Raw genomic sequence first — 71,925 nt, 5'->3', positions numbered from 1 at the left:
AAATTCACAAAAAGAATATACCATTACGACCGATACTAAGCATGTCCGGTTCTCCGCAATTTAAGATATCCAAGTGGTTGTGCGCAATGCTGCAGACTGTGCTCGCCCTTTACAATAACCATTGCGTCAAGGACACATTCGAGTTCGTAGATAACATCAGGAAATCGAAGTTTGAGTCGTGTGGTTACATGTGCTCGTACGATGTCGTCAGTTTGTTCACCAATGTTCCATTGCGTGAAACCATTGATATTTGTGCAGCAGCGTTGTACCATAACAAGTCCGTGACTCCACCAGATTTGAATGAGAGCGAATTTGTCAAAATGATGTTAATGGTCACTTCTGGTGTTGAGTTTTCCTTTGACAATGTCATGTATAAACAGTTGGATGGAGTTGCGATGGGATCTCTACTTGGTCCGGTATTAGCAAACATATTCTTTGGATTTTGCGAGTCATCCATTCCCCCATCGCTATGGCCCTCGGTATACTACCGTTTTGTAGATGATGTTTTTTGTCACGACGAGGACCAAGAAACCTGCGAGAACTTTTTAACAACCCTAAACGGACTACATCCTGCATTAAAATTCACTGCAGAAGGTGAACGGGACGGTGTGATATCCTTCTTAGATGTCAATATTACCCGCAACAACGACACCAAGAGTTTAGACATGACGGTTTACAGAAAACCCACCTTTACTGGCTTGTATATTCCATGGGGAAGCTACACACCAACTAAATCCAAAGTTCACCTTGTCAAAGCACTAGTCTATCGTGCCCATCGAATCTGCTCTCCTCACCTTCTTCAAGAAGAACTGAGGCGGCTCACATCAATTTTGACAAACAATGGATACCCCTCGTCACTACTAACAAAACTTATTGATAACAAACCAATCACGCAGGATCCGAAACCATTTGGACTGGACAGGTGCCCCGTGGTACTACGCTTACCCTGGGTGGGTGCTGGTTCTGCGCGCGTCGAGAAGGAGGTGCGCAGCATTGTCTGTTCGTCTTACCCGTGCGTGAAATTGTATTTAGTATTTGGAACGACGCGTGCGTTCAGTGTGAAGAAGGACGTTCTACCTACCCTTAGTAGAAGCAACCTTATCTATTTTTTTCAGTGCCGAGAATGTGAAGATCGGTACGTAGGTAGAACCCTTCAACACCTGGGCGCACGCATCCGTCAACATGTGCCGTTAGGTCTTGTCCCTGTTGACGCTCGTGGTACTCGTCCTCGTCGTGGCCGTCCTCCAAAATGTGCTGTGCAGTCCGATACTGGAACGCCTTTGTCTGCGTCCAGTGTAGATGTACGCATGCTCGCCTCCGCCTCGACGGGCGGGGAGCTTGGCCCATCTCAGACAAGCGTGAGGAAGCGAGGGAGACCGTCTCGAAAACCACCCAATGTGACACTGGAGCTCATAGACACCGGAAGAGTTACCAGAAGCAAGGTTAAGAGACGGAGTACTGGGGATCTGAATACGTCGATAATGGAAGTGACAACAACGATCAACAAGAGGAAACGAGGAAGACCAAGAAGTGACACGAAAACGGCCATGAAATCAACAAAAACGGACATGAAATCAACGGACGTTGGAGGTGTGGACCGGAACAACCAACCAAACAAGCCTAACTGAAGAGAACAACGGCAGGCGTCGAAGGTGACAGAGCTAAGTGATCGGACATCGTCCATCAAGCGTCATTTGTCGGGCAGTGCTAGTTGTCGTAAGTTGTATAGTGATGATATCTTTTCGATTTTGACTCGTGGAAGGTCTAAGTTACATCTTGCTGTGTTAGAAGCTCTGTATATTCGTAAACTAGATCCAGAACTATGTGTACAGAAGGAGAATGTGTTATCGTTGCAGTTGTTTAGTGTCACACCTCGTGAAAGTGTGACAAGTATTCCCTGATGTGTTCAACGTGTTTGTCTACAACTTGCAGCTGTTTGTTTTTGAGTTTTTAACACTTTAATCATTTTTAACACCTATGTTGAAGTGTTGACTTTTTCTTTCTTTAACTCTCTATATAGTTATGTGTTTTTCTAATTTCCAACATTCCCTGTACTATCCTGAAGAGAAGGGAAAGAAAACGTTTGATAGAAAAAGTGTCTACTGAATTGTGTGGATTTGCGTCGTTGCATGCGAATACGTATTACGAAATTATTATTATTATTAAAATGGCAATAAATAAGATAAATTGTGCACTCATAACAACAGCAAAAATGAAGAAAGTCAAGTTCCATAACGTTTTCTTGTGACTGTCATCAGTGGAACGCCGTCACATAAAAATGTAATAACTAAAACACACACTTATAGCAATTGCAGGTGTTGGAAGCTGTGTATATTCGTACTCGTGACCCTGTGCTATGTAAACAGAAAGAAAACGTTGTATCACTCACACTCTTCAAGTAATACACACGCACCATTACATTCATTCACACAGTATCACATTCATCTGCCACTACCTTTCTCACATACACTATATTCACACATTGCAAAGGTGCAAACTTCGCTTTTTGTACTTGTTAGCTGCTGTATTTCTACCTGAAACCATATTAGCTACATGTATATAAGTGTGTGTTTTAGTTATTACATTTTTATGTGACGGCGTTCCACTGATGACAGTCACAAGAAAACGTTATGGAACTTGACTTTCTTCATTTTTGCTGTTGTTATGAGTGCACAATTTATCTTATTTATTGCCATTTTACGACTATTGTCTCCTCGTCGACTGTTTAAATTATTATTATTATTATTATTATTATTATTAATCAGTAACACAAGCTGGATCGACTTTTGTGTACACTTTATTCATGTAATGTAAAACTGTGGAGACAATGTGCAATAAAACGATGAAAATGTGAAGAAATGGTGTAGAGAAAAATTAATGAGGATTCAAACAAGTTTTCGTACAACACTCATCAGGAATCTTCGTTGTACTAAAGGACAATGAAAACAAAATTGAACTATTATAGAAAATCTAAGAAAAGAATTCGGGTGGACACACCCATTCCCATAGCGCTGCACATCACATCCGAACCAGTTCCGTTATTTTTACGTTACGGCACTTGACCATCGTCAGGTAATAACAATGAATACCGTGGAAGCCACACAAGAGCAGTATATACATGTACGCAGAGTGTAGCGCCAAAAAAGATGCGAATTATGTCACCTAGTATGCAGAAGGGGGGGGGGGACAGAGAGAGAGAGAGAGAAAAGGCGCAACTAGCACATCACGGAGGAGAAGCATGAAGACGATGGCCAAGTGCCGAAACGTTGTAAAAATAACGGAACTGGTTCGGATGTGATGTGCAGCGCTATGGGAATGGGTGTGTCCACCCGAATTCTTTTCACAGATGAAGCTACAGGAAGCCTCAGCCCTTCTTCAAACATAGAAAATCTAAGTTAGAGAAATAACACTAAGAATAACAGCAGTGAAATTTACAAGTGTGAATTTTATCAATGAAGGCGAGAGCAATAACGAATGCGTGTACTAACACTAAACTTGCAACTGAAAAATGAGCAAAGAAGAGAAGGGTACAAAGTGATAACAAATAACAGCACCTTGCGCACAACAACAAAGACCCAAGCGAGGGCGACCCAGAAAACAACCGTTACCTACACAACTTGTGGATCCTGGTTCACAGACTGTGCTTGCTCCGCCGTCGCTGGTGGCGGTGGTGGAGGAGGGTGGGCGTGGTGGCTTATCGGGCCGGCTTGTGTCGCCGCCTTTGCTCCTGCCGTCGGCGGTTCCTTCGTCAGTGCCCCCGGTGGCTTTGGCTGGGGTGGTGCCGCTTGCGGTCCCACTGCCTCCTCCTGATCCTCCGCCGTCGGCTCTTGCGGCGGTGGAGCTTGCCAGTGACAGACCGCGAGCAACATCGACAATGGCAATAACACTACAATTGCCAACTCAAAAAGACCCACCCTGCGTATCAGCAGCTCCCACACCATCACCAACAATGCAATATACAGCAACCACAACTAATCCACCATCCAAGCCCACTATTGAAAGACCAAGACGATCAACAGCCAACTACAACAGAAGCTACGCACTCAACGGACAAGGGCACAAGGAGGGACGTGACAGCAGGGTGACGGTCGAGTCCCGTTCAATGGACCAAGTCAGGCGGGATAACAGAGAGAGCGGAGATGAAGCGGATGATGGGACGGACGGCGAAGGGAGCAATGAGTCGGAGAGCGACGATTGTAGTGATCGTGAGAGTGCCGGTGAGAATGTTAGTGTTGTGCGTAGGTTTCGTGGTAGCAAGTCTTCAGTGTACAATCATCTGTTAGCTAGTCCTGATTGTTGCAATTCGTATTCCGACTCTTCTTTCACTGCATTGTGCCGTGGTCGTCATGGTTATGGACTACAGTTAAAAGTTTTGGAAGCTATCTATCAGCGTCTGTACAAGCCTAATTTGTGTGTACAGAAAGATAGTATAATTGGGTTGAAATTGTTCAAGTAAAGTGTCATGTTTTGTGCGGCCAAGCTTGGCCGTTAATTTTCTAGGATTAATGTACTGCTGTTATTAGAGAGGTTTTGCAGAGCGAACGTTCGCGCGAATTTTCGTTTGACGTCACGAAAAGCGAAACTTCGTGCGAACGTTCGCAGTTTTGAACGCGAAAGTTGCAGGAAACGCGAAACAAACTTTCGCAGTAATTTTCGCTCTTTGTGGACCGCTGGTCAGCCTGGCCTGGTGCACGGTGATCTTCATGTAAGTATTAGTTGTGCTTTATCTCTACTCTTCAAAGTCTCTTGGCTTGGTCCGCGAGTGCTAGCTTTCATACTTGTGGCAGCCCGTGTTGCTTCATCTCCAGAACCATCTCCGATCTCCTGCTTGCTCGTCTTCTCACTGCTCAGAGTCGGTTACATCAATGATGCCTTTTGAATCTCACGTGTTGATGCACAAGATTACGGCACAAGCCAACCCGACCCGTTTGTCTGTGGGTCTCCGGCCATGGACAACGTAGTCAAAGAGCTCTCGTCTCAGGCCGTGACTCAGGCCTCAGGGTACCTGGTGCGCGTGCCGCCACTCGCAACAAATAAATAATCGGATGGAGACGACTTCTCAAAAACAAGCGAGTGCACACGAACATTTCTTGGAGCGAGATACATGCAAACTTTCGCAGTAATTTTCGCTCTTTGTGGACTGTTCTCGCACGGTGAGCCACCCTCAGTCCTCATGTTTGTGCTTGATCTCTACTCTTGGCTTGGTACGCGGGTGCTAGCTAGGCTATACTTGTGGCGGCCCGTGTTGCTTCTTCTCCGGGACCATCTCCTGCCTGCTCGTCTTCTCACTGCTCAGAGTCGGTTACATCAACGATGCATCGATGCCTCTTTGAATTTCAGGTGTTGATGCGCCAGATTACGGCACAAGCCAACCCGTTTGTGACTGTGGGTCTCCGGCCATAGACAAGGTAGTCAAGGAGCTCTCGTCTCAGGCCGTAACTCTAGGTGCCACCACTCGCAACAACAAAAATAATCGGATGAAGACCACTCACTGTACTTCTCAAACAAGCGAGTGCACGCGAAAATGTCTTGGAGCGAAAAACATGCAAAACACAAATTTCGCGCGAACGTTCGCAATAGTTTTCGCAACCCGGAACGCGAAAATCATTGCGAACGTTCGCTCTGCAAAACCTCTCTAAGAATCTTGTTATCACTTTGTACCTTTCTCTTCTTTGTTCATTTTTCAGTTGCAAGTTTAGTGTTAGTACACGCATTCGTTATTGCGCGCAGCTCGCCTTCATTGATAAAATTCACACTTGTAAATTTCACTGCTGTTATTCTTAAAATTATTTCTCTAACTTAGATTTTCTATAATAGTTCAATTTTGTTTTCATTGTCCTTTAGTACAACGAAGATTCCTGATGAGTGTTGTACGAAAACTTGTTTGAATCCTCATTAATTTTTCTCTACACCATTTCTTCACATTTTCATCGTTTTATTGCACATTGTCGCCACAGTTTTACATTACATGAATAAAGTGTACACAAATGTCGATCCAGCTTGTATTACTGATTGCGGTTATCAAATTGTTGTCTCCTCGCCGTTTGTTCAAAAGAAGAATTGATTGTGTTGAATCGTGTAGCATCTGCAATTTGATAACACCCGATGGCACTCAACTTCGAAGTGATGCACTGGCTTTCAATAATAATGTTATTCAGCATTGCTATGCTGGTCGTCGAGGTCGAGACGGCATGAATCAGTGAAGGGGACCATGGTGACGCAATGTGTGAACTCTACACTAGTACTAGAGTTGTTTTGGTCTTTTCGGGTCGGCCCCGGGTCCATTGCAAACAGGCAGCGCTAGCGCTAGCGGTGCGGAACAGGAGCGGCAGCCTCCGTGTACTTTTGTTGTGCTGGGCATCCGATAGTCAAATGAAGATCGGACGGCATGAGAAAGCAACATTCCAATCTGCTGCATATCTTGAGGATGGGACCAAGTGTAGTATGTCATGTACTGATGTAGGTCTACACTGACACTTTGAGACCGGCAATCCGATATCATACATCGCACTGTGCGGCAAATCGTATCCTCAGATGCGTGGCAGAATATCGGACATTCGGCATGCTCGCCTAGTACTTGCACTGGCAGAACCCAGCGGAAGATGCGGCGGACCCAGCTGTGAGCATTTTTGGCAGGGTGGGTACCACACTATCAGTATCAAGATGCAGGTTTGCGTACGGACCTGCTGGTGTGCTTCATGGGTTGGGCCTTCACTGCAGTTGCTTCAGCCCTTTGCACAGTCATAATAATTGTTAGACTGACAGTGACTGTTCAACATGATCCGTATTGGATCATGAACAGGGTATTTACAGCCCACCAGCGTCTAAACATACACCTGATCTACAATGTCATGCAAGTGTTCACCACAACTCCATGTATGTACTAGTCCTGCTCAATGAAATCCGATCCAGGGAGTCCACACAGGGCCAGGGAGTCCACACAGGGCCAGGGCGCCACACAGCCCCAGACCCGTGAACACTGGGCTGTGCATGCACTGGAGTAGAGCGCAAAACTTACAATGCACTTGACCTGCCAGATCGGATTTTATTTTAGCAGCACTGTGCTCTACGTGCGGCCGCGGGCAAGTAAGTAATAGTTAGTTCTATGAGTGGAGTCCACGTCTTGTAGATCTACGGCCTGTCCGCAATTCTGCACTAGCGAGGCACGTGTATCGCCCTTGATGGCGAAGTGGTTCTGCAAGTACCACTTTTGTTGTTTTGAGCACAGTGCTCGGCTGTTGCAAAAACGAAACGTGCATCCTACTTCGTCGTCAATTTGTCGTTCGCACCCAGCTGAGACAGCTCTGCTCAAGTAGTAGGCGAGTTTTTGCACCGCGTAGACTGCACGGTCTGGTTATGCGTGTTGATAACATCACCGAACTCCTGGCGAAACAGTCGACACCTGATGCTCGCGGCACGGATGAAAACGGTCTGCTCCAGCCACAGCGGACTGTGGAAAATCCTTTCCAATGGAGCTAATCGTAGCCGCAAAGCCAGTCACTAGCTAGGTTAGAGTCTGAAAGATACAGCGAGCACTTCACACTGGTATTCTCTGCTTTGCAGAAGAAACAACGACGAACCGTCGAGGATAGGAGGAGATCGATCTAGTAATTTGTCCTCCAGATAGGCTTGGAGAATGTGTTCTTTGAGAGAAGTACTAGGTCAAAACGTATTGCCGTGCTGTGTTCAGGTTGTGGAGAAGCCCCCGGCTTGCCTGCAGAATGGATTCTGTCCGAAAACAAGCGCTGAGGCCTCCTCCATTGGTTCGCCAAGCCCAGAGGGACAAGACAAAGAAGCGTCGCCTTCGAGCGAGAAGCAGCTGACGTTGCGGCTTCTGTCGGGGCAACGAGCGGAATCGCTTCTCATGGAACGAGAAGAAACGGGTATGCTTTACCGGCATTCGATAGCTGAGGCAAACCCGTCGGCTCCGCTGGGGGCCCAAATCGCCATTGACGCCAAGATGATCTTGCCGGGAGATTTGTGTAATGTTCAAGTGAGCGTCGATGACTTGATCTTCCGTGTCCGAGAGTTCGAGCGTGAGTCTCTGCCATACTGTCAGGGTGATATTGACAAGCTGCGCATCAGAGTAGAGCGGGCGGCGCAGGGGTTTTCCCAGGGAAGGGTCTTGACAGTGGGCGACTTGAACACGGAACATCCATCGTTTCACACAACTGGTATAGACGGCTCTGAGCAGAGCATAGAGATCAGTGGCAGCCTTTGGGACCAAGTACCTGTCTGTGTGATGGAGGTGGTGGTGGATGTGCAGTGGCTTGCAAGCTATCTGAGAGAAAGCACAAAGAGTACGAGCACAGGGAATGGAAGCAATGGCGGCGAAGCTCACCACAGCCACGATGAGGTCAATGCAGAGTTTGATATTCCATGTCGTTTGTGGCAAGACGGCGGGACGGACCAGGACAAGCAGCCGGTGAATATGGTCATCATCCAGTATACACGGGACACTGAGGTTCTCGGCACGGATGGCGCACAGCTCTACACTTTGCCTGTGAGCCAGTTTCATGCATGGTTGCGGGTGCTGGAGTCGGATGACATCATGGATGATGTAACCATGGATGAGCAGCTGCAGGATATGCACGAGAAGGGAATGGTGATCCTAGGGCGTGGGAACATATTTCCGCTGCTGAGCATTTTCACGGAGGTGAAGTTCGCGGCGCCAGCAGCAACGGCAGCAGCAGCACCTATGCCTCGTGCCACGCACCTGGTCCGCAGTGTGGACGATAGTGTGATAAACGGGACAGCAAACTCCAATGCTGCACACTCCATACAAAGCGGTCCCACAAGCCTGCCACCCAACATGCTCAATGGCATGGGATTGAAGCGCCAACACGTAGCAGGAGGCGTAGCCAGCGCGTCCCACCCAGAAAATCCACGGTGGATGTCTGTGGATGGTGCTAGTGATCCAGCCGTCGGATTCGACCCTGCCGCAAAGATCCCCGTTCAATCGCGGAAATCTGCGCCGCAACTACCCACCATCCAAGTACCAGACTGGAATGCCCGCGTGAGCTCGCCGCGGCAAATGCGACCACAGAGACCGCACTCGGAGTATCATTCAACGGACGCAACGTCACCACATCTTGACGAGCATGCTACTCTACGGCCACTGCCTGAGCCCCCCAAGCGCTCCACGCACAATCGAACAACGCGTCGTTTCAAGGCCGCTAATGCCAGGGACTCGCATCCAAAGCGGCAGGTCTTAACCCGCTCGTCGGCTTCCACGCCAAATCTACTTCCGCCTCAGTTGGATCAGGAATCTTCATCAACCTCATCAGCTCGATCACCACCGAGAATCTCTGTGGGCCCGATACCCTCATTGCATCAGTCCAAGCGCTTCGAAGTCCGCTTTGAATCTCCCAGCCCAGGTGACTACTTGGAATCTCCGCAGGCTGCCGCCGCAACTACACAAGGCAAGCAGTCACCCTCATCGCCACCAGCAGCACGGCCTCGCAACATGCATTCTCCTTTACGGCGTACCAACGCACAACCCAGTACATCTCCCACCCAGGAAGAAGAGGATACTCTATCTGACTCCAATGGCGATTGCTCTCAACGGCGCCGAGTCAAAAGCGAGGGAACCATCAACAACATCCATAAGCCCACCATAGCTGTCAACAAGCGGTCTGAGAGTGCCTCTGCTAGACATGAATTGCAAGTGGTATCGCCCCCAGGCCTTGCAGCAGAGCCCAAGGCGCACGGCGGAGTGCGTGGCTGTCGTGATAATCTTCCGTCGCCTCGCTCACCTCTACGCCGTGCAGCGGGCAATGCGAAGACTGCGTTCCTGGCTCTGTCGCGCACAATCTCGCAGCCTGTCCCCGCCGTCATACACCAGTGTCCCGACACGCAGGAGCAGCGGCAATCACATCCTCAACTGCGCCACGTCGGCAAGCCATGGGAACAGACAGTGGAGGACATCGGCGAACCCGATGACGGTGACGTTGTTCAGTACCTCACCGAGTTTGACGATGGTGAGGGCTCTGCTCCCGAAGATCTGCTTCATCCACTGCTTGCCGTGCATGATGACCGAGGGGTCATGTTCTGGAAGGAGCGATGCAACTCGCTGCAAGACGAGCTGAGAATCTGCCAGGAAATTCTGCGGGAGAAGACCCAAGCGTGCACCCAGCTACAAGCCCAGCTCGGCCTGCTCAAGAAAAACATGAACCGGCTCTCGGCGTCGTACAGTGCCCCGAACGAGATCGACGGCAGCAAATTCGGAGTGGACGTGTGCGATCTGAGCGTGCAACAGGTCTGCAAGCTGCTACAGGCGTACAACCTTGGCCAATACGAGTTCATCTTCAAGACGCACAAGATTGACGGCTCGTCATTCGCCAGCCTCAATCACATCACGCTGGAGAAGCAGCTGGGTGTCAAGGAGCGGGCTCATCGTGACATCATCCTCAAACTGGCCGGATCTGGTTTGGTGGAGCAAGTGTAGATAATTCTGTCACTGACATACCTAAGACTACAGGCTCACCATTGCATCCACGGTGGATGACGAGCTATTGCACGAGCCCTTGAAAGCTATGCAGAATATTAAAAAAAATATTTCAAACACAAGTTTATCAACACTTTGCTAGGAGCACACACTTCACTTTTTACAATTAATTTTATTGAAGATGACATATTTTACTGTACACATGGGGCATATTCTGTCGTCACAATCACGGTTTCAAAGTGACTTACTGTTTGCGTTGTGTGGCCGAATATTAGACCGTCGAGTCTGCTCGGTTCACCTTGATATTGTATTCTGTGATGTTGAAAACCAACAGGAGCATTTCTTAACAATTCTTTGCATTTTCACTCACGCTTGAAAGTATAATATTGAATAATTCACAGCGAAACGCACTATTTCCTCTTCCATTGTTTTCAGCATAGAACGTTTGCTTTCATCCGATTATAGATATTTTTTATTTGCCATGCAATCTCCATGGAGACTCCACTGCAGCCAATTGTAACCTTTCACAGAGTAATCACTTATTTACACTGCCGTCCGGCACCAGCGCGATCTCGAATGCTGCACCTGCCGAGACCAAATTCTAAGACATTCTATCAATGTCTGTACCATGCACACTGGGCACTACCCTGGCCTAATTATTACTATTTCAGATGCCGATGACTATTCCAGGCCATTATAACCAGTACTGTAATCTCCTCTTGCTTCTCAGTCTTGTCCTTTATTTTGCCTGTACATATTTTGTACGAAGTAGTGGTTGCGACTTCGGCGATGATTTGTAAGAAAGGGTTTGCTCCCCACACCGGAGCTCGCGCTATTCCGCCGACTTTACTTGACACAGTCAATTTTGTGTGTGTTTAAAAAGAGCCGTCACCCTGATTGTCCAACAACAGCTATAATTATTATAATTATTGTTGTTACTATGAAGCACGCTTTTCTTTTGTTTCCTTTTTCATACTATTATTGTCGAGGTTACTTTGAAGTTTGATTATAACACTTGGCCTGTGTTGATGGAATGTTTTGTTTGGGAAACCAACACTGTTCTGTAATAGTGCATGCACACAGAGCCTAGTCAAGAACATCACATGATTCTGATCCGTGCGCCGTAGTACCCTCCGAGAACTGTGTTTGCACCTTTTTAATTAGCTGCCACAAGCTGACACCCAGTGTACCTGTACAATTTTAGTTCACGCCATCCGTCCGCACTAGTAGGCGTCACCTGGATATAGATAGCGGTTCACATTATTGAATATAGCGACATGGGCCGGTCTTCGCCACAACTTACTTCAAGCGTAGCCTGTAGCCTTGTAGGTGGACATGTTTGTGTGGTATCATGGTATTAGGGAAACATGCGTGGTATCATGGTATTAGGGAAACATGCGTGGTATCGTTGTAGCTACCGATCGACTACAGTACAATGCCGGCAACTGAAATCCGACCCCTTAGCGGTGCGTCCACATTCTAGCGGTCTCTATTTTCGTAGTTTTACCATCCCGCGTGTTGGGTCTTTGCGATGTGAGCGCACAGCTCAGGGGTCGGATTTCAGTTGCCAGCACTGTACATTGCACATGTACATGTATGTCGATGATGTAGTGACATATCGATGTCTGACTGGTGGAAGGTGGCGATGTTATCCTGACAATACACTTACATGTACTTACACCGCATACCGGTAACTACTTTGCCACCTAAGTCCTTTAAGCCTAAGTAAGGCCATCTTGTGACTGTTGTCAGTACTGCAGTGTAGTAACTCAGTTCCTGGCTTCGCAAGTTCGCACCTGAAAACCCGTTGGCTCGTCATGCCTGTTTGAGCCACGTCCACAGCACACAAAAAATCTATTTTTCTGCAGGAAACACAACCCTATGCTATAGGCCTACCTATGAGTTCTGATGTAAAAGGGTAAAAGAAACAGGAAGTCGTAGCTGTGCTAGTTGGGCAGACCAAGCTCAGGCGACAGACCGTCGGTGGTGGGTGGTGGGTAGGGGGGGGGGGGGGGGGGGGGGGCATTGTGATCCTCTCCTGACTCCAGATATTCTACATGTAGTACGTACACGTACTTGGACATGCGAAGTGGTCGGTACTACCAGGCTGGCTGGTCGCTATTCACTGTGGTCGCTAATTACAGGTTTTACTGAATATTTAACTATTACAATGTCAGGCAGGCATAGTGGGTTGGTCAAAGACTATGATTGAGATACGAGAGGTACCTGGTTCAAGTCCTGCCTGGGAGCGGTTTTTCCAGCCGTGCTGCTACCCACAGTCAACTGGGAACTTGTGGCCAGGCACAAGGGGTACATGGATGCAGCTAATGGGGTCGCTTTCGGCACTTGTGCCAGTGGTTGTGAGACTTACCCACTCACCCCCACCGTTAGGCGCTGCATCTGCCGCTAGGGTTTATCGGGTGTTAGCGGCCGTCGTGAGTTCCCTTCGGGAACGGATACGATAATTTACTTTTTTTAATGTACAATCATGTACATGTACTTGAAGTACGTAGGCAACAGAAGAAGTAAAGTACAGTAAGTTAGTTACATACATTTGTACATGTATATGTAGCCCGTGTTACAAGTAGTTATACATGTACATGTAAGTATTGTACTCTTGCTAGTAGTTGCTACCCCAAGCCACTGTAGGGTCCAGCGGATTCTGCCGGCAGAAAAATTGGCAGAATTCGGTACTTTTTCTGGTAAGTTTCATGCATGTTTGGTATGTGGATAAAGAAATGGAGCAGAATTCGAGGAATTGCCCGCCATAAGGTTTGTATGGTTCTGCCAATTTCACTGCTTTTCGAGCAGAATCTGCCACCTTTTCGAGCAGAATCTGCCGGTCTCTACAAGCCAGTCGGCAGGAAGCGCGAGCTCCGACGTTCGGAGCAGACACTTTCTTCTTGCTACCTCGCATACTTTTGCATACCGGTACTTCCATTATTGGCCTTTTTACTTCGAATGGTTCTTCACATCCTGATCACAACTTGTGACGTGTGTTTCAAAAATAACAGTTTAGAAACAAACCGTACATGCCAGCAGCAGCAGACACGCACATATCTAAACCGGAAGCAGGGCATGTACGTGTATGGTCCCTAACAAAGGACAGATGGCTACTGCCTAACAGATGGCAGTATATCGAAGCACATGTCCATCATGCACTGTATAGATGATGATTTTGGTGGCAAGTCCGTCAGCTCGAATGCCTTTCTTCTACATGTACATGTATGTACTATAGTACATTGTAGATCTGGTGGTGGTATGACGAGACAGTACATTGTACTTGCACCACATTATAACATACATGTACATGTACCTGTACCTGTACGTGGTGCAAGTACATGTATGGCCATGAATGTGGTCTCAGAGGGATCCATTATGATTGTGTTACCCCCGCCAACAAAAAATTTAATAATGATTGTGTTGAACTCTTTCGTGAAGCACTTTTCAGTCTTACTCTCTGCAACAGGCCACGAGTGTAAGGGCAAATGTGGTCCATAACCATCATGCCCCGCTGAACGCTGAAGTCAGTGGTTTCTTTATTGCTATCAGGCACCTGTACAATTCATGTACATGTACATGTATGTTTGACTGATATAGACACACACTTAGCCGGTACATGATTGGACTACTTACTGGGTTGGCTGTTGCTATACACTGGAGTGCACATCTAAACCATTGTTGGTTAAACAGTCATGTACATGTACATGTACCTACTTTAATTAATTTAAACACCTGCACCGATACAGTGTCAAACCCTGCACTACCCTGCACTACCCTGCACTACCCTGCACTACCCCGCACTACCCTGCACTACCCTGCACTACCCTGCACTACCCTGCACTACCCTGCACTACCCTGCACTACCCTGCACTACCCTGCAGGTCATCCTGCCCAGCCAGATCAAAGTGCCCTAGGCCTAGCGTGAGCAAACATCCGACCCATCGTATGTCTGATGCGTGTCCATGCCCGAAACTGGGAGTGAACAGAAGAGAACGTCTGGACAGCGCTGTTTTGTCTGCGTGCTACACTCTGCCCTAGAAATGTGTGAGCAGTTGTTTCCAGCTACATACACAGTGTTGGCAACTGAAATCCGACCCCTGAGCAGTGCGCTCACATCGCAAAGAGCCACCACGTAGGATAGTAAAACTACGAAACAGAGCGCGCTAGAATGTGAACGCATCGCTCAGGGGTCGGATTTCAGTTGCCAGCACTGTACATGTAGAGAAACACACTCGGTCTGTCCTACATTGTATCCTATAATCACCTGCTGAACCTTCTACTGAGTATTGTGCTGGGGTGAAGCTCAGCGTTAAAATATATGACGTGACCCGCTTGGCCTTCTCCTTTCGGCATAGTGTGTAAATTCTATCTATAGATCCTCAAAAAGGAAAAAAACACACATGTAATGTCATGTACACGTTGATCAGTTTCAACTGTAGCTCCCCCCCCCCCCCCCCCCCACCCCCGAAGACGCTGTGTAACCAATATTGCACATTCAATTAGACGCCCTGGCTTGGGTAGTTGCAGTTACCCACCTCACATGTCCTGTACATAATTCACGCACAACAAAATTTAATGATAAGGTTTAATAATCGTGTCACACTGTTCGCAGTAATTTACATGTAGGTAGCAACGCCGTTGTTTTGCTACGAACATGTCCATTTAAATTTTAGAACTAAGAAAAGTGCCTTACACTTACAGTAGGCATACATGTATGCGGATAATGCCGGCAGAAAGATTGGTAGAATTCGGTACTTTTTCTGGTAAGTTTCATGCATGTTTGGTATGTGGATAAAGAAATGAAGCAGAATTCGAGGAATTGCCCGCCATAAGGTTTGTATAGTTCTGGCAATTTCACTGCTTTTCGAGCAGAATCTGCCACCTTTTCGAGCATTATCCGCCAATGCCTAACTTACAGGCTATCCACTGTCATTTGGATGTGTTCAGTGAGCATGGAACTCGGTGTAGTCAGCCCCAGGACTACCACTGCCACTGGCACTGGTGAAGTGGTGGCTATCATTACGGCATTAGCACTACCACCAGCTCTGCCACAACGGCACGTGACTAGAGCTAGAACAAGACTAGTGATGCGCAGAAGAGAGCACGCCGACTTCCAGTAGCGCCGGTTGGCGACCGCCACGGTCTACGGTCTACGGGTGCAGCCGGGTAGATTAGGAGATAGCTGGGATGTGAGAGTACAGTGTGTATGTGCACGCCGTACATGATACTTGATAGTGTAGACGTATAGTGTAGTATTGCTGTACAGACACACTTGGCAGAAGGGAAGACGAGCAGCTGGAATAGGGATCTACTGCCATGACGTAGCATGCACAAACAGAGCCATCATTAGGCATCAATACTGATGATGCACTCATGGTTAGCCGCTACAGGAAATCAGTCACTACCTGCAGGTCCCCACCGAAGACCATACCAGGTCTCTACAGGAGGAGAAGGAAAACACTGTAGTATTTGTAGTGTAGGTCGCAGACCATGTGTAAAGTAAGCATGATGTGAACAATAATGGGACGATGAAGACCATGTGTCGTCCTACAAAACACACCAACATGTACATGTACATATACTTCAACACCTTGTGTCGTCCTACAAAACACACCTACCTGTACATGTACATATACTTCAACACCTTGTGTCGTCCTACACCGCACACCTACGTGAATACTTTGTGTCGCCCAGCATGACACACCACAGAGAGGCGTTCGCCATGAAAGAGAGGTGGGGCATCTAGGGCATCCGTCTCGCGCATTAGATGCGAATGAGCTAACTGATGGGTGATGATTCTGTCGGCATGGCTCTGCGACTTGGTTTGCATCTGGACGCCACCATATTCTTCCCCACTGCACATAGCATAATGAAAAAAGGCAGTTGTATTCCAACAAGTATTAACGCTAGTACAGTCATGTACATGAGTCATGACCATGATGACTGTACATGTACATGTACGTGTACGTGCATTGGCACAACCTACTAGACAGTACCAGTACATACAATGACGTACAGGTACAGGTAAAGTGTATGCTCCATATGACTCGTAGATCCAAATCATGATGAAATATTGATAACGAAGCACGAATGTAACAGCCGCCCTTGCATTCTGTATCACTGAAAAGAACAAAATATGTTTAAAAATCTCCACGCACGCAACATGAAGCTGCTGCTGCCGCTACAGGTGCTGTTGCTGCAATCTTACTTCAATTAAAAATCAGTTATGGGTATTATGGGGTTTATGACTTCACCGTACCATCGATGCAATGGTGTTCGTGACGGTTGGCTGGAATAGTACAGCTTATTGTGTAACCTGCCCCCAACCGATCGGCATATCGACGTGCCCTGGCTTCCAGCAATGCCAATGGTGTCCTGTGCTGGCTCATTGTATGGCGACCGTTAGGAATCTTTAGCAGCATCGGCAGTACACGATGTAGTGGTTCTCCTTGCTACACCTCTGTGCGTGTTCTACTCGTTACGACCCAGCAGGCCGGGCAAGGCTACAAGTTACGTTCCGCACTGGCTTACTAGTGCAGTTGTGCATGTACATGTGTGGGTGTTCCATCACCTCTATTCCGTCCATGCCAGAAGGTATCCCTCACCAAATATTGTGCATGGCTAGGGTCCATCACGGTACATACTGGCAAAGCGAGTATACATCTACACACGCCGTGCGTTCACTCAGCGAGGTGCTCTAACGTAGTCGCTATCTCTGTGCCGCATAAGGTGACTAGAAACAGCTCACTCTAACTTCTAAGTCTAAGACCAGGGATTGCATAGTGCTGCTGCAGGTAAAATTATTAGGTCGGGACTGTGATACTCGTACCAGCCTAGTGACACAACAGCTTATCTCATCTCCGCTTCCAATCGCCCTCAGCGATGCGTTCGCTCTTTTGGGATCGCTCTTCCGTACTGGTTTAGATAGCAAACGCGCCCTCTCTCAGCGTATCGTTGTGACCAGGCTGTCATCCAGCGAGCAGTGCGTTTGGACGCTGACAGGAGAGAGCCTAGCTTGCAGCAAAGAGCGATCATTGCGTTCCCTAGACGGTTTCACTACTGACAGAAGTGGACAATCGCTTTCTGTTGGCGTTGTGAGAAGGAGAATGAAAGCACCTTTGTGGCGAACTGCAGGAAGCTTCCGTTAGGTAGTGGTGTCGTCTTCGTCCCTCGTCCTGGTCACATGTGAGGTGTTAGCAGCTTTTTCATGTTTGCCTGGACTTAGGATGTGTGGTTAGGGCTGAATCATAGATAGAGCACATCGTCGTCGCCGAGTGTCGCCGCACAGCTGTGCTTCAACTGCACTCAAGCCGTCTTCCACGGAGCTGTCCAGAGGTGCATCACCCGCTGAAGGCAGTGTTTGGTCGTGATGGCTGCTGCCCATGCTCTGTCGTCCCCAACAGCTGTCCATGTGAGGGGTGGTATTCAGGAAAGCCACCTATTCTCACCCGTTCTTAGAGCTAGCCTAAACTGCCCGGGCCCCAACTATCGGGAACACCAGGAGGTCTTCGACGAAATTCACAACACACTGGAACGCATCCAGAACAGGCGCAGAACGAACGGACCTCGCGTGGCAGCCGTTCTGCAGAAAACAAGCAGGCATTACGACTCTCTATCGCCCGAAATGCAGCTAGACGCATGCGATGAGGTGGGGCCAGAGTTCGAGTTGCCACTCGACGATGATGAAGCTGATGACCAAGAGGAGGAGAACTCGGCGGAGGACCGCTGGTCGCACGTTCGCAAGAAGGTGAAGAAGAAGAGCATCAAGTTCGTTAGCGTTGTCAATCAAGGACAGCTACGATTACAAAGCAAGATCAATGCGGGTTTGGCCTCCCAGGAGCATCGTCGCGCCTCCATAAGTGGCGCATTGGCTACGGTTAAGGAAAGCATTAAACACACTGCGGCTACGCGTGGAAAGAGCGAGCCCAGCTGGAAAGCCAAATCCGCCCGCGTACGACCAGGGAAGGCGAGCACGAGGCAGAAATTCCAGAAATCTGCTGGGGCGCTTATAGCGGGAGTTCGTTCGCGACGTGGATCCCAGGACTCCGGCGAGGGCAAGGAGCCGCTGGCATCCACCCTTAGCAGTCCTGCATCTGTAGCAGCATCCGAGCAACAAGCAATGCCACTCAAAAGCCTGGTGGAGGCGCGCCCGTTGGACAAAGTTCCACTGCGCGTAAGGCTGCTTGATGATATCATGTTCGGACCCACAAGTCCCCGGGTTCTAAGTGCTGGAGATAAGCTCACGGTTCTAAAGCTGGAGCAGGATCATTTGGTTCGTTTCAAGGATCCAGATACTCCGGAAGCTTCTGTGATCACCCGACCATCCAAAGCCGCAACGTCCACAGTGTTCGAGGAAAGTGCGGCTCATTTAGGCGAGTTGTGTCACTTTGAGCTGCTCGCAACTCAACCAGAACACGATGGTCAACGCTTTGACACGGTTGCGGATGTCATGCGTTCCACACCTAGCCCACCGGACCGAGTTCGCGCCCTGGGCGGCTACAGCGCGGATGCCTTGGGCGCTGAGGACGGTGTGGAGGCGGGCGATCATCTAATCGTCGGTACTGCCACGTGTATGAAGAATGACGTGGAGTATGCCGTGTGGTTCAAGCCTGTACGTGATACTGACGGGCACGCGTCACAGGATAGTGGAGGTGACGTCATCGTGGCTCGCCGTGAGCCCATCCTGCTGCCGGTGACTGCTGATTGTGGCTTCAGCGCAGACTTTCCCGACAGTTCTTACTCACTGGCTCGCTTGGCGGACGAGATGCAGGCCGGACTGCTGAGCACTCCGTGTCGTGTGGCTGTCCTGAAGAAGCCATCGCGTGCCTGCAAGGTCACCAACGGCAGTGCGTCATCCGGACAGCGTAGGCAGCTACAGGTGTTGAAGGTTACGCCCACGCACAATCTGCTGATGACGAATGACGTGGAGTTGCTGCGGATGCCGAGAGGTCTGAGCGCCAAGGTGCACTGCGTCCAGATAGGCCTGGACACTAAGACAATGCTCAAAGCACTGCAAGTGATGGTGGAAGGGTCGGACTATGCTAGGATACGCACACTGCGTCCTGCTCAGCCGCACTCGCTCAGCGCACAACTGCAACCACCCGTCGAGAAACCATCCACACGGTCCGTGAAACGCGCTGTCGCCGACGATGGAGCCCCCAGTCCGCCGAAGACACCGCGAGGTGTTCGCCTAGTTGGTGGCGTGGCAGCGGACAAGCTTGCCGCCAGTCTTCGTCACGTGATGTCGCAGTCGGATGGTACACATAGTGAGAGTGGTCTGGGTAGTGATGGTTCTGCAGGCTGTCCACAACGCAAAGTCACACCAACCACACCTGTAGGGTATGCGTCCATTGATGACATGCAAACACACGTCCAGCCCAGAGCTCGTAACCCATCGGCTGGCATTTCGTCGGATTCCGCCACCAGCACCAAGTTCACCCGCAACCTCGGCAGACAAGATGCAACATGCAACGGTCATGACATCCTCTGCCAGCAGCTCTCGCACAGTCCGCAGCATCCCAATCACCGCTCGGGGGATTCCCCCTTGGCCAGCAGCTCACCGTCCTCCATTACGTCATTCTGTTCGCCACAAGGCAGTCCGCGACGTCATCGTTCTAAGCATCAAAGCCATAGGTCAACGCAGAACCGGGACGGTGACCTTACTGCAATGAGTGCAAGTTTGGGAATGTTGATGATTGGGTCACAGCGATCACAATATTCGCGCACTAGCTCTCCGGGCAGCCCAGAGAAAGTCATCAAGACGGCTGTAACCTACGACACCCCAAGGTCAATTGCCAAACAGAAGGGTAACATGATGACAGCTGGTCAAGGAGGTGGGAGACGGAAATCAGATCCGGCCGTTCGTGTTCTGGCTACACCACCCTCGATGCGACCGGCACGACCTCCCTTCCCGCCTTCATTCGCATTGGGTGGTCCTCCGCGTGATGCAAACCACAAAGTATCCACACTTGCCAGCTCCCGAGATGGCAGTGCCTCTAAACAGCCAGCCTCCTCCATTGGTACCAACAGCCTCGGCCGGCCAAAGCGCAAGATGAGCCGCCTGCATTCTGCAAACACGAACCGTTTCAGCACCCTCAGCCGCTCTCGTTCTCACTCGCCGTCGCCGCCTGTTCCCACGAGTATGAGCGTGGGCATAACGCCGGAGATGGCAGCACACTGGAAGCATCGCTGCGAAATTCTGCGTCTCGAGCTGCAGGACACTAAACGCGAACTGAGCGCGGCGCACGAGGAGATCGACAGCCTAAAGGACCAGCTGCAATGGGCAGAGGCTGCAGCTCAGGCTACAATGTCACAGCACGGCGTCCCACCGAGCCGAGTGCAGTCCTATTTTGAGGCGGAGCTCTCCGAGAAGCTTGCCAAGCATCGCAGCACCATGCAGAGTACGGATGACTGTCAGGAAACACCGAACGTCAAAGTAAGACCTCCACGTCTACCTGCTAGTATCGCTGACAAACCCAGCCCATCGGATAGTCCCTCGGACAAAACCAGTCCCCCGGCTAGTCACGTGAACAAAATCAGTCCATCGGCTAGTCACGTGAACAAAACCAGTTTATCGTCTAGTCCCGTGGACAAACTCAGTCCCCCGGCTGGTCATGTGGCCAGAATCAGTCCTTCAGCTAGTCACGTAGACAAAACCAGTGTATCGGCTTCCCAAGCGGAAAACCCCGCCCGCCCTGATATGGCTAAGCTCCTGGGAAATGCTATCCTCGGCCCCGGCTCGTCTGACGATAATTCACAAACAAGGCCAATATTGCGTAATGTGGAAAGAAGGAGCAAAAACACGTACATATAGCCTGAGGTTTGATGGACGAGTCTCGTATTGAACCCGGTGATACCTTCATCAACGTGTGAGTATAAAATAGTACCAATTGTCATACCCTTAGACGAGTACACTATTCCATGACAGTCAGTTAGCTTTGTCAGTCCAGCATCCTATCTAAAGCAGCAGACTATCCGTGGCATAAATTGTGGAGGGTGAGGCGTATTGTGAGTATTCCAAAACACCGTTCGAAGATTTTGTATTTGCCATAACAACTTGAGAATTACGCCTCCTGTGGTGTTTATGTTGCACTGGAGAAGTACACCTGATACAACTCGTTCATTTACCTGTAGCTATCTAGCACGAATTTGCACGATACAAGTCCTTTCTAAAGTGTGTTGCTATTTCGTCAACGTTATCCGAATACTTTCTGTCACTATTCAGCGCCGCCGTATACAATACAATTACATGCTTGTATCCATATTTCTGCCATGTGCTACATTTTCCAAAGAAATTCTTATAAACACCTTTCTAAAGTTGCGCTGAATGGAATAAGAGGCAGGCAACCAGCTAAGATGATATTCAGATTGAAAATTATTATGACTTATCGCTAGTGCTACCTCACATCTAAATAATTAATTCTTTTTAATGATACATGTACTAGTAACTTTCACTTACTAGTACCTACTGCATTACCCTGAATCCACTGGGGGTCATCGGATGAAGCACTTTTGGAAGTGACTTTCACAGTTGACTATGTGATGCGACTTGCAACTGTGTTGTTCTCTGCGTATGTGTGTAGGCGTGTGTGTGTGTGTGTGTGTGTGTGTGTGTGTGTGTGTGTGTGTGTGTGTGTGTGTGTGTGTTTGTACGTACATGTACAATCATCATCATCAGGTACATGTACATGTGCGCAAGCGTGTGGACTAAGAACAACTCTATACGAATCCCTGTAGGTGGATTATTGTATTCCCTTTTGTGTCTACCAAGAAACTAAACTGTCCAAAACGATGCCTTTTCGCACCCTCATCTTCGATACCACGTAGTATATTACATACCCTAGAGTTGCGCTTGAGAGGCCACGGTGATGTGTCACGAAAATACTGTGTAGTCTTAGTATAGGCAACGGAGCTACCAGTGTTTCCGCTCAAAACATGTACTTTAGCCGATGGTGCTCATTGCCCAAAACGGTTCGACTATAGATTTGGCCACTGTGGGTAGAATGCAACGAGTTGAAACTCTTGTACTAAAGTCACTTTGAAATCCGTGGCACCGTTATACATCTTTGACTGTATCTAGCTCCTTGCTTTAATATCGAATTTTCTCCCTGAAGCAATGAGTTCATGTAAAGCAGCAGTTTTTGTCTTCGAAGTGTGCTTTGTGTCTTGGAAAATAAGTTAATAAGGGAGATGTTTCCTGACTTTGGTCCTGCACGGTCAACTAGGCATATGCGGATAATGCCGGCAGAAAAATTGGCAGAATTCAGGCAGTATAATTTCTGGTAAGTTTCATGGATGTTTGGTATGTGGATAAAGAAATGGAGCAGAATTCGAGGAATTGCCCGCCATAAGGTTTGTATGGTTCTGCCAATTTTACTGCTTTTCGAGCAGAATCTGCCACCTTTTCGAGCAGAATCCGCCGGTCCCTAGGAGGACTCCTGCACGGTCAACAGCATTCATGCTAATCTGCTCTGAATGACAGCACACTACACTGGTTTTGGTGGTGTGACCACCAGGCCCACTTGCCATCTCATAAAAAACTGTGGGAATCCCAAGGGAGTCAATGGCATGCATAGGAACTTTGGCCGCTAATCGACTGTTGGATGATAACCACAGAATAGAGTGAGCCAATACAGTTCAAATTTAAAACGAAAGGACCAAAACTATGAACTTAGAAGTTGCGACTTCGGCGGTAATAGTCATGAAGTTGGTTGCTCCAACGAGGAGCACGCGGACGTGCGACTAGTTGTTGGAGGTGACAGCGTTGTGAATAGCTATACTGGCTCTCAACGTCTGTTTAGCACAACTCCATGAGCGACTCTGACTCACGCTGCTACCTGGGGCTTCACGAGGTGTTTGTCGCGCTGGAAACAAAGCGTCTCTGTAAGTTTGTATCCCTGGTGATGGTTTGGCCTGGAGAGCAGTATATAAGTGGTGCTTTTCAGGCACAATCTTCCTCAGCCTACTCAAGCTCAACTGATGAGGGGTGAATTCCCCGAAACACTGTGTATTGAGCAGGGAGTGGTGCTTTCTTACAGGTTTGCCGAGCGGAAGGTGCGACGTGCTCCTCGTGTGCTCCGGATGGCAGTCGTGAGTCAGTCAAGTGTCAAGTTCGTCAAGAAGCGTGTGCTCCTCGTTGGAGCAACCAACTTCAGGACCAAAAATATGTTACAAAAATACAATGTAATTTCGTCGTTTTCATCTAACACGTTTTCGCCCGAAATGAAATACAGGACTAAAAGTGGAATTGTTTCACCTTTCAGTACATTGCAGCATCCGTGGACGATAATTTCAACCAGAAAAACTGCCTTCTTTGGGGCTGGCCAAAATAATTCGCCGACTACAATTACGGTTTTTATCGAAGATGCTGATGCATGGAATAGTAGCATGGTGCCTTGGTAAGCACCTGTTGCCTGTGTAGTCTGCTTGACAACAGATCGAAAAATTAGGCATTCCCATTTAACTGCAGTGTCATGTTTACGCTTGCAAAATGTATTCGTGTAGATCGGGAAGGATGGATCCCCAGCCCGTCGAAATACTGTCTGACGGTAGTAGTCATGCCCTCCGAATAGCAGAACAACTGTACATGTACTGGGTATGCACATACGTTGTAGCGTCCCTAGGGACATTTACTCAAAGCGCAATGATTCAGCCAGTGTAGCTTTGAAGGACGGTCCTAGCCCAGCTGCAATGTGTGTGTTCGGTTTGCTTTGACTTTTGCTGGTACATTATGTACATGTAGGTGGCTGGAAAAGGCAAACAGACATTTTGCCCTTTTCACGAATTGCTACGCGATCATCATAACCATGTACATGATTGTGTACATTTAACACTGGCCCTTGGCGACTAATTCAGGCTGAAAAACTGGCCGAATTTAGTTCCTTCCGGTATGTTTCAAACAAAGGTAATGAATGACAAAGGAGAAGGGAAAAATTCAATATTGGCCTGCCACAAGCCTTTTGTTGTTCAGCCAATTATAATTTTACCGCTGTTCGAGCAGAATCTGCCCTTTTTCCAGCATCTTCCCCACCGACCCCAGTGATTGGGTGTGCATGATGTATGAAGTGGATGGGCGTGTTTACCCTAAAGAATATACTTTACATGTATAATATGTACATGTACATGTACACTGTACATTGCGTGGCCGTGAAGTCTGTTCATAATACAATGTCATATACAATGTACTATGTATATTTAGCAACGTTCGAGAGGATGTGATGACCCCTTCCTTTATCGTGTGTATGTATTCATTGACTCAGTGTTTCATTAGCCATGCGACTGCGACAGCGTGCTGTCATATCATTCAGATGTGCGAGTTCAAGGATTGTGACCATGAATAAGACGATGGACAGACGGACCAATTCTCAACAGCACGGCGGGTCATTGACATTGTGTCTACACACACACACACACACACACACACACACACACACACACACACACACACACACACACACACACACACACACACACACACACACACACACACACACACACACACACACACACACACACACACACACACACACACACACACACACACACACACACACACACATAACACTCGAAAGGTTTTCCAAAACAAGGGACGACGAAAATATTAATTTTAATTGCTACTTTTTTGCATCTAAAAACGTCGGGCAAGGCCCTCAACCCTCAGCCTCTCACTCCGGCTCGAATCCAATTCAATGTACATGTACATGTACTTCGGATTTCAAAGGCAAGACGCCAACTCAGTTGGCACCGCCTGGGCAGGGAGGGACGGAAAGTGGGAAATATAGACGAAACAGAAACTAAATGCCATCAGTATCACACTAGAGTCATGTACTGAAATGACACGAGATCTCGGCCATATTGGCATAATGACACGAGATCTTGGCCATATTGCCGGCATACAATGGTTTAGCTGGTACTTTTAATTAAAACTAAAACTTTACATGTACATTTACATCATCCGTAGGCACCGGCGGATTCTGCTCGAAAAGGTGGCGGATTCTGCTCGAAAAGGTGGCGGATTCTGCTCGAAAAGGTGGCAGATTCTGCTCGAAAAGGTGGCAGATTCTGCTCGAAAAGCAGTGAAATTGGCAGAATCATACAAACCTTATGGCGGGCAATTTCTCGAATTCTGCTCCATTTCTTTATCAACATAGTACCAAACATGCATGAAACTTACCAGAAAAAGTACGGAATCCTGCCTATTTTTCTGCCGGCAGAATCCGCCAGTGCCTACATGACTGGTGATTGTATTTACATGTACATGTACATGTACATGTAGATGTGCACATTGTAAGGAGCGGAAATCGTACATGTATACAAAGCCATGTACATGTACGAACTCGAAATGCAATACTAGTGTACAAACAAACACATTCTCGTGACGCTACTGGCCGTGGTTCAACGCTGGTTTTCGTTGAACCGTCTTGGGAATTCCTCGGTCATTTCGACCTCGCACTCAGGATGAGCCCTGACGGAATTCCTGCCACGCTGTGAACGGTAGAGGTCATAAAATAGCTGTGCACGCGTCCGGTGTTCGTCCTTATACTGCATCTTGTACTCCTACTCCTCCTCATTGTTCCAGCCGGCCAGCACGAAACAATCAAGTGCAATGTGCCAAGTCCAACTAGAAGTGTCACGGACCTCTCTCACTGCCCACGTGCGCTCGTGCTCATCTTGACTTGAGCTAGTCAATCAGCACGATCATGCGTTTGTCTGTACATAGTTTTACCTGTCAAGACACAGCACACGACCAAAGAGTCTGCACACGAGACACCAGATCGACCTAGACTAGGCATAGGCTAGGGGCTAGACCACCGACTCAGCCTGGAGCAAGGGTTCACGCCTGTCAAAACTGGTGACATGTTCAGTCACTTGCCAAATCCTGCAGGGCTCGCAGTGGCTCCTTGGACCTGCCTGCCCAGTGCTGCCTGAGCGAATTTTCTTATCGGCGCTTGGACGCCCACACGTATTTGCTGGGACAATGCCGTTGTCGAAATTCAGTTCAGGAAGGACTGCTATTGAACCGGCAGGGATTATCCAGGGAATGCGTAGGCACAAACTTGCTGACTCTCCTCTTTTTCAGTCTTACACTCGTATGATACTAGAACTCAGTAGGACTAGGAGCGGTGTCTCGGCTCCGCACTGTAGATTGTAGGTGAACACTGGGCGCTGCCTTGGCAGTGACATTGGTCATCCTAGATACGAGAATGCTGAGTCGCTGTGGTTGACAGGCGCAATCTGTGTGATGCACGTCCACATGGTCAAGCTTGACTGACTTTTATCGTGCATTGCAAGGATGACTAGGAATACATGCAATTATGTGCGGTGTTCAACGCGGCCAGATCAAACAGCCAGCACTGCACTGGTCATAGCCCGATAGCCGGGTAGTGGTAGCGCTTCTATTGAATGGGCCGGACCTCTCACGGCGGGACGTCGAAGACGCGAAGAACAAGTCGCATTCCGTACAGTTACTCCGGATTGAAAGCTGCGGGGTGTTTGACCGTGCACTCACTACTACCAAAGTCGTTGCGGAGATATCATAATCATTCTTTCCATTGCACATTGGTTCATTGAATCTGCAAGCTCCATCCGAGTTACTCCTCTCCTGACTGAGCACGGGACATTTCTTCTGATATCCACGGAATCGAGGCTACAAACATAATCGCCGGACCTAGGAAGGGAGCAGGGATTTCTCTGTCTCCACATTCATTCAGGATGCGAGTGCTTAGCGTAGCGGCTGCATTGCTGGTGTGTGCCGTGCTGACCAATGCCCACTTTCGCCTCACTCACCCGGCAGCGCGTTATCCAGACCTGGACTTCCTGGACAATGTCAGAACCGCCACGCCATGTGGAGTTCCATTCGATGGTAAGAAAGACAAATTATTGCCTTTAGCGTTAGTTGGGGTATATCCCTCAAACCAATGAAGATATACATGTAAGAATTATTATGAAAATAGCGGTCTGACTTCAAAATACATCCCTTGCCAAGAGAGGAAAACGTTAACCATCAACAGGATGAGAATTGAGTAATATGATGGCATGGGGAAATATAGTTCTTCGAGCGTGTGAGCTATAATACATGTGGACTTGCCTGGGTGCAATTTTAACCTGATCAACGAAATCTATCATTGCCACTGCCTGGTGCGGGGACCTGTGTGACCACAACAGAAGCTTCTGCTTTTCTCACTCGCACGTCATCTTGCATTCTGTAATCACCTGATTTCCTCAGCTTGAAGCCAGAAGTCTGAGAAGAAGTTATACAGTGGACGACGTAGCACTAAATTTCATCGGGTTGCTAGTAATTTTGCACATCAAAGTGTGTGGGCTGTAATTGAACGTACGTGTACATGTACATTTACATGTATGATTGTATGTCAAATCTCGTTCCTAGCGAGTATTGTGAGAAAATCAGTAAAGCGTACCTGTGTAACGTGCGTCGGCGAGGCTAGGAGGCTACTACCCACAGTCAGTCAACTACAGTAACGTATCAGAACTTACTCCGGCACGGCCTGGAGGTTATCTTATATCAAAGTGAAAGTGAACTTGCTCTCTCTCTGATCTCTATCGGATCTCTCCGATCTCAGCTCTCAGCTCCCAGCTCTAATGTAATCTGAGGTAATCTGATGGTGGCAGAAAAGACAGCAGCTTTTATAGGCAAGCAAAGTATGTATAGCAAAGCAGGCGGCGGTAGGAAAGTAAGGTTAGTAAGCCATTGCAGTGATTACGAAATCATCCTTCTAGTACAAGTTCTAGAATAGTGGAGAAGTAAACCTAGATCATCATTGCTATACACGTAGACGAAGTGAGCATTGCGTAACATTAACATAATGACTAAGCGAGGTATTCTAGAAGATGAGATATCTATAATTATGCAATTTAGTCAGCAACATTACTCATCGGGCATATGACGTGGAAAGGTCTGGAATAGTCCGGAACAACATGACATACATGTACATGTACATGAGTCATGACTGTACCAACTAGTAACTAAAAGGAAGTGATACTAGAAGTGATGACAGCAGCATGCATGGAAGATCTATGATCTTCTAGAAGTGCGGTACTCCTGATGTAATCAAGTTATGTGTGAGCTATGAGGTACATGATGTAGGACTTGTCCGAAAGTAGTAACAAGAGTAATTATAAGAGTCCTGCAAAATACAATGTCATGTACTAGTCATGTGTAAACTGTAAAGCAGGGATACTACACCTGCACTGTACTTCTGTACGTGCGACACGCCTCGCCAGGTACATGTATCTAGTCTTGTGAGTCGAAATTTTATCTATCAGCGTGATTTGCTTCGAACATTATAAAAATATGTATCTTGTACTTGCATCTATATGACTGTTCACTCGTTCGATTCGGGCCTGGTTTAAATCTGGCTTTGGAAGATTTATTTTCATTGCTATCAGGTTCGGCCTCATTTTCTCTGTGCTGCGCCGATGAGTCCACAAAGCTAAAGGACGAAACACTCCTCAGAATCAGCAGATACACTGTACAATGTACACTGTATTTTGTTTAGCTCATGTGTATCACTGAACCTGTCTTTTGGCCGTACAAATCGAGTAAACTGACCTGTCCAGGTTAGAGTTCGGAGCATTTCCAGTGAGCAAGTGCACATAATTTCATTAGCTTGGTAGTACATGTAGCAAGGTTGAAATGGCGAATGAATGACCATTCAAATCATAATAAAGTGAACATATGGATTCATATGACAGGATGAACGAACGTGAAGTCGCTTGTGTGTCAGTGTTATCACCTTGCTTTCCAGTCATTGCATTGATTACCATACGCCCAATCATAGCAATCACAGGTTTGATTATTGTCATATTGATGCTCCAGCGTTTGGATCGCGATTGAATGTTACTTTTTAAAAGTCTTTCGTGCGACAATCATGAAATCATGAAATCATTGGTCTTTGCCACCGCCGTGCATATCGTATCCGGTTGTCATGATATGGAAGGAAAAGAAGATGTGTGACCTGTGAGCTGCTGCTGACCAGGCATGCATGCACGCACAACTACTTGAATGGATGACACATGTACATGATGTAGTGTGATCATTTTTGTCATGCGCAGCACAATACCATGTCTGCACCGGCTCTTTTCCATCACTCAGGTCAAATGATTGAATCATTTGAGACACTATTCTATACAGTTCAACGCAGACGCCAGTATTTAGAAAACCAATGCAGTTAGCAATGTGGATCCAGTGCAGTGACAGGATGCATGAAGCAGTTTTCTAACGAAGCCGGAGCCCAAAATTCACGCTGCATCAACTCAAGTAGATGCTCGTTCTTTGGAGTGGTAAAGCAAACTGTTCATTGACAATGTCCAGCACGCACTCAATCCAATAGCAGTCAATCTCAGCAAGGTAGATCACTAGATGACTGAAAGTAAAGTTGTGGCTTGCGGTGCGGACTTTCAATGGACGGGGATGTCCTTCGCTGATTTGTTTTCATGCATCATAATGGACTCAGCACACAGACCGTCCTACAAAACTGTACAAAGTGAAGTGAGTGCCCAGCTGCCAGAAATATCCCACGCGTTCACGCTGGCCCTAGTAGTGTATAATCATTATGCTACAGTATACTACTGTATTGTAGTATTGACATACATTGTATCCTAGAGCCCCGTCGACGTTGGCACGTGAATCACTATGAAGTACCCTAGGTATGCCGTCCATGTACTCTGTGCTAACGTCGTTATGAAGACTGGTACATGGTCATGTAACGTTAGTTTGAACTTTTTATAATAAGCCCCTTTATCGTACCAGTTATTTACCTCGGATACAAAGTTCCTCCGCTAAAATGTACTGGTTTATATACGGTCATAAATTTTACTTCAAAGTAAGTACATTGTACATGTGAAAGACATAATTCTCTTTTATTCTTCCGTGGTTGGTCTCACCCTGTCCTCAATTCAATTGGCTGTCTTGACATGCCACGAGGTGCAGAAATAAATAAATAAATAAATAAATAACAAAAGTCGCATTTTGATGCGATACAACACGAGTCACTTTATCAATAATTTTGCATTGTGAAAGTGTGAAAGAGACGAACTACGAGTACGAAGGAGCACGCAGCGAGTGCAGTTGATGTCATTTTTGTAACCCTCCTCCGGAGTCCTCGTCTTGTCACGTTGACTCCTTATGTGTTACATTTAAACACATAAGACAACGGGTTTGTCACGCACGTTTATTGTTCTCCTTACTACCTTAGCATTCCCTTTATCAATACAGTCATCATTCCCTTGTTGCTTGGCGGAAAGGACTCTAGAAACTAGGCTACGGTTCAAGATAAATATTTTGCTTGGCTTGAGAGTTGACGAGTGGTTAGTCTTCGTGAATCGTGGTGATAATAATAGTATGCAATGTTTGAAGCTGTTTGCGCGGTGAAATGTTGGCGCCTGAAGTCCTTTGGTAGCAGCCGCGGCATTGGACCGCACAACACTATCCTGATTTCACATGAAGACGCCCGAGGCGCTGACCATTTTGTCTAAAGACGAGGAGGGGAAGCTTGTTGCCATGGTTTTCAGCCCCGCGCTTGACGCGGCGGATGAACTTTGTACTCTGATCAAAGTACAGTAAAGTAAGTTAGATCCTGTGTTTTCTTCGACTCTTTTTATTTTTTAGTCTGAGGATACCGGTATGACTATGACTATGAGATCGATAGAACTGGAACTGTAGAAGCCTGCTTCAACGAAAGCTGGTTTCCTTTCTCTTTCCCTTCTTTCTTTGCAAAACTCAAAAGTCACGAAGTACCCAGGTGTTAGATTCGCGAGGCCAGTACGCACATCATGTCCATGACGAATAGATGCTGGGACAGTGACTTTTCGTTATTGCATGGCTGCTGTGCGGTATAATCAGTCATGGAGACGTGCAGCACTTGTAAATTTTGTTTATTTTGTTTGGAAATGTGGACATTTCTAGTTCTCGTAGAAAAGGATGTCGAAGACGTGCTGACGTACTCATAAAAGCAAACAGACAAGAGTAAAACAAGCTGTAGGCTCCACAAATTTGATGTTTTTCGGTATGAGTGCGCTTTGTGCATGTGGCGAGTCCAATGCCGGAGCGACCGCTTTACGTACTAATCGGCGATCGCAGCGAGCTTGTAATCTACCGGTTAGTTATTATTCTGTTCAAGGTTGCATTGGTGATATTCTGCAATTTGCTTGCTGCCTCATATTCCACATGCTCTGGACACCATAATAAGGCATTTGTTTTTGTTTATTCAATTTTCTCCTTTTCTTTTGGATGCAGACCGCGCCGGTAATGTTACAACGCGGAGGATCACCACCCTGGCAGCCGGTAGCACTATCGACGTCCAATGGCACCTGGGATACGGCCATACTGTGAGTAAAATGCAGTGTTTTTTTATCTATGCTGGCGTGCTGCTGCTGTTAACAAAGGCATAGTAACATGTAGCCAGATTCGCGGGCTCATCACTGGATATGTTGAGGAACATATCCAGCAAAGACGTTCGCGTCCGCAGCCCACCAGCTTGCCAATAACCTAGTGTCGGCCTCACAAATGCTGCTGTTCTGCATGGACATAACCAATGGGCCGCTGTGCTTGCTGTGACGTAACGCCACGGCTGCTGTATTGAGCAACAATTCTCCTCCTCCCCAGGCGCGTGCACCGTATGAGTTTTTTGGTGTCTGGAAACCACCTTTTTTCGGGCAATCTTGCCAAAGGAAAAGTGTGCCCACTGGATTGGTTATCGTGCATACGTAGCTCTACGCGTCGATCGACGGGCCGGCGCAGTTTACAGGACAGTGACTATGTCCTTTTTTCGAAGTGTGAGAGAGAGAGAGTTGCTTTGCATGCAGTTCAAAATACATTATTCTCTCTTTCTTCAGTGGAGAGTAGCGGCAGAGAGATCAATCTCTAGCTCTGGTCCGCTCCTTGATTGGCGACGACGTTCAAGAAATCCGTTTTGTCTCGAAATTTGAGTCAAGCACGCGTGATGCAAGTCTGTTCAAGGATATGATTGACGATATCTCCTTCCAAACTGTTGACTCAAATCAAGATCTCCACAGCCTTTCGTTCTCGCTCATGTGCGCAGCAGAGATGTTCGTCAAAACTGTTGTTGACTGGAAGACGTAAAAATGTGCGTCCATGATCCACTTGCGCTGCTTCAGAACAAAGCGCTGCTCCGGCCGCAATTCAAGGACGCGGGGCTTCGCTTTTCTTCCGCAAGTTTCCATCGAAGCAAGGTCCATAACTCTTGATTGAATCATGTGGAACATTGCCAATACATCTTGAAAACTTCGTCATAAGAACAGAAAGAAAGATACCGTCGAATGAAAGCAGTGTTTAGATGAAAATGAACATGCCTGGAGTGGACTAGTGAAGTACTTGTTATAGACTGTAGACTGTAGTGTAGCCTGGGCGGCTAGGCCTATCAAACTTTTCGTGTTCAATATTAATACAAGTCATTGACTTTTGCACCCTCTTTACAAATAAGCTGTCCCCTGGGAAAATTGCGGAAAAAATCGCAAAAAACGCGGGGAAAAACGCGGCATAATATGGCATAATTTGCGGTGAATTTGCGGTAAATATGCGGTGAATAATATTGATGAATAATATTGATGTGCGGCAATTTTCAGTGAGTATGTAGTGAAATCAATCAGTTACAAGTCTAGTCTCTGGTGTAAGCACTCGTCCTATTTGAGTAAAAAGCCGCCACGATGAGACGTTGCCATGGTTGCTGACCGAACAGTGCACTGCACTGTGTGTACGTGTAGTGCAACAAAAAAGTTCAAAAAAACGCGGGGAAAATCGCGGAAAACGCGGTCTTTTAAAAAATCGCAAAAAACGCGGAAAAAAACGCGGCCGCGGAATTGCAATTTTCCCCGGGGACAGAATAAGCTGGTATGTAAAAGGTAACCCGTTTTATCCTGCTACTGGTTATGCCAACATTTCCATGTAACATCGTACCCTCCTCATTACTCTTATTTCTGTCCTTTCTACCCCTGGACCTGGTTCCCTTTCAGAAGCGTTTGTGCCGGCATGATAGCGGTCGGAGGAGCCCCACATCTCATCAGCACCAGAGTCCATTGGTGCCCTGCACCACTGATCTTGAGCCCCCCCCCCCCCCCCTCTCCTCCCTAGCCCTCACCGTTATCTCGGACGGGATTTTCGGGGGATGCGCATGTGCACAAATCATGATTATACAGTAGGTCTCCAGATAAAAATTTACCAACTCTGGAAACCCCCCTTTCAAGACTCGGTGCACGCCACTGCTCCCCATCCATCTCGTGTACGGAATGTGACGTTTTTTGGTGATATTTTAAATATACATGTATGCAAGGCCATGCAGTGATAGTTAAGATGTCCTGTCACTACTAAAAATACAGGTTTTACTTCCATATAAGCGATTCACACGACCTGCAAACTCACGTGTATCGTGCTGTATCCATAGAGATATACTCGTGTGGCCACAACGGTGGGAGGAAACGGTTGGAGAAAACCAGCGAAAATTCTTGAGTATGGTACATACATGTACTTGATTTATGCTCAATGGAGGCTTTGAGTACAAAGACGCATGCGAGATTTGCACGGTGTACGTGTGAATCCGCTGGATCCCTTGTCTATTTATACACAAACATGTTATCGTGAAAATAACACTTTGTGTGAATGGCCCGTTTTTTAAATGGCATGGTGTGGTAACTGAATTATTGAATTGTGTGTGTGTGTGTGTGTGTGTGTGTGTGTGTGTGTGTGTGTGTGTGTGTGTGTGTGTGTGTGTGTGTGTATGTGTGTGTGCGCGCGCGCGTGTGTTTGCGTGCACGTATGTGTTTATGCGTATGTTGCTTTGATCAGGGAGGTGTTCAGTTCAACCTGCTGACTAATACACACACGTACAAGCTACATGAGCCTACCTGGGTGGCCACTAGGGAACCAACGTAAGTCCTCTACTGTACACATGAATACTTCAAGCATTCACTTGTCTGAGGGAAAGACACAAACGGGAAAAGCATTAGACTCGTTTTACTCTCTGCTAGACACGACAAACCCTGCTGACTTACATTTAGTTACTGGTATGCATAAATAAACTTCATACCATACTACAGGGCTGCTCAATGACATCTGGTCGCGAGAGTCAAGTGGGCGCCGTGCACCTTTTTGTAGCCCAGTGCGCGCAGGTCTAGGGCTGCGCAACGCTCGGCGTGTACTTTAGAAACTCGACTGGGTTTCATTTTCCAGCACTGTTGTAGGTAAAATTTTCTGTGAGGAACAAATAACTGAGTTTATGGCTTTATGCTGACACTTGGCAAGTTGGCAGAGAACTATACAAAACAGCTTTAAAAAAAGCGATGATGTAATTTCATTACGTCAAGTGCGAAATTTACAATAAGCCCACCGGGAATATAAGTTTTCTCTCTGAAGCTGGAGTCTTTGCATACAGGGTGGCTCAGCGGATTCTCTTGTCAGCGCTAAGTATGCAGCGGAATTGTTTATGGGTGCTATGTCGCTAGTACAAGGACATCGCTGTCCTCCGACTTCGCCGAAGCATCTGAGCTGATGGTCTAATTGCATGACCTCTATACACTGTACCCTGGTGATGTTTGTTGTGCCCACCACTGCAGGACACAGCACTATTCCGTGCAGTTGCCGGAAGGTGTGAGCTGTGGTAATAGCTTGCATGATGTGTGCACACTGCAAGTACGACGACAGGCACTCGAGTGGGGACGCAACTACATCTTCCACTCATGCTCTGACCTGAAACTCGTCAACTGTAAGTTTTGACGGCGGGACAAATTTCAAACCATATCGAAAAGTATCAATTGTTTTTGCAGTTGCTTAGCAATCATGTGATGCTTTCTTCTCACTTCAGGAGCTAACATAACATTATTTTTTTATGGATAAGAGGAAGGGCAAGCTGTTACCAGTTGTCACTAGCGGTCCGCATAAAGACTTTAAGTAGCCAGATCACAGTATGCAGTCGGGTAATGAGACAACTGGACACATAAAAGACGGAAACAGTATCAAAATGTTGTACAGCACTCATTATCGATCAATGGCAATGTTGCGGTTGAAAGCATTTCAACTCTAACTGATGAGAGAAAAAAACTCTTCTCCCATCGACCATTCCTGAACACTCCCTTATCAGTTTCTGTTCACTGTTGGTGAATCCGTAAAATGAGATATGAATGAAAAACTTAGTGGAAGACTTGATATTGGGATCCGGATTCCTTATCGATATGTGTTGCTATGTGTGCTGGTTTTGGTGCATTTCAGCTGAGAGTTTGGACTGTGCAGAGCTGAATGGTGTGACGTGCTCGGGACGTGGCTCGTGTATGTCCGGCCGCTGCATGTGTCAACAGCCGTACACTGGGAAGTGGTGCGAAGTCGATCGTAAGTTAAGTGTGGTGTCGTGCAGTGGTTCGGCTCTCTGTGGTGCGGAAACCAGAAACTGCAAGTGCACGCCACACCTAGTGCGACAAGGATATTCAACATATGGTGCAGGGCAATACCAGTAGTAACATTTAGCCTCGACTGGTGCTACAAATCTAGCTTAGTTTGAGACCCTAGTTTTATTGTCTTCAGACACTCAGAATGGTGGTCGGCATATGACAGTGAATAGTGCCTTTGCGTTTGTATATGCCCATTCCATCTTGAGAAATAATGTGTGTCTGCTAACGTGACTGTATTTGTGTGTGCATGCATGTGTGTGTGCGGTGTGTGTGTGTGTGTGTGTGTGTGTGTGTGTGTGTGTGTGTGTGTGTGTGTGTGTGTGTGTGTGTGCGTGTGTGTGTGCGTGCGTGTTCATGCTTGTTTTGTGGCATTTTAGTTTTCTGTCAAAACGGTGGTGACTGCAATGGTAATGGCAACTGTGTGCAGGTTGGAAATCGGACACGCGAATGCTTCTGCAACGCAGGCTGGTTTGGCGAGAGATGCGAGAAACGTAAGTGTTCCTGACTATTGTGCAGTCGAGGTCATTCATAGTGGAGTCTGTTATCACACGCGCAGCTGCAGATGATCTTGTTGCTTGTTGCCTCCAAGTTCACTAAATGCATGATATCTATGCATCAGAGTATATAAGCCATGATGGCTGTACAGGTATTTTGTGTCAGTCCCTGCAGCAATGGGTCACATGACGTCAGCCATGGTGATTCTAATCCCTCCCAGTCCCTGCACGAATACGTCACATGACGTCAGACATGATGGTTGTTGAGCCAGTCCCCACACCAGTAGGTCACATGATGTCAGCCATGTTGGGTCCATTACGCACATAACAAGTAGAGACTCCTAAATTTCCAAAATTCCAACTTAGAAGCAGAGGCTTTGACGGAAATGACTGACGAAGTTGGTTGCTCTTCATTATCCCTTCCTATTCCTCTCTGATGAAGTCATGAAGTCCAATGTCAGTCAATTTGGCGGGGATGTGTGATATCCACGGACGAGCAACCAACGTTCCCCATACTGCCGTGTGGACGAATTGACTGGATTTGTAGTCGCCTATGTCTTCCTTTCTTCTTCAATAAATTCTTCGCAATTGCTCTTGTGTACTTCAGTAACCTCACTCAGCCTTCTGTTTTATTTATTTTTCCAGGATCAATGATTACCGATCCGGTCGTGAACCCGGATGACTACAGCAACAGCCATGACTTCAGCGAGACCTACAAGATGCACTGGAAGATCATTGATGGTGTAAGTTCTGTGACATCCTCGAGCTTGGTCCATGCTAACAACACAGGCATACATGTACCACAAAATGTGATAGGCACACACATTCAAACCATGCTGAGGAGTGATGCAAATTAGCTCATGTGACGAAAGAGTACTTAGCACCTTACGAACAATCTCTGAACACCTTCCTGCTATGATCTAATTTGGTCTCGTCAGCGGAGCTTATAGTGACTGGCCGCAACGATGCCAATGAGTTGTACCCATTACAGCAGTAGTATTACTGGAAGCTTATCACCAAAAACAATATTCATGCTTGCTGACAGTACGCTATCTGTACGTTTTACATGCTTTTTGAGTCTGCCAGTAACTGTCACCCATGCACACGTGTGTGCGTGCACACATTAAATGTTGTGTGTATATGTGCGTGTGTGTGTGTTTGTGTGCGTGTGTGTATGTGTGTGTGTGTGTCTATGTGTGTGTGTGTGTGTGTGTGTGTGTGTGTGTGTGTGTGTGTCTGCGTGTGTTTTTGCGTGTGTGCGTGTGTGTTTTCATGCTTGCTGTGTAGGCTGCACCAGAAATTGAAATCGCTCTTCAAGTCCAAACAGCTAGCTGGGTAGGCCTGGGTTGGAGGCCAGCAGGTGAGTACTGACTCAAAACACCTCTTCTGTGTCCTCTATTCTAATACCACGTTGTGTCATCGTCTGTTGATGGTATTCTCCATTTGATCAATACCATTGGTTAGTGCCGTGATCCGGAGGACAGAGAATGGATGGGCAAGACAATTGGAGACGCTGATCTACAAGTGTTTGCAAGCAAATCTTTTCATTGACATGCATAGAACTCTGTGTGTGTATGTGTGTGCTTGTGTGTGTATGTGTAGGTCTGTGTAGGTCATAGGGTAGCCTATCATGCTAGGTGCGTTGTTGGTAGTATTGACCATAGGAAATGCAGTTTTAAAGTAAGAGGAGTTTTCTTGTGTGACTGTGATTACATTCTAGGTATCACAAGCTCATGCCAGGCAACACCAAGAGTTCTGCCACCAGGTACAGTGTATGTGTCAATCATCCCGAGCAGCATGCCGAGCAGCATCCCGAGCAGCATGTGCTACCAGTCATTGCTCATGCTCAGCGCACTTCACTAGCGTGCCTTGCCTTTATAAACCCAACCAATCCACCCCTCTCCACCCCCCCCCCCCCTCTCCACCCCCCCCCCCTCTCCACCCCCCACCCCCTCTCCACCCCCCCCCCCCCCCTCTCCACCCCACCCCCCCCACCCCCACACACACACACCACCCGCCATGTGGTGCTGGTGTAAGTGCTGCCGCATCAGATACTCCACCGTCTTGCCCCTCAGATCGACTTGCCCCTCGGATCGACTTGCACCAAAGCACGCAACCTCTGGTATGTACGGTAAAACCTGCCCTAACCGGGCGCCCGCGGTGCAGCGGAAACTATGAGGATAAGCCAAGATTCCGTTTGATCCATGGACGCACATTCGATCCACAGCATGTTGGTGCGTGGAAATCTGTCTGGTCAATACAGGATTCCGCTCGGTACAGGGTCCAGCAAATACAGGTTTTATTCCCGTAGCTATGCAGAAGACGTTACTTCAGTAACTTCTGGCGCTAGCCAGGGTCCACACAGCTCTAATTTGGTGTTTGTTTGTTTGTTTGTGTCACGCCTGGCGCTATCCCGTATCTGTCCCGTACCGTACCATCAAACATAGCTGGTCAAAAACAGTTGGCCACAATATTTGCTGGCGCTATCCCGTTTCTGTCCCGTACCGTACCGTACGTATATAATACAACCCAACAGTACGCTTGTACGTGAAATATAAACCGACATACAAGCCGAGGCGAAGCCGAGGTTTGTATGATGGTTTATATTTCACGTACAAGCGTACTAGTGGGATGTATTATACTTATGCTGACCTTCATACAAACTGACAGTCAACTTCTTCCTGTTTCTATGGTGGCGGTCTATATGGGGTTTGTATGAGGTTTATATGCCCAGTATAAGCCGCCAGCATGATGGGCAAGTTGACTGGAAGTTTGTATGAAAGGTCAGCATAACATCAAACACAGCTGGCTACAAACAGCTTGCCACAATATTCGTCGTATTATGTATACGACTCCCTGATGTATAGGGAGGTTTTCTGGAAAGAAATAGGGAGACGAGGAGGAAATGCAATTAGAATGGACGTTAGTTGCCAAATAGGTGATAGGATGCGTCAGCAAAAACATACTTTGGAAGAGAGATCCCGTCGTCTCCAAAATAAGCGTGAACGGGCGAGTCAGCGCCGGTCACAGGAAACGTCGGAAGAGAGATCCCGTCGACTCCAGATCGCCCGTGATCGGCAGAGTCAGCGCCGGTCCCAAGAAACGTCAGGGCAGACATCCCGTCGACTACAGAACGCCCGTGATCGGCAGAGTCAGCGCCGGTCCCAGGAAACGTCAGGACAGACATCCCGTCGACTCCAGAACGCCCGTGATCGGCAGAGTCAGCGCCGGTCCCATAGCTATGCAGAAGACGTTACTTCAGTAACTCATTGAAACGTTTTTGCAATACCATGATGTAGCTAATCAAAGGAAAAACAATTTCCATCAGTTCTAACAACATGCACGATGAGCTAGGCAACAAAGCATAGTGTAGGGCCATGAGCTTCCAAGCTCTCTCGTTTTACATTATTGTTTAATTCTACTATAGTCAAATAAAAGATTTTGTGTTATTTTCTGATTGTCAAAACCACACAAAGACTCTACCTGATGTTTCTGTACTTGCTTCTATGTACTGTTCTTTTATGATTAGGAAATGCGAGAAGAAGGTGCAGACCTCGTCCACCTGGCTATCGACCTCCGCCACCAGCACGTCCCGAGGGCACAGCAGAGCCGGAAAGCCACCCTGAGGGCACCGCCGAGCCGGAAGCACATCCTGAAGGTCATCACACGCACCCAGAGGGAGAGCCCGAGGGAACGGCACAGCCCGAGGGAACGGCAGAGCCCGAGGGAACGGCAGAGCCCGAAGCTCATCCAGAGGGACACGGAGAATCAGAAACAACAGCAGAACCTGAAGGTCACGGAGAGCCAGAAACAACCGCAGAACCCGAAGGTCATGGAGAACCAGAAACAACCGCAGAACCTGAAGGTCACGGAGAACCGGAAACAACCGCAGAACCTGAAGGTCACGGAGAGCCAGAAACAACCGCAGAACCCGAAGGTCATGGAGAACCAGAAACAACCGCAGAACCTGAAGGTCACGGAGAGCCGGAAACTCATGCGGAAGGCACACCCGAATCGCAGCCCGAAGGTCACAGCCATCCCGAGGGACATCCAGAGGGTACAGCCGAGCCTGAAGGCCATGCGGAAGGCACCGCTGAGCCAGAAGGTCACTCCCATCCGGAAGGAGAACCAGAAGGTCATTCGCATCCGGAAGGAGAACCCGAAAGCACTGCTGAACCAGAAGGCCATGCGGAGGGCACTGCCGAGCCTGAGAGCAATCCAGAAGGACATCCAGAGGAACTGCCATTCTGTGAGCCAGGTATGTAGTAATTGTGCTGCTCGTGGAGTCTTGCATTGGTGCTATCTGATCTGCATTATACAGTAGAAGTAATAAAGACAATCGCGTGTCAAAATACTGGGCTGGCGTCCAGTGTGGGTGACTGGCATATTGTGGGTCTTACTGCATATCTTCTAAAGCATTTCCAAAGTTGCTAAATCAGACACGATTCCCTCATTGTCTTCTAGTTTACTACTATCTACATTGTATGTCGTAAGATCGTGTGGTGTCTTTCTGTCTCCATTGTGTGTGTTTGTCCAGGTGCCAAACCAATGGATAGAGTACCACATGGTGAGCTGGTTTTTAAATAGACAAAGAAACAACTATGATGTAGCTATGATGTAACTATGATGTAACTATGATGGAACTATGATGTAACTATGATGTAACTATGATGTAACTATGATGTAACTATGATGTAACTATGATGGAAGTGTAATGTGAAGAACAATAATAGGAAACGATGAAAATATAAAAAATACATCGAACTAACTTTCGCACAATGCTCGTCGAATGAGCGTTGTGCGAAAGCTAGTTCGATGCATTTTTGGTTCTGTTTATTGCAATCCGTCAACTTTTGTCTCGTCGCCGCATTTTCAGCAATAATAGTAGTAGAAGTTATTACTAATACTTTGATAAGTAAGGCCCTACTGGCGAATGCTATGTACTAAAAATCTGCGCAGGGCCGAATGCTGCTGTTTGCCACATTATCTGTTTGCAATGTTGTGTGTGTGTGTGTATCTCTGACAGTGATGGAGGATGGGTGTGATTCTAACGGCGAGTGTCGCCGTATCTACACGTGGATTGCGGACTACGACCTAAAGGTGGTCAACTTCACAATGAGCATGCTGACGGATGAGCTCGATATCTGGATCGCCATTGGCATCTCCAAGAATAAGCGAATGGTCAGTGCAATAGCAGGGCACACACTGTAAAAGAAAAGAAAGTAAATTATCGTGTCCGTTCCCGAAGGGCTCTCACGATGGCCGCTAACACCCGGTAAACCCTAGGCGCAGATGCAGTGCCTAACGGCAGGGGTGAAGGGATAAGTCTCACAACCACGGGCACAAGTGCCGGGAAAACCCAATAGCTGCATCCATGTACCCTTTGTGCCTGGCCACAAGTTCCCAGTTGACTGCGGGTAGTAACACGGCTGGAACAACCGCATACACTGTACATGCACAGTAAGACTGCCCTGATATGAACTCCTCTAACCCGGGCACGTCCGACCACCGGCCACCTTTCTGACTCCTCTAATCCGGGCACGTCCGACCACCGGCCACCTTTCTCACTCCTCTAATCCGGGCACGTCCGACCACCGGCCACCTTTCTCACTCCTCTAATCCGGGAACGTCCGACCACCGGCCACCTTTCTCACTCCTCTAATCCGGGCACGTCCGACCACCGGCCACCTTTCTCACTCCTCTAATCTGGGCACGTCCGACCACCGGCCACCTTTCTCACTCCTGTAAAGTCTCAATAATCCAAGCTTTTCAACCAAAACGGCCCAAAACACCTTTGATTGGCAAAACATGTTTACTTGCGTTCATAAACTAACTATGTACGTTCTGAATTATGTACAGCTCCTAGTTAGGGGCAGTGCTCGTTCACAACCTGCCCGAACTAGGGGAGGGTTACTGTATATCCGTGCCTATACGCCATCACCGGCTCTCCAGTACAGTAGCATAGTCAAGCACTAGTCTTACAGTGCTCAGTGTGTGGGCATACTTAGAGCGGAGGCACGCACACAGATTACACACACGCACACAGATTACACACACGCACACAGATTACACACACGCACACAGCATAGCCACACACAGTGTAAACTCCACAGTCGCTCTCCATCGTATGTTGTACCCCGTTATCAGATATTTGCTTTACTGCAAGACCAGTAATGTTAACGAACGTTTAATTCTAACGAGTTAACGGATTTGAAAGAATCTTTAACATTTGAAGTCGTTATGACTTATGTGCAAAACGATATGTACATGCACAGGCATTTGCCGGTTTTGGGACAGAATCCGTTAGGATTTCACTTTACAGTCTTACAGTACTATTTATTCCCTTGAGTTGAAATGATTATAATTATATTCATTGGAGCGCTAGCTAGTGATGCTAGATTGCAAACCTGTCTGCCTGTCTGCGCATATTTTCTGTAGTTCTTTCTGTCTGTATGACTGTCTGTCTGACTTTCTATCTTTCTGTCTGTCTATCTGTCTGTCTTTCTGTGTGTCGGTGTGTCTGTGTGTCTGTCTGTCTGTCCGTGCGTATTTCTCATCTTCAGCCTATGACTGATATCTCAATTGCCTGGATCAACAGTAGTTCCAGTGAAGCTGTCATCCAGGACAGGTATAGCCTAGTTGAATTGCAGCCATTTACCTTTTGCCGACAGTATAATAGTTACAACTCAAGTTGTACTATCAGTTTCATGCCCGAGATGGAGATCTTCAGGCAGCTGATGATCATGTGATGTAGCCCTGCTCCTGTTAGCATTCAGCACTCTATTGACTAGGGTTTAAGGACTCCATTCTCTGTATACGGTATGATCAAAGGCTGGTAGTGTGTGCAAACCCTCCTACCATCGTTAACTACTGTTGTGGACTTGGACATCCACTCGGGGGTCAAGCGGCCCCATGGCGCTGGCAATGCAGCCGTGAGTACGCCAACGATCAACATGTGCACTGTGCATGCAACGTTCTGTACGCACTGAGGGCATCGGACCCGGCCATTCGACTGGATTTCCATGTCCACGACAGTAGCTTTGCTTCTGTGTATGTTTACTCATTGCATCTTCTTTGTTCCTATGATCGGTTGCCATCATTTCTTTGTTCCGATGATCGGTTTCCATCATTTCTTTGTTCCTATGATCGTTTGCCATCATTTCTTTCTACTGCAGGTGGGCTCGAACACATAGCACTCCGGAGTTGGACGGAGACGGAGACTTCTCTCAGATTAGCCATGCGTCGGGAATGCGTGTGGGCCGCCTCTCCTCGTTTGCATTCTCTCGGGCATGCAGTGCCAGCAACGACTACGACTATTCTCTGTCGGACGGTGACAACTACTTCTTCTTCGGCAGCGGTCTGGTGTACCAGGGTCGCTGGGTTGGCATGCATCTTGCCGAGACTCCCACCATATCATCAGAGTTTGTCCACATTGACTGCTGTGAGTGTCTAGATGAGCATTGCAACTACATGTAACTGACCGTGCAATGCATGATCAAGGGCATGCACATAGTGCACAGTACATGACACAGCATTGTACCTAACTCACCGTGCAATGCATATGCGAGCACATGCCCATAGCCTACAGAAGATAACACAGCATTGTATCTAACTCACCGTGCAATGTATATGCAAGGACATGCCCATAGCCTTCAGTACATAACACAGCATTGCACCTAACTCGACATGCAATGGACCTACCCAGTCTACCAGCTACCCTTGAGGGTGGTGGCGTTCCTACGGATGCGGAAACTCAGTCCGAGTATAATGCGAACTGTGAATTTTTACGCCAGCTATCACATTGATAAATATGGTGGTAAAGACACACCTGGCAATATGGCGGTAAACACACGCCTGCCCACACACGCTCTCTAAGCTGCAAAGTTCTAGCACAGAGCTCTCCTTCTCTCCACCACCACCATCAGTTCGCGCCTGGCGCCTATCACATTGTAACACGATAATAGATATTTGAACTCGGATGGTGAGCCAATAGTTATGATAAAGAAAAGAAAAGGACAAAATGTTACGAGTTATGGCAAACTGTCCACCAACGTAACCAGATCTTATACAGTCAGAGAGTGCGACAAAATGGCACAAAACTGACAAGGAGTACTGAGACATTCGGCGACCTGACACCTAGCTCCAACACTTCTTCTCCAAGGCGCAAACCAACAACCTTCCAACTTGGAAGGCTCAGGTTCGGAAAGGTCCAAGAGGGGAAGGAAAGCGCAACGAAGAAGAGCACGAGCTGACTGAATAAGATCTGGTTACGTTGGTGGACAGTTTGCCATAACTCGTCACATTTTTGTCCTTTTCCTTTCTTCATGATAATAGTAGATATCTTGATTGGATGTCATGGCCTCTCTTTTGCTCTGATTTTGTTCTTGTCCTCAGCTCGCCCTAAGCCCACATGTAGGCCAAGACCAGAGAGTGAGCCGGAGACCCACCCAGAAACTCACCCAGAAACTCACCCAGAAACCCACCCAGAAACCCACCCAGAAACCCACCCAGAAACCCACCCAGAAACCCACCCAGAAACTCACCCAGAAACCCACCCAGAAACTCACCCAGAAACTCACCCAGAAACCAACCCTGAAAGCCACCCTGAATCGCATCCAGAATCCAGCCCCGAGACGACACCTGAATCCCGGCCTGAAGGACATCCAGAATCACACCCAGAGACAAGTCCTGAAGGCCATGCCGAGCCTGATCAGCTGCCCTGGTGCGATGAAATCGATTATGGTACGAGTATTTGTGTGGTCTATTCTTGAGTGCCCTTTTCTTGCTGGCATGGCAAGTAATGTGAATAAGTGATCAATGTATAAATCAGCATCTGATATTACAACCAAGACTTGTCCTTTCTCCTTTGTGGACAGCCGAGCATGATCGCCTAGGCTGCTTATGCCAGCATTCAGTGGTTGTTGATCCTGTGTATGCATGCCAATCATCTTGCCAATGTGCTGACAGAACCATTCCGTGGAAACAACTTTTCTCATCTTGATGGCTTTTTCTACTTTCGACGGTCAATCACTATTGCTGGTAGCTTGAAGGGGGTGGGGATGGGGCCAGGGTAGAATGGCCAGAAAGTCAACATAGATCATAGCATGTCAATCACAATCTGTTTTCATTTGTATTTTGCCTTGCAGATGTGCCTGCCGGTACAGCTGAGCCTGAGGGACATGGAGAACCAGAGACAACCCCAGAATCCCACGGAGAACCCGAATCCACGCCAGAATCCCACGGAGAACCCGAATCCACGCCAGAATCCCACGGAGAACCCGAATCCACTCCAGAATCTCACGGAGAACCCGAGTCGACTCCAGAATCTCATGGAGAGCCTGAATCCACTCCAGAATCCCACGGAGAGCCCGAATCCACTCCAGAATCTCATGGAGAGCCCGAAACAACACCCGAAGCACATGGAGAGCCCGAATCCACAGCCGAACCTGAAGCCCATCCGGAGACTCTGCCGCACCCGGTGGGAGATATTGATCACGCCGAGCCAGAGCCAGAAGGTCACGGTGAGCCAACGCATAGAGCACCAGAACCTACAGAGCAATCCGAGCCAGGTGAGTGATGAGGTGTATTCCTATCAAGTAAAGCCTTCTTGAATACTGCGAAGCTTGCAAATAACAACACTGGATTATGCATGAGAATAATGTCTTTAGTGGCGAGTTGTTATTCTTGAGGTGGAACGTTTGCAATCAAATGGTCACGAGGTCTGAATGCTGTGTCCTTATTCGCGAAGTGTTGCTTTAACATAGGTCTTTATTCACGAGGTTGACTATAGTCGAACTTCCTAGCGGTACAGCTCTGAGGTGAACACCTGTCCAAAACCACCACTGCCAGGAGGACCAATTGGTGCCATTTCAACTTTTCAGCCGTGTGGAGCTGTACAAGGCGACCACCTGTAGACAGGGCTCGTACATTGGGGTCCTGAAACTGATCAGGTCACACAGGCTGACTCTACATATGGAAAGGCTGTGAAATATCACGTTTTATTATTCCATGTTACAATTTTTATTATATATATTTTCTAAAGTGTTGAACCAACTGTCTAAGTGTTGAACTTTAAATTCGTGTTCAGGGGTGACGTCATGTAGAATTTGGTACATGCCAGCCGTGCAATGACGAACTTTGTTGGCTTTGTGTGGGCTATTCAAGGTGCTGTGCTGTGCTGTGCTGTGCTGTGCTGTGCTGTGCTGTGCTGTGCTCTGCTCTGCTCTGCTCTGCTCTGCTGTGCTATTCAAGGCGCTATGCTATGCTGTGCTGTGCTGTGCTGTGTCTTGGCAATGGAGGTCAATGTATAAGTGTGGTCTGTGAATGTTTGGTGTTTCCTTTCTGCCTGTGTGCTTGCACAGAGCCAACAGTAGCTCCCACCGAGCCTCCACCTGAGCCCACAGGTAAGCTCTAATGCACGGCTCTACACGCCAGTGTCCTACTTCACTGCTGTGCACAGCACAGCTCAGTGTTCCAGTGCACAGCTGTACAGCCCATTGCTCCAGTGCACAGCTGTACAGCCCATTGCTCCAATGCACGGCTCTACACGCCAGTGTTCCAGTGCACTGCTCAGAGGTGTCAGAAGGTATTCTAGGGTGGTACCGTCAGCCACCTGAAGCCAAATTTACTCGTGGAGTTGGGGTGGCTTCTCTGAAAATTTTGGAAATTTAGAGCCCAAATCAGTGCTTTTCACAGGGTATCCGGGACAAAGAGTGGTACGGTCAATACCACAGTGACCGTCGCATGTCCGACACCCCTGCTGCTGTACAGGACAGTGTTCTAGCCAACGGCTCTGCAGCTCACTATTCACAGTGCTAGGGCTGCACACACACAAGTTTCCCTGGGCACCACCGGATGCATCTGAAGAGGAGGTGTGCAATAAGCTAACATTCACCTTGCACTTATTACGCCGCTGAATGCGAACCACCTCAAAAACCTTCCACTTGGAAACGATTTTTTTAATGCATTGCAATGAACTGTCCCAGCCAAAATGCCTGGAAACTGTTTGCGAGCTGCAACGAAATGAGTAGAAATGCCCCCCCCCCCCCCCCCCACTTGTGGCAGTTGACGGATGTAGATGCATGTACTGGTGTGAATGTAGACTTGAACAGAGCTGTGACACATCCTCGAGCCAACATAGTGAACGGGCATATGACTCACGCTCGTCTTATATTCACATGAAAGTACAAGAGGTCTCTAGTTACTTTTAAGAAGACGATTAATCAATGTCAGAGTACTGTCCTGCTCCTTTTTCTATAGTGTACAGTCATGGCTGCGAAGCAGGAAACAGCGAACGCTGCAGTTACCGTGGATCATGGCTTGCTGATCCCGTCACTCACACTGTTGACTTTGAGTTGAGCACGACGGAAAGCGGCTGGATTGCATTCGGCATCTCCAAGGACAGGAGGATGGTGAGTGAATGAGAAAGCGAGTGAGGGTTAGATGGGTGCGAGGGGGGGGGGGGGACCTTAAAATAAAAATAATTTTTTTATGCAGTAGGAAGAGAAGAGAATATCCGCTAATATGTGACCACATGCAGGCAAGGGCATCAAACCCCAGTATTCACCTGCGTATTTTAACATTAGTTTTGTGGTGTTTGCTGTAATTGTTGATACAGTGAGACTAGAACACAAACACGAAGATAAAGGTGGCTGCAGCTCAATCCTGCTTTCTACCAACTGACTGACACTTGATTAGCCACCATCTCCTATTACTGGCGCAGGCGACACATTCTAGAACATGCACAACGATAGTGCTAATCCTCTCCCCGCGTTGTTCTATGTACTCGCTCGGTTGTGTGTGTGCCTGTGTGTGTGTGTGCGTGTGTGTGTGTGTGTGTGTGTGTGTCTGTCTGTGTGTGTGTGTGGGTGTGTGTGCGTATGTGTGCATGTGCGTATGTGTGTGTGTGTGTGTGTGTGTGTGTGTGTGTGTGTGTGTGTGTGTGTGTGTGTGTGTGTGTGCACGTGCATATGTGTTTGTGCATGCATGTGTCAAATATACCTGCCATCTACACTTAGAGCAACACCGACGTAATCATGGCCTGGGTCAACAATCAAAACGGCGATGTCCAAATCGCGGATGGGTAAGTATCCTTCTGTTTATAATTATTCTTATTATTATTGCAAATAACGCTTAGTAATTTCGCAATGTATAAAAACCAGCATTTGCCACGTGGAAGGAAGAATGAAGAACGAGCAGGATTGAGGTGCTTATACGCATGTGAAGTAAACTGTTGGTGTGACTGTTGGTGTGAGATGCAGTTCCCCAGAGGGATGGTATTTGTGAAGGCTATCATAATGTCACATAAACGGGACTTTCGTACAAGGAAACATGTTCCATACAGGGTCATTTGCAAGTCTACACACAAAAAGTATGCAAAGGGATGTCACTATTGTGGCGGATTCCATATTTAGGAGCTGTAAGAGTTAAGGTCAATGTGGAGGTAGATTTCATATCTGATATGATTTTAGGAGTTGTGACCGTGTTGGCCGGTGTGAAAGTGGATTTCGTATCTAAGAGTTGTGACATGAATTCAGGCAGGAATATAATGAGCACAGCCACCAGGAGGACTAATTTAGCTGTTAGCATTTCCTATGTGTCGACATTGCATGACTATAATGTAAAGACGATGAGTATAGGGCACACAACGAGAAAGAACGGAAGGATTAGTTTAGAACTGTACTGTCGACAAATATGAAATACTAACAGTCAAATTAGTCCTCCTTGTGGCTGTACTAAAGCTGCTGTCTCCAAAACGCTTGCTCGAATACGTGTGTTTGTAGTTCCTAGAACCTACCCCTATATATTCCTTGGTGCCCTAAGCATCCACCATGTTGTCTGATGATTGGCCCTATTGCCATGGAACTGAGAGTTACAACAACACAAGGTTTCCCGCCATTGTAACCGTACATTGTGTTCTCCAGATATACCCTGCGGTACTACGGCCCGCCGACGGATAGCGATCAGACCCTTATAGGCCATTGTGAAAGTGGATTTCGTATGCAGGCGTTGTGACATTAATTCGGTCATGGATGTAATTATATTGTTGTCTGTGTGCTCTCTAGATATACGCTGGGTTACTACGGGCCGCCGACGGATAGCGATCAGACCCGCATACAGACCTACTCTGGAGAGAGAGTGGACGGAGTGACGACCATTCGCTTCACTCTGACATGCGAGAGCAGAGACGCCATGGACATCTCCCTGTCGGACAGCGACAACTACTTTGTGTTTGGCACAGGACCCGTGTTCCAGGGATTGTTCATCGGAAAGCATGGCCGCACGCCGAGAATCTCATCCACTCACATGCAGATTGATGGCTGTAAGTGAACAGAGCTTGTTATCTGCTGTGACTGTGTGTGTGTGTGTGTATGTGTGTGTGCTTGTGTATGTGTGTGTGTGTGTGTGTGTGTTTGTAGCTCCGATTTATCTGAGTTTTTTCCGTCGTTCTTCTTACTAGTCTTAGGCCACGGGGTGGCTCTGGGTTCACCAGAGTCGCCCCTGGCGTGTTCCTAAATTTCCTGGGGCGAGGGTTCCGCGGCGCGGTCGCCAGGGCAGTTTCTTTTCTGTCACGACCGTTGTCGTCCTCGCCTCTCCATTCGCGGTGGTGTAGCTGACCCCCGAATGGTTCCAAACTGCGAAGCTCAGAGAGTACTGTCAGGAAGGCGGAGGAGAGGAAGGCTGCGAACATTGGCCTTTGGATCTTGGAACGTCCGCACTCTGGTCAACAATGACGGACCGGTCGAGACGGCAAAGAGACGAGTGAATTTTGAAAATTTGAATTTTGTGCCCGTCGTGGAGGACAGAAAGATCGACTTGGTTATCCGTGAGCTGTCCAGGTTTGACGTGGAAGTGGCTGGCCTGCAGGAAACCAAATGGTTTGGGAGAGACTCTTTCAACATCGGCGATTCGATTGTACTCGCCTCTGGTCGCCCCGTACCTGACGAAAATTTTCGTCGTGGCGAGGGTGTTGCGCTGGTTCTGCGTCGGAGGGCCAAGCAGGCATTTGAACGTGCAGGCTGCCAGTGGAGGCCCGTCTCGTCGCGCATCGTGACGGCCAGGTTGAGATTTGAGCACGGGTGGATGTCAGTGATTTCATGTTACGCTCCTACGTTTCGATCCCCCCATGCTGACAAGGAAGAGTTCTTTGCTCAGTTCCAGTCTGCTCTCAGCGATGTCAACTCTGCTGATGACGTCATCGTCCTGGGGGATTTCAACGCTCGTGTTGGTTTTGGCCCACTGCAACTAGAGATGTGGCAGGGAGTGCATGGATCACATGGTGTTGGTGATGTGAACGATGCTGGTCATCGACTACTCACATTCTTGGCGTGTCAACAGCTCACAGTATGTAACACACTGTTTCCCAAGAAACGCATTCACATGTACACCTGGCAACACCCTGGATCACAGAAGTGGCATTGTATAGATTATGTGTTCGTACGCCAACAACACCGTAAACGTTGCATGGACTGTCAAGTGATGCGCACTGCAGAGTGTAGCACAGACCACCGTCTTGTCCGCATGAAATACCGGCTACCTGACGTTGTGCAGCAACGGTACCATCATGATGCACGTTCCAGGCCGCGGAAGTTTGCTGTTCACCAATTCAATCGGAAGCCATTCATGAGTGAAGAGGAGGCTGAGCGTGTGGCTACTGTACGTGCTGAGTACTGTGCTAGTCTTGAATCTCGTTTAGCCACGTATGACCGCGCCTCGTCTGTGGACTGTAAGTGGAGTACCGTGAAGTCGGCTGTTGTTGACGCGGCGGAGCAGGTGGTTGGTCGGGACAAGCGGCGGATGCCAGATTGGTTCCGTGACAATGCCCTTGTATTGGAGCCTCTACTGGAGTCTCGTAATACCCTGTATAGCCAATGGCTGAGAAGCGGCAGGGACTCTGATCACCGGGCATTCAAAGAAGCGCGTGGCCGGGCTCGTACTGGTATCCGGAAGGCAAAAACAACTTGGTTGATGGACAAAGCGGCGGTGGTGCACCGTGGACGTTTCAGTGGCAAAGCTGTCTGGTCTGCCATTCGCGACATGCAACGCTGCTTTGGGGGCTTGCAACCCCTGTCTGTCCAATCCATCCGCAATGCCGATGGAGTTCTTTGCGAATCTGTTCAGGAGCAGCAGGGCACGTGGCATGGGCATTTCTCGGGTGTCTTGAATGTCTGCAGTGTGTACGATCCGCATGTCTTCCAACTTATCCCTCAGCGTGAGGTCGAGGACTCCCTCTCACTGCCACCATCGGAGGATGAGCTGACTCAGGCAATTAGACACCTACAGAATGGCAAAGCTGGTGGTATGTCACAGATTGTGCCGGAGCTGCTGAAGGTTGGTGTGCCTGTCCTCCATCCACTCCTCCTGGACCTACTCCAATCTGTCTGGTCGGGGGGTTGCGTGCCCCAGGACTGGCGCGATGCACTGCTGGTACCGATTCCAAAGAAGGGCGACCTCTCTCGTTGCGATAATTGGCGAGGGATCGCATTGCTGGAGGTTGTCGGCAAGTTGGCTGCTCGGATCATGCAAAACCGATTGCAAGGTATTGCTGAGGCGGAACTGCCTGAATCCCAATGCGGGTTTCGGCGGCACCGTGGTTGTGCGGACGCCATCTTCTCTGTCCGTCAACTTGTCGAGAAGTCGTACGAACATCGATCGAAGCTCTTCTGCGTATTTGTGGATCTCCGCAAAGCATACGACTCTGTCCCTCGCGAAGCTCTTTGGCAGGCATTGCTGCGGCTGGGTGTGCCGCCCCCGACTGTGGCCATCATCAAATCATTCCATACAGACATGTCAGCTTGCGTTCGCGTTGCCGGTGGTTGCACGGATCCGATATCTGTCAAGAATGGGCTGCGCCAAGGGTGCGTTATGGCACCTGTACTGTTTAACTTGTACTTCGGCTTAGTTATTGAGCGTTGGCGATCCCTTCTCGTTGAGCGTGGAATAGAGTCTGGTGTGGACTTCAGCTTCACAATTGATGGCCAGCTGTTCCCTCGTGTCACTAGGCGTCGTCCCCACTCCGAGTCCGGCCATGCTGATGACTTCGAGTTTGCGGATGATGCTGTACTGCTCGCTACAACTCGCAACGCAGCCGATCAATCCCTGTGTGCCTTTTGTGAGGTCGCATCCAGCTTGGGTCTCACAGTGAGCATGACCAAGACCAAGCTTCTCGTTGCAGGTTTCGGAGTTTGCCCTGCTGATTGCTCTGATTTGGTCATTGGCAGTGATAGGGTTGAAGCAGTCACCTCATTCCCCTATCTTGGTTCCACCATCACTCCAGACTCGCGGTCGCAAGCGGACATTCGGAGCCGTCTAGCAAAGGGTGCAGGGGCCTTTGGTGGTCTTCGGCGCATCCTACATGACCGGAGCCTGAACCTCCCTACCAGGCGCCACCTGTATGTCGTTTGCGTACTGTCAACGGTTCTGTATGGTTCAGAATGCTGGACGCCGTTGAAGGCAGATTTAGATAGAATGGACCGGTTTCACCATGCCAACATTCGCTCCATCCTTGGCGTATCGCGAGGCCGACAGTGGGAACAGCGCATCTCTTCACAAGAACTGCGAGCACAGTGGGGTGATCCCACACCATTGTCACGCATGGTGCAGCAGAGACGGTTGGAGTGGCTTGGGCACCTGGCTCGTCTTGATGACACCAGAGTACCGAAGCAGTTGCTGTTTGCCTGTCTCCCTCAGTCTCGGCCATTCTGTGGACCTCGTCGTCGCTGGAAGGACACCATTCACACGGACCTATCCGTGGCTGGAGTGCGTAACTGGTTTGAGTTGGCAAGCGATCGTGGAGAGTGGCGTGGAGTGGTGACAGCAGCAGGTGAGGACAAGGAACCCGCCCCGAAGAGCATCGAGTGCCCAACCTGCAACCGTCTGTTCCGCCGTAGTTCCGACATGGTCCGTCACAAGTGTTCAGCAATCCGTCAGCTCCCGGTATCGGAGCAGCCTGGATCAGTACAGTGTCCAACATGCAACCGATGGCTACGTAGCAGAGGAGGCTTTGCGGTGCATAAGTGTCGGCTAGGCGATGTCGACCAGCCGCCGGCCCCTGCCCCTGCTCCTCTTGTTGTTCCTGGTGTAACTTGCACGAACTGTCAGCGTTCATTTAAATCGGCTGCGGGTCTCAAGCGTCACCGTTGTGGAACCTGTCCAAAGCGCCCTACTGTGGCTGAACGCCAACAATTCAAGTTTCACTGCCAAGTTTGCCACAACCGACGGTTCCGGAGGCGGCAAGATCTGGAACGCCACTTGGAGCATTGCCTTCCTCCCCCCTAACCTCTCTGACAGTACCTCCCTTTGGGGAGCGGCGTGGCCATTTCTGGCAGCTGTCAATAGTAGTAGTAGTAGTGTGTGTGTGTGTGTGTGTGTTTGTGTGTGTGTGTGTATGTGTGTGAATGTGCTCGAGTGTGTGTGTTTTCATCATAGCCTAGGAGATGTATCATTCATGATCCACAGCAAGAAAGCAGCAATGCCTGTGCCTATGGTGAAGTAAAATATAGGTAACATAACATGAAAAGTGTACATGCATACATACGTGCATGCAATAATTCGGATAACGTGTACCCTACGTGTGCAGCAGGAAAATGTATTTAGTGTCCGAGGGGTGTTCTTATCCCAGCATACTCAACAGAGTCCATGTCTGCAAGGACCAAATATCACCCGGCATGGCCAAATTTCCAATTTCGCTCAATATTGGGGACTTTTATCACTGGGTGGACCTCATTCGCTCACTATGGCAGTTTGGCCCGGAGACCCTCTGTTCCTTGGATATTGGGCAAAGTCAACGCTTTAGTTGACCAAAATACGCACTGAAACAAGGTATCAATACACACGTGCTCCGTAAAATGTCCATATTGAGCACGGTTGTGTCTGATCAGAATGAGACAGCGCAACGCGAGAAGTCCGGAGCTCAGTACGACCTGCGGCACAGAGCGACTATCCTGCCCGCTCTACCCCCAGGCGCGGCCGTGATCGATGTCTCGACTCCAGGTCGCCGAGAGAGGGGTACAGTGGTAGCAAGATCAGCTGAACCCCGATCCTACATAATCCAGTTGTCATCCGGACAAGTACGACGAACCCGGCATCACCTGATCGCTATCTGACTCTCTCTCTCTTCCTGTCACTTTCTCACTGTGTGTTCGAGCACGTATGCACGTGCGTTTGTGTGTGCGTGCCGATATGTGTCTGTCTTTCTCTCGCTTTCTCTCTATTCCTATTGCTACTTCGAAGTAGTGCCTTTACGCGGCTGAATAGTAGGCTTTGACTCCTCACGCTCTGGTTGGGCGATCCTGGATTAGGACGCTACTCTCAACCTCCTATTTCCGGGTCGCTCAATCATAACGCATTGCAAGAGTCCTTGTTCTCTCATGTGTATTGGCCCGCCGTCTTACTCAGTATTGTTTCTACCGTTCTGCATGTTTTTCACTTTCCCATCTTTAGTTCCTCTAGTTCCCCGGAGGGGGGAGATGTAGTATGAACTCTTTTACGCACTTTACTTGTATGCATGCACATGCCGTTGCGACACGTGTTCACGCCCGCCATGTGGTCTTTACACTCCGAGCATGCGGGCCCCTCAGGTACGCATGCGAGGAACTGATCATGCTTGTTCTGGTTTTCGTTAGTTAGGAGTTTGTTGGCACGAAATGAAGTAGAAGCCTTTTCGGTGTGTGTAGTTCTGTTGTTGTCGGACCTGGATGGTTGCTGAGCGATACACCCAAAACACTTACTAAGTGCAGCGTTCTTCCATGCATGTGAAGAAGGTTAAGTGTTCTCCCTCAACACGATAAACTGGGAACACCATACCAAAATGGCTGACACCCATAGACTACTCCCAGTCAATGCACAGACCAGTGAAGGGCCACCATCACTGGATTGCATCGTTCTATGATGGTATACACTGTGTCGGAATAGAGTACTGACGGCTGCGGTGAAAAAACTTGCGGGTCAGCCTCCCAGCCTAGACCATTCTTATTTTCATGTATTACAGTCTATGCGCAGTTGACTCACCGTGTATACATTGCACAGCTCAACACATGTCTTTGTGTAACACGGGAGCTTTGCAGCCAGAACCTTTGATCAGCTGCCGCTTTCTCTGATCGCCCGATCACAGGTCAAGCACGTAAGCGTCGCCACGCACATGCAGAACCGGAAGGAGAACCTGAAACCACTGCAGAGCCAGAGGGAGAGCCCGAAGCTACTGCAGAGCCACAAGTGCCAGCCGCTCAACCAGAAAATACAGGAGGTACGCCAAATACAATTAATGTTATCGTGTTTTCTTATTAATACTCGTTCTTTTTTTCCAATACAGGACTTTCGTTGGAGCTTAGGCAAGATCCATAATATTATGTGTTTGTCGGTTTGTGAGTGTGTGTGTGTGTGTACATGTGTGTATGTGTGTATGTGTATGTGTGTGCATGCATGCGTGCACGCGTGAATATTGTGTTTGGTGGATGGCATGTGTATGTGTGCATGTATTGTGTGGGAGTGCTTTTTTTTCACTACCGTGTGTGTTCACAAGTGTGCCTGTCTTCCTGCTGTTGTTGTTCAACTAGGTACACGTCTGCACCCAATGGACTGTACAGACATTGTTGTTGGCAAGGCTCGTGGCAACACCTTCCAGCTATACGACGCATACACACGTGACCGTAGCACTCCGCAGCGAGACAGTTTCTACGGAGGCATGGACAACATCATCGCCGCCGTGGGTCGTGAAACAGCCGAAGGAGTCACAGAGTTGAAGTTCCGTCGCAGACTTGCTACTAGTAAGCTTATAATTCAGCCAGATTTGGTAGTCAAGTGGATATTGCGTACGAGTAGGTCCAAGCGTTTGAAGATGCCTTGCAAATCTCCTTGCTTGATGCCATGTCATCTGGTCTTGACTGCTGAACGATTTTTGGTGATACAAATGATGGAGCTGGCAGCACGTACTGGTGTAAAGTCGTTACATAATTTTGCACTTTAAAAATTCCCCGATATCTCATTGGAAAATCCTTGTCTTTTCCAAGGGGCCACTATCCTCCCAATTCCCTACCCGCACATCCCTCTGTTTTGAGCACAGAATCTAAAAGCCTGATATTATCCCATCTGCTGATGAATGCCTTATTGTCAATGTATGTTCTCCCTGTTGCAGTGTCCCCATATGACCACCCGCTTGTCAATGGACTTCAGCAGTTTATCTTTGCTCAAGGCCAGACTCAAGGTGACTATAGCTTCAATGCGGTGCTTAGAAACCGTGTACGCACTGAGGCTGAGAAGAAGTTCTACAGAAACGATGAACTGAAGTACCACGGCTTCATCGGAAACCGAGGAGCAGCAGCTGTTGACCTGTCAAAGCTAAAGGGTTAGTGAATGGAGAGGCAGTGCTGGCGGTGCTGATGGTGCTGGTGACGGTGGTGTGTGTGTGTGTATGGTAGGTGGTGGGTGCCAGATAGTATTGGGTCTGTTGCCAACGTGCTCCACTCTGAATTAGCCACCTACACTAGTAGCAGGTATTACCTTCAATTGGCCAGGGAATAATGCAATCGGATACCAGAACGGATACCCTGATGCCATCAATCCATTTTCTGCACCTTGTCCTCGCCCACCTACTGAGGTGTGGCGAGCATATAAGTGGGATTATTCCCGTAGCTATGCAGAAGACGTTACTTCAGTAACGTCTGGCGCTAGCCAGGGTCCACACAGCTTTAATTTGGTATTTGTGTGTTTGTGTGTTTGTTTGTTTGTGTCACGCCTGGCGCTATCCGTATCTGACGGCAAAAAAAGCATAGGGATGTTATAAATTTTTCAATTCTCCTATTCTTTTTTCAGGCATATCCTGGGATTCGAACCCGCACTATCGCCCTACATGCATTCCCCCATACACTTCGCATTCATACCCATTCTTCCAAGTTGCTTCACGTTATGATCTTGCGTTTGAAAGCCCTATTTGAATATTGCGGGCAGCTGTATGTGGCCAGCTGTGTTTGATGGTACGGTACAGGAGACGGTGTCGTATTACCCTCGATCGTACCTGTCCCGTACCTATCCCTACCGTACCGTACCATCAAAGACGGCTGGCCACAATGCATATTCAAATAGGGCTTTCAAATGCAAGATCATAATGTGAAGCAACTTGGAAGAATTAGTATGTATGCGAAGTGCATCGGGGGATGCATGCAGGGCGCGCGATAGTGCGGGTTCGAATCCCAGGTTATGTCTTAAAAAAAAGGAATTTTTTAAAGAATTTATAACATCCCTATGCTTTTTTTTGTCTAGGTCATCAAGGCAAAAAAGCATAGCGTAGGGCCCTGAGCTTCCAAGCTCTCTCGTTTCAAAATCTACCCAGAGTTGGGGGATTTCAGGGTGTGTCGGCCGTTCGAGTCATCTTTCCAGATTTCTTTTGAATTTCTCTTCCACATCTGCATTTTGAATATTTCCCTCACTTCTTCGTGTAGTTGGTTGGTTTTGCAGTGGGCATAATCAATGAAAAGTTTGTGCACTGGACCATTTCTTATCGATTTTATGCCGTTTCCACATCAACCCTGAAATGTTTCTTTGTTCTGTTGTTTTTATATGCGAACGTATGTGTGTGTGTACATGTGTGTGTATGTGTGCATGTGTACGTGTGTGTACGTTTACGTGCGTGTGTGTGTGTGTGTGTTTTGTGTGTGCATACATTGTATATGGGCTTGTTCGGCATGTGGATATGTGCCTCTCCACCTGTCCCTCTGCGTACCACGGTCATTTTCAACAGAAGCTGTCGCCATGCCTGGTAAGCAATACAAGTGCTGAAGCAACTCCCCTCAACCACATGCGCTCTCTGGCCGGCCTCATCACACCAGAAACACGACTCCAAGTTGTAGATACTCACATACAGCACATGCAGTATCAACAGCTTATAGTGATTACATGCTCAACATCAAAGACCAACACTATAGGAAATACGAAATGCGCTGGAAACAGGCGCTTAGCAATAGTAACATTAAAAAGCCTATTTTCCGCAAATTCACAAACAGTTTTTGTTTCATCAGTTGCTCTCGATCCGAGTCTATACTTTTGTCCTTACTGCCCATTTTCCTTTGTCTCCAGGATTTTCTTATGGCTGTCAGGGTAGTGCTGGCTGCACGTACGAAATGATGTACGATGTTGACAAACAGCTGCAAGTCGTCCACTTCACACTGCGCACAACAGAAAATGGCTGGATTGGCCTGGGCTTCAGCAAGAACAAGCGAATGGTAGGTGTATTGTCAATATGAAATCATCACTTTCAGGGCCGTAGCTGGTTCCCCTTCTAGGGGGTGTACGGCCGCATATGTGTAGGATGGCCGGTGCATGTCATTCATGGTCATTATGTGTATGCTGAACCTAGGGCCAAATATTCAGGGGGTGCCAGCCCCCAGTGCACGTTCCCAGTGCCCCATGCGAGCTACGTGCCTTCACAGGATGATCTTTGGTGGCAGGTCGGAGTGTTTGATGGGAGTGCTGACCGATCAGTACTCCAGAGCTTTCCCGCACACGCACACAGGGTCCAGTGGATGTTGTCTCTATTCCGAGTCACTCGGTCTTGCTCTACGCAATCCGTAGAGCAAGACACTCGGAATAGAGACGAACTCCACTGGACCGGCTTGTGTGGGTAAAGACGTCGCTTTCATGTAGTCTAATGTGCACTGTTGTAAGACGCATGTCCAGCTTTCCTGCTTGCTCAGCTGCTGTGGAATTAGTCTTTGTGCATCAGGATTGGAATATTTCGCTGCATCAGCGCCTTTATCCTTGTGTGTAGGACGTTGAAAAAGTTATTCAAACTGACTGATGGGAACCGTCATTGTACTTGTTTCAATACTGTGTTTCCGTTTGCTGGTTTCAGGCCGCTACAGATGTCATCATTGCTTGGATTGACGGCAACAACAACGCTATGGCAGTCGATGCCACCGCCCTGGGATACTTCCCACCGCCGATTGACTCTGACCAGTCCAATGTACGCTCCGTACACGGATCTCGTGTGGACGGTGTGACCACGATACACTTCTCGCGTCCCTGCAACCTTCCCGCGGATGCCAGTGACGGTCTGAACTACTCGCCGACGGAGCAGAACTATCTGATTTATCCCACTGGGCCATTGGATGCGGGACGCACGATGTACCGCTACCATACCAGCACACCTGTTATCTCCGCAGACTTGATCAGCTTTGATTGCAGTAAGTTGTCCAGGTGTGTAGAACGCATGGGGAGGGGAGGAGGGGGGGGGGGCATGCGCACCCTCTAACAATTTAGACCTAAGTTCTCAACATGCACATAATGATGCACAGCCATCCTATACATATGCGGTCGTGCACCCCCACCCCCCCCCCCCCCCCCCCCACACCCCCCCCCCCCCTAAATGAGGGACCAGCTACACCTCTGTTGTCTGTATGTGCTCGGATTGTGCCAGCTGGCCTGAAGACGTTGTGACCTTGGACCACCGCGAGGGCGATGGGCCATAGAAGCACGCAATGCCCGTGTTAGGCATGCACATTCCCAAAGCATCCAACCATGTTAACATGTATAATATATAGTATGCTGTAATATTATTACAGTGAAACTCTCCCATATGCTCCTTTTTGGGAGGGGGGGGGGGGACAGATTCTTTCACACATATCATATTGAGTTGGAAATATTATGTTGTCCATAATTATGATGATGCTGATCGTAGTCCCATACTCCTCGCCTCTCACCCCTGTGCTGCCATAGACAACTTGTGACGTCCTGGCCTTAAGTATGCATTTGTATCTTCTCTATGCCCAACCGTCTTTAGCTCCACCAGCGCCGGCAGCCACTGTCGAACCAGAGCCGGAGGGAGGACACACCACACCAGAGCCTGAAGGCGAGGTTGAGCCAGAAGGCGAGGTTGAGCCAGAAGGCGAGGTTGAGCCGACGGTAGCCGCAGAGCCAGTCACAACAGGTGAGTGTGTGCGCCATGATGGTATTGGTATTGTACTGCTGGAGAGCGCAGTAGATGATGTGGTGGTGGTGGTCAATGGAAATCTGTACAGAGCTGAATTCCCCCGTTTTAAAAAAAACAGCGAACAGATCATAAAATGATTGCCTTCTCACCAGCCTAGGGCCGGCACCCACAAGATAACAAAAGTGCTGGTTTTAGTCCTACTATACAGGTTGGTAGCAAACACTACCGCTTTCTGTCTTATTTGAAATTTCAGTCACCCGAGTACGTCACCGCATATAGGCTGCAGCACTGGCCCTTGTAGGTAAGGCAACAGGCCCATGTCGCTATGGTAACAGCTCCATCTCAGTACTAGTAGCGTAACCCTGACACTACCGTAATACAATTTAAGGTGTTTTTTTTTGCAGCTGGCTAGAGAAATTCAGAATCCCCCGCACCACAGGGTGATGCACTGTGCACTAAAAAAATCGTTTTGCTTGGTTTGTATGTATCTTTTATTTTTACTTGGCCAGTAGGAACAATGATTGCTGCCTTTCTTGCATGAACACGTGATGAATCGTGCAAGCTCTCACAGAACGGCCAATGTATCTCCTAGCAATGTTGCCTTTCCAATGTGCTCGTTGCTGCAGGTCGTCCACTGTACTGTCCAGCAATCGCAGGCTGTGCACATTACAACCTAGCCACACCGGGCAGTTGCTGCCCAACATGCGCTATGATGATTAAAGATCAGCAATTCTGCGCCAACGCGGCGTGTCCGCCCACTGCTCGTTGCCGTGGCTACGCCAAGGCCTACACACCGGGCAAGTGTTGTCTGGAGTGCCTCAGTGCCAAACCACCACCACGCCGTATCTCCAGAGGTAAGCAAGGGATCCTAGCTACCGTATGGTGTGTGTGTGGGGGGGGGGGGGGGGAGGGAGGAGGAAGGGCAGGATCACATATTCGTTGATGCACTGACAGGGCACAATCCTGCGAAGCACTAGTGCTGCATACACCACGTGTGTCCCGGGGATGAGAAAGGGCAGGAATAACACCATCATCTAGTGGCAGGGCACAATCCCGGGAAGCATTACAGTGCATGTGTGTGTGTGAGGTGTGTGTACATGTATGTATGTGCACGTGCCTGTACGTGCGTGCTTGGGTGTGTGCATACGTGCGTGTTGACATGCTTGTGTGTGTTTGTCCTTCTGCCGTGTGTTCATCTCTATGCACGCGTGTGTTTTCTGCACAGATCGTGGCATGTGTTCACTGGTGCAGTGTCCGGCTGGCTCTACGTGTGCTGTTGTCCATAACAAGCCTACCTGCCAGTGCAAGCGCAAGTGTGCCACTCCCACCGGCTCCAGTCAGGTACTGTCCACTGACGGGATGTCATGTGCATGAAATGAAATGGTACAAGTCACTCCGTTAGAATGTTTTCAAGCTCTCGCTGTGAATTTGTACATGTACTAGTGGTAAAGCAGGCGGATGTGTCACTAAAGTAATAAGAGCCCCGACCTCTTATTAGAGAAAATATGGTATTTCCATACATTTCAAAGGGGAAACCAAATAAGAAAATAGAAGATTTTTAAATCCTTTGGGTGTCAAGTTGCATGGCCTTTCCGGGAAGGCTAGTGTTTGATAGTGATACACATGTGTACAGGTAGTGGCCCGCTATTCCCCTAGTCACATGTGTACAGGTAGTGGCCCGCTATTCCCCTAGTCATATGTGGACAGGTAGTGACCCGCTGTTCCCCTAGTCACATGTGGACAGGTAGCGACCCACTACACATCTAACGTTAGTCATGGCCATGCTGGATTGTTGTGTGCTGACAGGTGTGTGGTACGGACGGCAAGACGTATGGCAACTCCTGCATACTACGTCGCCTGGCCTGCACCGAGTGTCTGCCTCTCGACGTCCGCCACTCGGGTCCGTGCTAGAGTTCTGCATGTACCAAGGAGCAGCTGCCACCCCACTGTCACCTGCATTGCCGGCATGCAATTACGGTGCTCTGTTGCTCTATTGATGTGATCGCCGGCACAGAGTCACTATTACCAGCAGCCGACGTTTAATGGCATGCTCTGCAGTTAGATTTCCAGAGACAGCACACACACGCACATCTAGGCATTGTACAGAACCCTAGCTGTGAGCAATGCATGACGAGCAGCAGATAATTCTACTTCACGCTCAGGTCATACATACTTTTACGTGTGCAGTCATGCGCTAGTGTTATGTGACTGACAGTACTCCAGGCATGCAGGCATGCAGCAGATCAATTTGAATGCTAGAATACTATCATATGTGCGTGCGTACTCTGTAGCATAATTATGCACTTCCTGTAACATTATTATGCATTCTGTAAGTCCAATCGTATTAGTACTTTGTTGACTATCATAAACAAGTGAAGCCATGTGTGGCACCGAATGCAATCATGTCTTGTTGATCTCCACTAGGTCGGGCAGAGAGTCTGCGAGCCTAGGCTAGAGTGGCCCAGTTATCTCCCAGAGATGAGTGCATGTGGGGAGGGCATGAGGATCATGTGTGTGCAGTGGCTGCTACCTCTAATACTGGCAGTGGCTGCTACCTCTGATATTGGCAGTGGCTGCTACCTCTGATAATGGCAGTGGTGTTGCAGCTCCTGATGGTGGTTACTGGCCAGGGTTGGTTGTGACTGTACTGCTGGTCCAGCCGCTGGTGTCACTGGAACCACAGCTTCTGGTGCTGCTGATGCTGCCGGTGGTAGTGGCAGTGCTGCTGTACTGCTGGTCCAACCGCTGGTGGGGCTGCTTCTGCTGGTGTCACTGGAACCAGAGCTTCTGGTGCTGCTGCCGCTTGTGGCGCAGCTGCTGATGGTGTCACTGGAACCACAGCTTCTGGTGCTGCTGCCGGTGGTAGTGCTGCTGGCCGACAGGCCGGCGGCAGCAATAGCAGCAGTAGTGGTCTCACTGTGACACCAGTCATGCACCAGGGCATCACACTTTATACCTCAGAGCACTGACTGAGCAAGTGCCAGGGGGGGGGGGGGGGGGGGGGGGGGGGGGGCGGCGCAATTTAGGCCCAGGCATTGTTACTGGTGCTGCTACTGCTGGTGGCACTGAAACCACAGCTTCTGTTGGTGCTGCTGCTGGTGGTGGTAGAGCCATTGGCAGACTTGGCGGCTATAGCAGAAGCGCTGGTCTCACCGTAACTACTGTCGTGCGACAGACCATCAATAGGCATCATACTGGATACGTCAGAGCACTGCTTGAGCATGTGCCAGGGCGCGCAACTGCGATCGAATACTTCTCACAGTTTCGTCCACGCCAGGGGAAACATCCACAGTGATGAACCTCTCCGGGTGTGTCGGTCTCTCCAGAGCAGCAAACTGAGACTGTAGTAGAGACGTCGGCATGAAGTGATCGTGGCGCGTGGACATACGGGATGCGATCAGCTCAAACGAGCCGTCAAGGTGTACGAAACAGATATCTGAAGACACGCTAATGGTTTCAGAATCCTGCTGCACCCCGCTGTGGCTGCGTGTGTGGCTGTCATCCTGATCAAGGTTACTCACTAAAATATGGCGATAACTGGCCTTGAGTGCGGAGCAGGCGACTACAACAGACGAGCCCGGTGTGTGCAACCTACGTACAATACAAGCAAAGCAATCAAACATAACAGCATGTTGTGTGCGTATGACAGCATGGACGAGATACAGACGCATACACAGACCCATGTGTAGTGGCACGGCATCATAATAGGGAGGTTTAGTCCCCCGTAATCCGTGGGTACTTTACGTGTGTGTACCACGTGATACTCAGTGACCCACGTACAGACGTTTTCTGATTCACGACATACCGTGTATGGAGGCTCACCCACGTTCCGCCAGAACGTGGGTGAAAATCAGAATGGAGCGCATTTTGCGAACTGTGAGGGTGCTCAGCTGAAGAAGTTTCCGAAGCACGAAATCGAAGTATTCGATGAGCTTCTTAGGCCCGGGTAGCTTCGTCTTTGACCAGGTTTGGGCCTTTCACTTCATGCTTTTGTTTGTTCCGTGTGACTAAACACAACAGTCATTGCAACGTGGATGCCCTTCATCCACTTTACGTGGATCACCCACGTACGCGTTTCCGTTACGTGGGAACTAAACCTCCCTAGTATGTACGGATCACACCCAACACACCGTGACACGCGCGCACACACACACACACACACACAAACACGTGCATGCCCCCAGATGAGCATACACACACCGAAAACATATACAAGTAACTCACCGATTCATCTCCCTGTTCACTGCTCGTAACCATGGAAGTCGATCCTAACGCACGTGCATGTACGCGCATGCACACACACGCACACACACACACACACACACACACACACACACACACACACACACACACACACACACACACACAAGAGTATTCAACACAGTGAAAGAAAAAGAGTGGAATCGACAACCTTCACAAACAGCCATCTCGTGGACATCGCTGCCAATCCAATATTATAAAGACTAACACACATGATTTGCCATTACTCCTATGAGAACATTGCTACACTAAGTTCCACAACTTGAAAATTAATGACCAATCCGGCGAAAAACTTTGTTTCCGGAACAAACAACGGGTCATCAAGCTAATGTTCATGATTGGAGGAAGATGTCAAGGAAAAGTCAGAACAAAGTCTGGTTTTACCACAAGCCATCAGTCACATCGTGGATACGGTTCTCAACTTGTCATGGTAACAAAGGCTTAGGCTGCATTCACACACGGTACAAAACCGCATACAAGCATCATGTTCTTTGAAGTGGGCATGGAAACATGCGCAAAAAGTGAAAAATCACATCAACGTTCAAAGCCATCCCGGAACGGCTTTGAAGGCGGCTTTGAAAGCGGATTTCGGCTTTTAGTTTTCAGGCAAGTCGAAACGAGTGGTTTGATGTGTCGAGTGCGCAGAGTTTTTGTTAGTTATTGGAGAGTCCGGTACCATGCCTCGAGTTGTCTTTTCTGCCGAGGTGGAGCTACGGCTGATAGAACTATGAGGAAAATACCAGCGAGAAAAAGTGGAACTATGATGAAAAGAGCTGTTGCCGAGAAGAGGATTGCAGATGAGCTGAATCTGTACGCTAAACAGCTATCCGGAGGTGATCAGGAAATGATATACACGGCCGCTATCGTTCACAACTCCAGCAAACTCAGAAGAATACACCAGTTGCGGAGACGTTCCACCGAGATCAAACTAGCGAACCAAGAAATAGTATTTTTTAAATTTTGAGCCAAGTGCCGCACAGTGCGCTCAGCTCATGCAGAAGTCAAAATTCCCGCTCTTCGCCATGGGTCACGCGCGACTTTTTACGTGATTGGCATGCACTGCATTTGATTGTGTGAATGCACAGGCGTTGCAAGTGGCTTGTACGGTCATGTAAACGCGAATGTTTGTACCGTGTGTGAATGCAGCCTTACGTCATCGGTTAATGGCACTCCTCTGCTCATCTTGTCTTTGTTCGTCTCTGGATGAAGATCATCTGCATCCACAAAGCTACATTCGAGCTGTGGCCGTCATGACAAAACATATGCCACACAAACAAAAGAGATTCAAGTACAGTAAATCCTGTGACTAACGACCACCCCTTGGGGCCAGAGAAAGCGGTCTTTAGTAGCAGGTGGTCTTTAGTTAGAGGTCTACACTGCACAACCATAATTATATGAGTGTGAGACCGTCCGTGCCTGGCGAAGTGGTCTGTAGTACCAGGCTGGTCGCTAGTCACGTGGTCTTTAGTTACAGGTTTTACTGTGCATATTAGGTACATGTGCATAGTCACGCATGTGGGGCACGAAAAAAAACACCCACAAACACACGTACGCACACAGACACAGTGACAGATACACAGAGCAACACACACTTGTGCTTGTCCTTGTACTGCCATGATAGGCCAAGCGGGTCTCCCGCGGAGAGGGGAGAGAAAGTCAAAAGGAATCTTGGAAAGACGACGCAATTGGCTATTGAACCGCCCAACAGCCGACACCCCCTGCAATCCCCAAACTCTGGGTGGACTTGGAAATAATCCCACATGTCTACAGTCATGCACTTAGACTAAGACAAGCATACAGACACACAGAGAGATTGCATGCAGACACACAGAGAGATTGCATGCAGACACACTGACACATTGCATACAGAGAGATTGCATACAGACACACAGAGAGATACTAGGCAGACACATACTGATCTATCGGAAACATTAATCTGCTACTTGTACACTCAACTATTTGCCGACTACTTCTGTCTGGGCAGAAATACTAGTACCATGAGTACATAAACCAGAGTGTGCAACTGTGCATATCAGATCTGAAACAGCGCAGTTCGTGCACTACGTCACCCTGATGAGGTCAGCCAAGCCGCGACTTGCGTACAGCTCAAATTTTCATGTTTCATAGCCCGGAAATCAGCCAAGTTTGCTTGATTTTAGACGTCCAGTTTCAGGATTTCGGTGTTTTTGTGTGACTGTGTACGCGTACATCCACCGACAAGTAAAGTCACCAGGCTATCCATATCAAAAAACCGAAATCAGGACAAACTCAGTGACCTGCACCACCGCGACTGGTTACGCAACTTTTCACCGTACCTGTGGCTTACCATGCCGTCAGAAATGACGTACTGCACGAATTACGCTCCCACAGGAACCATCCCGAGTTGCACACTCTGGCTTATGTACTCTTGCTAGTACATGTAACCATGATGCTATGCTGTGATGATATGCTATGCTGTGATGATGCATGAATCATGACCCATGATGGTGTGCAGAGTCGGCGTACACACCCAGTATTAGCAAGAGTCCCTAATCCCCACAGAGTGCGCAACTGGGATGGGGTTGTGGGACAGCGTAATCCGTGATGTACATCATGTTTTAGGTCGGACTTGCGTCATTCCGTCGACACGGTCCACCACGGAAACACTTTCCCTAGTCATGATGTCACACTATGCCGTGCAACACGGATTTCGCCGTCCCAAATCTGACCAGTGAAGTTGCGCACTCTGGGGGATTATGGACCCTTGGTATTTACACAATACACATTGCTGTGACCAAAATGTAAGCATTACGTCACCCACACAACCCACACGGTAACCACAATAACTCACATCTTTCGCCAGTGCCTGTCCGACCGATGACCTGCGCATCACAGCATAACAACAATATCAAAATTAATACTCAATCTGAGGACAGAACTGTTTCGTCCTTTGTGGACTAATCAGCGCAGCACAGAGAAAATGAGGCCGAACCTGATAGCAATGAAAAATAAATTTTCCAAAGCCAGATTAAAACCAAGCCCGAACGTACCGTGCCAGAGTGCTCAAACTGACAAGTCAGTGAGCTCTGCATAACGCAGACAGCAAAGGCACTACCCCACGTGAGAGTGCTCAACTGCTACAAGAGCAAAAGCGAAATACTCAATCTGCGGACAGAATTATTATGCTCTTTGCCATGTGAAGTTCATCCGCAGTCCGTAGAGGGCTCAATTTGCCTAAGGCAAAGAGCGGCATACACAGACAGAAAATTGCAATTTTCGTCTGATGATCGATTCAATTCGTGAAACCCAGAGTTACGAAATCCCAACTGCCTGTGTAAAAATTAATAGTGTTTGCACAGATACGGACGTACGCATTCAAACACCACTCAACAGACCGGACACACACTGATGCGATGCGTACTACATGTACATCTATGGAAATCGGCAGGATGAACTGGATGTTGCCCTGAACATGCATCCGGACGATGATATTACAATGACATCACAATGACATTACTATGATATATTATTACAATGACATCACAATGACATTACTATGATATCACAATGACATCACAATGATAACACACTGATAACACAATAAGATGTTATACTTGGCTGTCTATGCAACTGAACAAGATTGATGCCGCAGCTACAAGCCCAAGAGCCAGGGCCAGGGGGAACGGTTACTTGCGGCCGTATTGTACGAGATTGGTCGCAATGTTGTCAGCGACTGTTGTAGTATTATTTTGAGTCACTGACAATAAACACTGCATTTCCTGCTCAACCCGGTACTTCGCTAGCTCTACAACCTACATTACAATGTTACACAACATGACCTACATCACAATAAGATAATCAAGTGCCTAATGAGGAGTTCCGCCTCGTGTACAGACAACAGTATTTCTATTTATATCATTTTGGTAACAAATTTGTAAAAAAACGTTTACATGTACGTAACCGGGTCGTTGCGCTCTTACATAACAAACTCATGAGTTTGAGCAAGAGTTATGTACTCTTGGTTTGAGCATGAGGATGGAGGTGCAGCTTTGCATCATAAAGCAGCTACATGTACGTCGTTAGATCATTATACATATTATTTTATATTTCAAACAAATTGAGCGTTCTATTTATTTCCGAAATTGGGTTGTCTTTTTGCCTTGACTCTTACTTCATGGTGTTGTGATTATACAGGTAGCCTGTACATTGCTGCCATTACGCTGGCTTCCCCATGATCCGATGCCCCATATTGTCAAAGAGAAAAATGTAATGTGCATGTCGTGAAAGCGACGTTCCACACCTACATGTACACGGTCTCTTTGCAGAAAATCAAAAATTCTCAGTGATCACTTACTTTCCGCACCCACACACGCCCATTAGAATTAGGATCATGGCGACTTGCCGCCGCGTCAATCTACAAGACCAGGGAACGTATTCAGCAGCATGGCAGGTTGCTCTCGTCGTTACTGAAGTAACAGTGATAGTTTGGGGCTCTGTCGACACTGCACTGACCAAGCTGCTAGGCTAGCTGGAAATAATTCAAAACACAGTGAACTACATGTCATCAAGAGTAGATAAACAAGAGTGTGCAACTCCGGATCTCTCCTGCACAATCTGCAGATACCCCCGCCCACGGCGGAATTTTTTGTTGACGTCACCTTTTTTCAGAGAAACGCGGACTTAAAGGGGAAGTATACCCTAAAATCAAATTTTCACCAGTTGTAGTCTTCGGGGTGCTGAGTCGAATGGTCTTGGTCCGAGGAAGCTGAGACGCTCCCTTCCTACTTGAATCCCAATCGAACTCGCGCACTTCCACCGAAACTGGGTGACTGCGCCCTACTAGATGGGGATTTGTATGCAAAATGTCACTAAAAGCGCCATTTCGTTCTTATAAAAGCACGGATGACCGCCACTGGCCCATATGTTGTAGTCTTTTGGACGCTGAGTCGACTGGTTTTGGTCCGAAAAGGCTGCGATGCAGCGTTCCTCCTTTATTCCCAATCGAACATGGTTGAACAAGTGGTCACGTGCTCCTGGATGCCCAAATCACCTGGTCACCGCGCCAGCAGGCGGCAACTTTCACACCAAGGTTCAACTCGAGTTCAACTCGAGTGACAGGACTGAACCCAAAAAAGGTCAAACAGGCTAGTAAGTTGTACCCTGCAGGCACGATGACCAGGTGACTGGCGTACGCAGGAGCACGTGACCGCTTGTTCAACCATGTTCGATTGGGAATAAAGGAGGAACGCTGCATCGCAGCCTTTTCGGACCAAAACCAGTCGACTCAGCGTCCAAAAGACTACAACATATGGGCCAATCGCGGTCATCCGTGCTTTTATAAGAACGAAATGGCGCTTTTAGTGACATTTTGCATACAAATCCCCATCTAGTAGGGCGCAGTCACCCAGTTTCGGTGGAAGTGCGCGAGTTCGATTGGGATTCAAGTAGGAAGGGAGCGTCTCAGCTTCCTCGGACCAAGACCATTCGACTCAGCACCCCGAAGACTACAACTGGTGAAAATTTGATTTTAGGGTATACTTCCCCTTTAAAAAAGTCTTTGCCGCAGAGCAGTGTGAGAGCACGTGCTGGGCACCGACCTTGTAGTGTAAAGCCCGGCCAAGTGCACGAGGGAAACCTCTCCAAAAGGCTCGCAGCGCGTGCGTCGTCGAAAAGATTACGTCAACAAAAAATTCCGCCGTGGGCCAACCCAACCGCGAGTTGCACACTCTTGTTTATCTACTCTTGATGTCATGCATGTCAGTCTCTCTGAGATTTGAAAACTGCTAATATGAATGACGTAATGCATTTCGTTCTTTTTCTGGTTTTGACATAAAAAAAACGGAGAACGTCAAAGGGTATGTTCGATTGGTTGGATCCGGATCCAGATCGATTGAGTGGATCCCTTGGAACCTCTGATATGAGGCTCTGCTCAGTCTGCTGCATGCTGCCTCCACAAACGATGACGATGGGACACCCCGGCCCCGGTATAGACGCTGAGCTGACTGACTGAACTGACCTAGTAGTAGTACGAGTACTGACCTACAAGGCACTGACCTAGTAGTACTGACTGAGCCCTGTCGGACACCCGGTACCCGGTACCCTGTACCCGGTACCCTGTACCTCGGAGGGTGCCACATCGAACTTTTTTTTTTACTGAATTCCACAGAACCATCAGATGCTGCACAGCGCGGGCGGTGGCATATTGGATGGAAGTGGGGGTGGGGAAAAAGCAACTCCTCCGATCAAAGGTCTCGGATTCATCGTTACTCATGTGCGTCGATACATAGGAGAAAAGAACATGTGCATCCAAGAGGGAAGCACCGGCTTTCCAAACGATAATCGGGAGAATTTGAGATTGAGATAGGACAAAACAATAGCAAAAGCGGTGCCCCGCGGAAGTAGGACGATGGAGAGAACTTTCAGGCTGAGCGAAGGGGATCAGAAAGGGGTAGAAGGGAGCTGGAGTGTGGTCAGTAGGCTGGTGTGTTGGCTGTGACATACTGCTTTCGGATGCTAGCTGGCTGGCAATCCATGACAATGCTCTGCCATTTGTGCCAACCTATGGACATCTACCGGTATCTACCGGTATCTTGAATGTGTGGATCCACGTCAAGCTGAGTGGAGCCCTTTCGCTTGGCAAGCTGTTCCATACTGAAAGTTCAAACGAAAGAACACGGGAAGGAGCGAGAAGCATACTAGTAGTAGGTGGTGCTTTTATTTCCTGTTCAGGACTTGCTGCTGCTGCAAATGCCGAAATGGTGCTGCTGGCCGGGATCCCGGGAGGGGGTTGACTCCTGGTGTCCCAAGCTTCTACATGTGCATGTACAGTACACTGTTGGCAGGATGGGGGGGGGGGGGGGATCATGGCGGTGAGTTGGGGTGGTCCTGGGATGCACTGGAGCTTGTACAGCCAGGACGCCGGACTGTATCTGGGCTGGTATACCTCAGGTATACCAGCCAGCAAATACAGACAGTCCGGCGGTGGCACAGGCTTTGGAGAAGGGTAGAAAAAGATGAAGAGTGTTGCCACGGTTGGTAATGGTATTACATGTAAATTTTCCTGCACTGCTGCAGCGCTTCCTGCCGCCAGCCCAGTGATTAGACATACAGTGTACTAGTATTAGTAAGGGCCCCTTACTGAACCAAACTGACCTCCAAGTATGGCCCTGCGGATAATGCTAGCATTTTACAAAATGTACTACATGTAGTATGTACATGTACATGTACTTCGAAGTACAGTGTACAATCATGCGCATGGATCCTTCATGATACTACATGTACATGATTGTACACTACAATGTCATACTCACACACTACTAGTAGTCTCATACATGTACTAGTACCGGTATTACTACTGTACCTCGGTCATGCCCTGGCCCCTGGGTCCCTGCCTGGGTCCCTGGGTCCCT

General features: G+C 48.3%; 3 protein-coding genes across 4 annotated transcripts; 1 reads left to right on the top strand and 2 right to left on the bottom strand.

Moving 5' to 3' along the window:
- The first annotated feature begins 26,885 nt into the window (after positions 1-26,885).
- LOC135819135 (uncharacterized) lies at positions 26,886-62,677 on the top strand. Of its 2 annotated transcripts, XM_065332290.1 has the most exons (31): positions 26,886-27,311; positions 31,704-31,795; positions 34,269-34,351; positions 35,036-35,184; positions 35,688-35,804; positions 36,241-36,354; positions 37,003-37,100; positions 37,645-37,717; positions 38,078-38,122; positions 39,887-40,615; positions 40,895-40,924; positions 41,384-41,538; positions 42,921-42,985; positions 43,533-43,798; positions 44,752-45,099; positions 45,504-45,636; positions 45,709-45,926; positions 46,719-46,760; positions 47,617-47,768; positions 48,375-48,439; positions 49,422-49,678; positions 55,469-55,600; positions 55,911-56,120; positions 56,489-56,698; positions 58,091-58,108; positions 58,426-58,571; positions 59,201-59,531; positions 60,128-60,274; positions 60,904-61,131; positions 61,503-61,618; positions 62,084-62,677. In XM_065332290.1, the coding sequence occupies exons 1-31, from the start codon at positions 27,161-27,163 to the stop codon at positions 62,186-62,188; spliced, it is 5,025 nt and encodes a 1,674-aa protein (XP_065188362.1). In that variant the 5' UTR covers positions 26,886-27,160; the 3' UTR covers positions 62,189-62,677. The 2 variants fall into 2 exon arrangements, with proteins under 2 accessions (XP_065188362.1, XP_065188361.1); XM_065332289.1 differs by having other exon boundaries at positions 26,887-27,311; positions 45,504-45,926.
- Positions 62,678-62,945: 268 nt separating this feature from the next.
- Positions 62,946-63,467, bottom strand: LOC135819057 (testis-specific gene A8 protein-like). The gene is made up of 2 exons (XM_065332206.1): positions 63,320-63,467; positions 62,946-63,193 (listed from the first exon to the last, which is right to left on the bottom strand). Exons 1-2 carry the CDS (start codon positions 63,465-63,467, stop codon positions 62,946-62,948), a joined length of 396 nt encoding a protein of 131 aa, XP_065188278.1.
- On the bottom strand, positions 63,306-69,044 carry LOC135819134 (probable gluconokinase). The gene is made up of 5 exons (XM_065332288.1): positions 68,871-69,044; positions 67,368-67,398; positions 65,690-65,776; positions 64,502-64,545; positions 63,306-63,868 (listed from the first exon to the last, which is right to left on the bottom strand). The coding sequence occupies exons 1-5, from the start codon at positions 68,906-68,908 to the stop codon at positions 63,481-63,483; spliced, it is 588 nt and encodes a 195-aa protein (XP_065188360.1). The 5' UTR covers positions 68,909-69,044; the 3' UTR covers positions 63,306-63,480.
- Positions 69,045-71,925: the final 2,881 nt, after the last annotated feature.

Source organism: Sycon ciliatum, chromosome 6 (assembly GCF_964019385.1).
Source record: "Sycon ciliatum chromosome 6, ocSycCili1.1, whole genome shotgun sequence".
NCBI lineage: Eukaryota > Metazoa > Porifera > Calcarea > Leucosolenida > Sycettidae > Sycon > Sycon ciliatum.
Note: the sequence above shows the minus strand (reverse complement) of the source record. Positions and strands in the feature narration are given on the sequence as shown.

Coding starts and splice junctions, on each gene's coding strand:
- LOC135819134 (XM_065332288.1), bottom strand. CDS start 68,908: ATGATCCTAATTCTAATGGGCGTGTGTGGGTGCGGAAA. Junction 64,546..65,689: donor GAGTGCCATTAACCGATGAC/GTAAGGCTGCAT, acceptor CACGTGCGTTAG/GATCGACTTCCATGGTTACG. Junction 63,869..64,501: donor GTGAACAGGGAGATGAATCG/GTGAGTTACTTG, acceptor TATTGTACGTAG/GTTGCACACACCGGGCTCGT.
- LOC135819135 (XM_065332289.1), top strand. CDS start 27,161: ATGCGAGTGCTTAGCGTAGCGGCTGCATTGCTGGTGTGTGCCGTGCTG. Junction 40,925..41,383: donor AATGGATAGAGTACCACATG/GTGAGCTGGTTT, acceptor TATCTCTGACAG/TGATGGAGGATGGGTGTGAT. Junction 45,927..46,718: donor TACAGAGCAATCCGAGCCAG/GTGAGTGATGAG, acceptor GTGCTTGCACAG/AGCCAACAGTAGCTCCCACC.
- LOC135819057 (XM_065332206.1), bottom strand. CDS start 63,467: ATGCCTATTGATGGTCTGTCGCACGACAGTAGTTACGGTGAGACCAGC. Junction 63,194..63,319: donor CACCAGCAGTAGCAGCACCA/GTAACAATGCCT, acceptor CTGGTGTCACAG/TGAGACCACTACTGCTGCTA.